Genomic DNA, 72,089 nt, shown 5'->3' on the forward strand with positions numbered 1-72,089 from the left:
TTTGGTAGGTGGGACCCATAAATATTTAATTTAGGGGATATTTGATTGTGAGATTTCGATAATTTGAGAAGTGAGATATTTAATTGATGATGTGGACGTGTGGACGAAAAATATTTAGGGCGCGTTTGATTCAAGTTATCATGTATAACCAAGGTTATGTGATTACCAAGTAATCATATAACCAAGGTTATAGGGAATAAAACATAACCAAATGTTGTTTAATTCAACTTAGGTAATGCAACAAAAACTTGTTTGTTTGAAGATTTTAATAAATAAACTAATTTAATATTTTATTATATTACCCTTAGTTACAAAACTAATCATATATATTATTATTATTTAAACTCTACGTTTTTTTTTATTTTTTTTCACATTTTTCTTTATTTTTATGTATTTTTTAATTTTTTTTAATGTTTTTTAATTTTTTTTATATATTTGTATATTTTTTAATGTTTTTAAATTTTTTTTAATGTTTTTTCTATTTTTTTATTTCCCCCTTTTTTTTATTATTTTTATGTTTTTTCTATTTTTAATGTTTTTTTACATTTTTTTAAAAAAATTTATTTTATTTTATATATTTTTTATTTTTTCTTTATATTTTTCTTTTTATCACATTTTTCTCTTATTCGAGGATATTTTGGATAAAAAAATTTCGTTAATCCCGAAATAAAGAAAATTTTCAGTTTTCCGATTCCAGGTTACATGCCCCTTTTCCTGACATGTTGGGCATGGAACATTACTTGGGAATCATCGATGTTTAGTTTTCATTGATAATCTTGGATGGATAACTAAGATTATCAAGGATAGTCATGAACCAAACACACCTGTAGAGTGCGTTTGATTCAAGTTATCACTAATGTTATTTGGTTCAATTTAGGTAATACAACAAAAACTTATTTGTTTGAATGTTTTAATAAATAACCTAATTTAATATTTTACTATATTATCCTTAGTTACAAAACTAACTACACGTCTACACATAATAATAATAATAATAATAATAATAATAATATTATTATTATTATTATTTAAACTCTATGTTTTTTTTACTTTTTCTTTTTTACGTTTTCTTTATTTTTATATATTTTTTTATTTTGTTTTTTTATGTTTTTTATTTTTTCATTTTTCTATTTTTTTAAAGGTTTTTAATTTTTAAATTTTAAATTTTTTATTTTTAAAGTATTTTTTTATTTTTTTATTTTTTTACATTTTGTTTTATGTTTTTAATGTTTTTTTTATTATTTTTATTTTTTTTTAAAAAAAAAATTAAAGTTTGTTTTTTTATTTTTTTTTTATGTTGTTCTCTTTTTTTGTTTTGATTTTTTTTTATGTTTTCCATTATTTTAGTTTTTATTTTTTTAAATTTTTAAATTTTATTATTTTTTATGGTTTTTTTTTTATTTTTTACGTTTTTTTAATTTTTTTAATTTTATTTTTTTATATTATTCATATTTTTTTTTCTTATCCGAGAATATTTTAGATAAAAAAATTCGTTAACCCCGGAATTAAGAAAAACCTCAATTTTCTGAGATTTTTCGATTCCTGATTATATGCCCTTTTGCTGACATGTCGAGTATGGAATATTACTTGAAATTATCATAATAAGTAGGGATATTTCTCCCAAGTATTTGTGACCCTTACTTATTATTCAAATATCTCAACTTTCACAATGAAATATCTACCACTTCTATACCATTTTGGTGGGTCACACCAGATTTAATTAAATTAAAAAAAATCAAAAAATAGTGACAACCCACTACTTTGGTGGGTCCCATAAGAGATGCGCCTCATCTTTGTGGATATTTGAAGAAATATCCTCTCCAAATATCTCCCAAGGCAGTTCAAATCTTCTGTCCTCGAATTTTCTTTATTCCCGTGTCCCCTGTCGATCGGACGGATCAGATTACATCTTAAGATATCATGTCATCCTTAAGATGTGTGCAATATCCTGTGATATATAAGACATCCTTGAGATGTAATTTTGTCCGTCCGATCGGCAAAGAGACACGGAGATAGAAAAATTTAAGGATAGAGAATCCGAACTGCATTAACTGCATTGGAGATGCTCTTAATCCCAACCAAACGCACTATTAGTGTGATTGTGGATGCTCTTATTATTTAAGGGTTTATTTCAATTCTTACATCTGTAGAATTTCGTCGAGATGGCCATCTCTTCTTCCGCCGGCGACGACAGCCTCCGACCACCTCCGCAACAGTGCCCCATCTGTCTCCAGTCTATCAAGCAAGAAGCCTATTTAGATCGCTGTTTCCGTAAGTCATCCTCTGTCTTTTTTTTTCTCTCCCCCAAATTCGATGATCTTGTCGCGTTAGGTTATTTCAAACCCTTTTCTTGAATTGATTTCCTCGTATGTCTTACGAGAATGCCTTTCAAGGTTCGGGAATTTCGTTATTTTTTTTTTTTACCTTGAATTAGGGTTCTGCTCTTTCTCGTTGTACGCAGCTTTAACTAGAAATCGTTCGAGTTACTTGAATCAATGTGCTCCTATTTAAAGTACTGCGATCGCGTCGAAACTGTTGCGAAGAGATGATTTGCCTGGTGATTTTTTTCGTCAAGCACTATTGAAGGTATTGGTAAATAAGTCCAAGTGCAACAAGTGGATAGTAGAAGGTAATTGGCAATGAGTACTGTGCATGTAACCATTGGAATATCAGATTGGAACAATTTGATGCCCATGGATGGTTTTCTATCACTTAGAAATATGTGATATGCTGGAAATGGAAGAATTGAGATTTATTTGGGACATGAAGTTTGTGAGATTTATTGAGGGATTTATGGGTATGGATCACTGCACTGACCAGTACTGATTGTAAAACTCAGGTCTCCGTAGTATATTGGAAACTAGATAGTGATATCTTGACCAACATTCTTTTTTAAACTTGTTTCTCTTTATTTATTTTACAGATTCATTTTGCCATCAATGTATTGCTCAATGGGTTCGATATGTTGGGAACAAAAATTCAGAATCCATGACTTCAATCAAATGTCCTCTTTGCAAGGTCATATATGAATTAAATGTTTATTTATTTTTCTGTATTCTTCCATTACAAACTTTCCAGGAGGGTGTACAGAGTCAAGTTTCATTGAGTTAAAATATATGTTCAAAGTACAACTATATACACACCTCTTCACATTTCTATATATAATTTCCCCTATCATTTTGAGGACTACTTTTGTGGGAAGAAAAAGAAGTGTCAAAGGTGCCATTTTACATTCTCAAACATGCGCGTGAGTAACTGAAATTTAAATATTATTTAATTATAGAAAACCTTACATGGTATAGTAAATTTAGGAGCATCTGTCCATCAGCCATGCCTCTTATTCATAAATAGTAAGACTTTCCAATAATACTGTACCTCAAATTAAACAATATATTGATGAAATTCTTCTTACATTTCATCTCATTTTTTTTAATGTCTGACATTTTTGTTTATAATCATGCAGACTGACAATCTTTCAATTATTTATGGGTTTAATGGTCAAAACTTCCAGCGACAATATGTGAATCCAAAACTTGAACAGAGGTTGTGGGCTGCATATCTCTTCATGTTAAAAACTTTCAAATATTTGTCATAATACCTTAGAATAAAAACAATAAGCAAAGATTCAAACATTATTAAGTATTTGGTCGATACTATTCCTTTGCTTTCATTGAGCCTAGCATATAAATGCTGCATTTATTGGTTTTGCAGATGCTTTTCAGATGCTCACGAATTTAGAATGAAGTTTTATATTGGTGATAAAGGTGCTTTGTGTGTTTTGCAACTTCTTATTTTCTTCAAGTATATCTTTTTTTTTTTGTTCTGTGCACTGACAATCTTCAGCAGGACCAACAGATGGTTTGTTCAATGTTGAACAATATTGGAAGCGGCGCAAGTATCTCCAGAAAAACCCCTGGCTTCAACAATGGTTAATAAGGGAAGTTCAGACTCTTTCTCAGGTATATTATCCCAAATTTCCACCTTTTTTCTTGTTATCTAACATTTAAACCTTGATCATGTTGACTTTTGTTTGTTTATTGACTTGTATGCTACTGTAATTGTATGTCATATTCTAATTCTAAAATCTTCTGGTTAATTTCTACCCATTTTGAATGGGTTATGTTGCTACTGAGTAAACTTTATCTAGGTTAAGAAATCAATGAATTTAAAGATTTATGTTAGTAAGTAAAACTCAGATTAGGGAAATTCTTCAAGATCACCGGTAAGAATTGGGAAACTATGCATTTAATTTTAACTTCACAGAATAGGGAAGTGAAACCTCCTTCCACCACGCCTAGTTATCAAATGAATGTCACAGATTTTAATATTTCACAAGGGATTGAGTATGTATTGCCTATGCACATAAGCTTACAATCTAGCTATTGCACAGATAACTGTACATCGTTCCCTATTCTGGTTGTTTAAGTTGCTGTTTAACAATTAAGAATTTGCATAGTCAATAATTAAAAAAAGTATACAGTGAGAGCCGTATTTACACAAATTTCAGATGTACTGTCAAACAAACACAAGTGGGTGTATATATATTATTTTAATTAATCATACATAATAGTAATGCATCAACTGTACTACCTATTTTGCTGGAAAAAAGAATGGCAAATGATTTATCTTTTGTATGTGATGGTTAATCCATCAAAGTATTAACCCTGAAGTTGACATGAGAAATTCTAGAATTCTAGATATGCTCGTTTCAATTTGCATTCCCTGTTTTTACAACATGAGTTACACCTCTTATACTACCTCTAATTGGCTGGAGGGAGGTTGGAGAGAAAGGAGAGGGGAAAGCAGAGAGAGTGGTTATCAATTTTCTTGATAAAATTTCACATGTTGTATTCCTGTTCCCTCTATGTCATTACTTGATGAGCTTTCTTGTTGCCTTTTTCTGTCTTCTTTTAAGGTTGACTTGTAGCTCAATTACTTATAGGATGAGGATGTTGAAGTTATTGTGCATCACATTATTGGCGTTGCTGAAATTTTCTTTAAAAGGTAAAGTGCTAACAATGTGTTTGGCATGATAGTGGAACTGGTCATCTGTTTTCGAGAAGTAAGCTAGATGTTCTGAATTGTACTGTTTTGTTTCCTTATTGTCTCAACTCTCAAGTTCTTTTTCATCTATTTTTTCTCTAACTATGTTGAACTTGCCTAATGATTTGTTTGTTCTTTTTTTTTTATAACAAAAGTCCACTTTTAGTAAAGCATGGAATGACCATGAAATGACTTCACATTCTTTTCTTATCGAATAGATTGTTCTGTTTCACATATTTCACATTCTTTTAGTAAAGCATGGAATTATAGCTTTGGCTGTAATTCACTTGCTTGAAGGAGAGTGATTCAAAATCCCATACCAGTCTTTGCACAAGTTTTTGCATCTTTTGCTTTGATTATGATTGACAATATTGTTGAAACAAGTTCTGTCTGCTGTTTCACTGATTATAATATTCCAAGAAATGAAGAAAAGGTCTCCGCTTCGAGGCAAAGTCTCTACTTTTGACAAAGTTGGTATACCATAGCTGTGAAGGAGGAACCTGTCTAATATTCAGACTGGTATCCGATCACACAAATATATGTTCTTATGAACTTATCGTGTCAAGATCCTCCGGTTATAAGCAGATAAATAACTTGTTCAAGGCTTTACAAACTGTGCAGATGGATTGCAATGCTTGCATAGGCTGCAGCTGTCACGATTGATGCGGCATGATTATAATACATACTATCAAGTAGTTTAATGTGCATCTGTTATATATACCCATAGATGCAATTTTTTTTTGTTTGCTCCCATGGGCCGGCACATATGGTTCATGCATGCGCTTGTCATATATAAGCCCGGGGTCGATGCCTCATCCCCTGCATGCCTACTGTTGTGGATGAAGTCCTCCATGTTTTTACCCCCTTCCAGGTAGTGTGGGGCTATCCTGGGGCCGCCAAAGTGACGTTTTATCTTTTTGCCATATAAAAATGCAATTTTTTGACACCTATACAATGATTTTACAATTGTTACAACCTTGTAATGAGATATTTTGATGAGATGAAAATTGTTGGTCAATAGGATAGAAGGCTTAGGACATCAAGATACAAAATGAAAACACATTATACAGTGAATAAAAAAATTTATTGTTTGTATATGCTTTGTCATTTTACTTCACAAGAATTTGGCACCAAGCCCTCGGGCATATTTTCATTGTGACAATTGTATTGTTTTTATCCAAAATCTTTAATATTTTACATTCCAATTAAGAGAGATCAAGTTAATGGCAATTTGCTGTCATAGATGAAGTCGGTTTGCAAGCATACTGATTCTGATAACAAACTACAATTGCAGACAACAAAATGGGGAGAATAAGGCTACGCCTGAGCAACAACGCATCCAGTTCAGGACTTTACTTTCCGATGCTGCCCGACCATTTCTAGCTGGGTACACTGAGCGTTTCATCAACGAACTAGAGTCGTTCCTGGTTTCAGGTTTAAACGTCGAAGCATATGACAAAGTGTGCATGCAACAAATCAGCGAGCCTTCGTCCAGCGGAAGTTTAGACAGTAGTAGTCCATGCGACGAGACTCTTCGACATGTTTACCTGCCCTATTTTGACGAGGACATTGAAATAGATAAATAAGATTGTTTTCATCAACAAATACTGATGTCTTTGTGTATGTTGGTCGGAAGATAACTGTAACGAGAGAAATTGTGGCATCGATTCGAAGACATAACCAACCAGGGAACCTTGTAAAAAAGTCGTTTAGTAAGAAACCGAAAGCACGTCACAAAGCGACGCGTGATCACGTCTAACTCTTCGATCGCATGGGACAACGGGCCCTATGACAAAGAGGCTACGCAGTGTTGACCTAGCCTTGCATGCAGCTGAAAGAGCTCAGGAAATAAAAAATATTAATTATTCTATTTTTATTTTATATTTTTAATTAATTAATAATAATAGTAATTGTTCTTATGGTTTTATTTTGGAAATTTGAATGTACTGACTGTTCCGTAATTGCAACTTCCTTCCCGATGCCACTACAGTTCATTACTCGCGCCGTGCCGGCTGCTCTTCTGCAGTCTGTCTCCACCGCCCTTGCATTCTCTTCCTCGAGTTCGGTCGCTCTCTCTCTCTCTCTCCCCAGGCCTTCTCTCCCGATCCTCCCCCCTCGATCATCGTCCGATGGCGAGGAGGCAAAAGCGGCGGCGGCGCGGCTCCGCGCCGGTGGCCCTCCGCATCGTGTACCGCAACCGGGTGAAAACCCTAGAGAAGGCGATCCTCTCACTTTTGCCCTGTCCCCCGTCTTCCTCTGCCGAGTGCTCCTGCCGCGGGCGGCGTTGCCTTGGCTGTGACTCCTCGTCCTTTCTCCTACGGAAGGAAGATCCCATCGAGTACCGCTTCCTCCTAACCCGTTCATTTTGTGTCGTTTCCTGCGAAGCACCGGCTCCGCCCAAGGTTTTCTACGATGATACCCCAGTGAGCTTCGTAAGTTGTTACACTAACTTAGTTCTCTCTGATATTTTGTATTATGTTATGCAATGATTGCTTAAAATGCCTTCCGTTGAGGTTTTTGTTTCTTCTGACCGTTCAAAGACCGGCCACTGGGGGCGAAACCAGGATTTTATTCCTGGGTGGGCTAAATTTAAAATAAATCATTTTTTTTATCTGAAAAAATTTTGTTCATAAAAAAATTTAATGTATCATATTATATAACAAGTCTTTTATATCATAATGATAATACTTCAACAAAATATAAACAAATAATTCAAAAAATAAAAATAGATTAAAAGAGTATAAAAGGAATAACCATACAAGGTACTAGAAATATAATAAATTAAGTTCATTGATACTATTTTTTACTCTACGAGACTTCTCACCAAACCCATCTATTATGGATTCAACATCTAGGCTAGTTAGAAAATATTTGGGTTTTTGAAATTTAGGTTAAATTTGAAGTCTTGGGTATAGAGAAGAGGATATATTGGGCTAGTTAGAAAATTTATAATGGGCTTTGGTATTTAGACTAAATAATATACCCTAATAAAGAGGGGATAATATACCCTTATAAGGAGGGAGCTAGCCTAGGCTCCCCCGCTTATGTTTCGCCACTATCGGCCACAAATTTAGACTGAAGGGATACCTTTGTGTCGGACCGTAGGAATAGATGGATGCACTTGTTGGACACCAAATTTTCTAATGGAGGGTGAAAAAAAAAAGAAGAAAAGAACCTCCACAATCTTTTAGTAGCACATCGTGTATTTTTTAAAAATTTCTTCATTTCTAAGTATCTGTCTTTCACCAAGCCTCTTCCGACTTTCAAAGGCATATATGCTTTCAAGTTTATGCGTGTGCATCCCGTGCCAAGCTGTGTTGGCCTGGCTATGAGTCGTGTTCCAAATTGAGCATTACCAGGAGCTGGTTCATGCGGGACAGTGGGCACGACATGATCTGCATTTTGATTATTTTATCCTAAATTACAAATTGGCCTTTAAAAAGTTTTTTAAAAAAATTCTAAAATTTTCCTATGAATATCTAAGATTTTTTTTTAAAAAAAATTTTACCTTTTCTATTTTTCTGTGTTTTTAATGTTTTATTTTTAAATAAATTTTTTTATATATTATTTAAAATTATTATTTTTATATTTTAAATTAACTTTTGGCTCAATGAACCTAAGCTTGAGTTGACATGCACACGATTAAGCTGCCCAAGTGTAATGTCACAAGTTCCTCTGCATGGCCTATGCACGACGTGTGATACGAGAGGTAATTAGAGGGTGTCAGTTGACTAAGAGGAAGTTAATAGTCCTGTTGAGGTGATGGTCAAAGTTAATAGGGGGTAGCTCCCTGACTCCTTGAAGTGCCTAGCTTTAGGTCGTCCTTGACTTGGCACTACAGTCAGCTTAGCGTTGTCCCTGACTCAACGTCGCTCCTGGTTCAGCGTCATCATTGGCTCCAAGTCAACAGAAAATTATTCCTCGACTCTATGCCATTCATGACCACCCTAGATCATCCCCGACTCCACAAGCGGCTTCGTGTCGTACTTGACTCGGCGTCGCTCCTAGTTTTGCATCATCATCGGCTCCAAGTCAACAAAAAGTTGTTCCTCGACTCCATGTCATTCCTAACCTCGGATCTCGATTCCACAGTTCGCTTCGTGTCATTCCCGATTCGGCGTTGCTCTTGGTTCCATGTTGTCATCGACTCCAAGTCAACAGAAAGTTGTTCCCAGACTACATGATGTTTCTGACTTGGATCGTCCCCGACTTTATGACGTTCCCGACTTCGGATCATCCCCGGCTTCATGCAATCTCCGTATCTGTATCGTTCCCAACTCTGCAGGCAAGGTGTGATATCATTGCCCTCGGAAGATACAGACAATGTAGTCGTTTCCTTCCTCGACTCCATGTGATTTCAGGTTTATTCATGAACTTGAATTAATCATGCGTGTGGATCCCGTGCCAACCTGTGTTGGATTAGCTATGGGTCGTGTTCTAGATCGGGCATTACCTAGGGCTTGATCATGCTGGACGGTGGGCACGACATGATTTGCATTTTGGCCAATTTTATCCTAAAATTACCAATTGACCTTTAAAAAGTTCAAAAAAAAATTCTAAAATTTTCCTATGAATATCTAAGATTTTTTTGTAACAAAAATCTACTTTTTCCTATTTTTCTGTGTTTTTAATATTTTCTTTTTTGATTTTCCATTTTTAATGATTTTATTTTTATATTATTTAAATTTATTATTTTTTAAATTAACTTTTAGCTCAATGAACCTAAGTTTGAGTTGACATGCACACGATTAATCTGCCCAAGTGTAATGTCACAAGTTATCCTCTGCGCCCGTGCACAACGTGTGATATAGGAGGTAATTAGAGGGTGCCACTTGGCTAAGAAGAAGTCGATAATCTTACTGAGGTGGTAGTCTAAGTCAGCTTCCCGACTCCATGAAACGCCCAGCTCTAGGCCGCCCCTAACTTGGCGCTATAGTCGGCTCTGCGTCATCCCTACCTCGGCATCACATTTGGCTCCGTGCAGTTCCCGACTCGGCGTTGCTCCTGGTTCAGCGTCGTCATTGACTCCAAGTCAATAGAAAGTTATTCCCCAACTCTATGCCATTCCTGACCCTGGATCGTCCCTGACTCCACAATTTGCTCAATGTCGTTCTCGATTCGGCGTTGCTCCTAGTTTCATGTAGTCATTGGATCCAAGTTAACCGAAAGTTGTTCCACACTCCATGTTGTTCCTCACCCCGAATCGTCCCGGACTCCAAAGTTAGCTCTGTGTCATTCCTGACTCAGCGTCGCTCTTGGTTCCGTGTCATCATCAGCTCTAAGTCAAAAGAAAGTTGTTCCCCGACTCCATGTCGTTTCTGATCCCGGATCATCCTTGACTCCATGACGTTCCTGACTCTGGATCATCCCTGGCTTCGTGTAATCTTCGTATCCGTACCGTTCCCGACTTCGTAGGCGAGGTGTGGAACTGTTGCCCGTAGAAGATATAGACAACGTAGCCCTTTCCTTCGGAAAACATAGTTATTTATTCCGAGAAACATAAGCAGGAATCTTGGAATACGTGGAGAACGTGTAGGCACAACAACGATCCTATAATAGGTCGCTTGCTCCTGCAAGCGCAGGTACACGCACACACACCTATACTTCCAAAAACCCTAAATTATGGTTCTCCTTTTTCTTTATTCTCCTCTGTCGGAGACTTACTTGAGCGTTGGAGTAGCTGCACAACCGTCATTCTCGTTTCCTTGTTTTCTTCCATTTATACTTCGACCAATCCCTTCACTAGTCCCCATTATTCCTTGGTGATCGACGACAAAGTCAACATCAATGCCAACTCATCGGTGGCTCGTTCGTCGGCCGTGTTAGGCAGGATCAAATTGGCGTCATCTATGGGAACACTGAGTTAAGACCTAAACTGACACGTTGATGGCACCGGAAGACCTAACGTCGTCGCCATGGCAACGAATGATTTCAATAAGCTAGTGGTTACCACGGTGCAGGCGGTGTTGCAGGGACTGTCCCAGTCGGCACCTCCAGTAACCCTCCATCATTTGAGATGTCGTCTCAATCGACTGAAGCGCGACAAGCGCCTCATCAAAAGCCGACTCGACCAACCAGAATGCCCTAGGCGGCGATCCCCACTCTATCGCGATATTAGCTGTGATGATATCATCCTTGGAATCCTTTGGAGAGACCCCCACATTGAGGTCCTTTGAGGGGAAAGGTTTGTCCCTAGCGGAACAAAGGTCCTTCAAGGCCTTCCATTTTCAAAGAACATCCTTCAAGACGAATTACCGCGATACTTCCGAGCAGTGCAAATCGGGGAATATAATAGTACAACCAACCTTAAAGACCACATATGTAAATTTGAAAATGCCACTATGTTATAGAAGACATCAAATGGCAAGTCTTCCTGACAACTCTATCGGGCTTGGCGCAAAGGTGGCTTAGTCTTTCCGCTTCCTCTATTTGGATATTCGAAGAATTCAAAACCGTGTTCATGCAACACTTTGCCACCTGTCGGAGGTATCAAAAAACTCCACATGACCTGTTTGCCCTCAAGCAAAAGCTCAAAGAACCCTTGAAGGAATATTTACAGCGATTCAATCAGGTGCCCATAGATGCTTCCTTAGCTACCCGGAGGTACAGGGCAGTGCCTTTCACAAGGTCTGATAGATGAGGATTTCTTTAGATCTCTGGTAAAGAAGCCCCTAGTCAATTTCGATGGTTTGCAGGCTCGAACAATAAAATATGTTTAGGTGAAGGAAGCAAGTCTATAAAGAGAAAGGAACCTCCTACTCTAGTTTCCGCCCCTACTTAGCCGGACCGCAAAGCTCCCCCTTTTCTTTTACAGAATCAGAAACTTACAAATTGAAGAGGGCAAAAAGTTGTGCAGACGGTGGAAATTGCCCAGGCCTTTGCATCCGAGTCAGGTCGAGAGCCTCTTGAGGCGGATCGTTATTGTGCCTATCATTAATCGGAGACCCATTCTACACGAGAGTGCCAATAGAATGTGAGACAATTACGGTGAGTGGCTGAAAAAGGGAAAGCCAATCAGAATTGGCCGAGTAAAAGGTCTCCAGAGCCTTACCGACGCCCTCGCCACCACGATCACGATGCCGCTACTGATTGTCATTCGAATCAACAATCTCACTCGCCCTCTAGTAGGGCTGTAAATGAACCAAGCGTTCATGAGCAAGCTTGGTGTTCGGCTTGGTAAGAGCTTGTTTATGTTCGTTCAATATACACAAGATTAATTAAACAAACAAGCTTGAACTGTTCATTAAGCTAAACAAACAAACTTGAACACGTATGTGTTCAGCTCGTTAACGTTCGTGAATAATGTTTGTGAACAATGCTCTCAAATCATATTCATTAATAAAATTCTTTTCAATATGCTAAATAAATAATAAAATAAAATAAATAAATTTGAATTATCAAGCTCAATAACCAATCAAATAACTAAAAGTTTCAAACAATCAAACAAACTTGAATTGAGATATCAATAACATCTAAACGAACCAAGTTCGAACTAAGCTCAAGCCAAACTTGAATTGAGAGCTCGATAACATCTAAATGAACCAAGCTCAAGCCAAGCTTCAAACAAGCTTAAGCTCATAAAAAATAAACCAAGCCAAGCTTGAACAATCATTTCAAAAGCTTGGTTCATTTTAAGCTCGGCTCGGTTACCTTATCAAACAAGCTTGAACACACCAATGCTTGGCTCGACTCAACTTGTTTACAACCCTACCCTCTAGGAAGCCCCGAGGCTTATACTGATCTTATATGGAGAGATGGGTTGAGAGAAGGATAAAGAGGAAAAAGGCAAAGGCAAGATTGATCCTTGAGGAATTGTCTATATGATTTCAGGAGATTTAATGAATGGAGACTCCACTCAGGCCAGAAAGGCCCATGGCCAAAGATTGGAGAGTTATAGAGTTAGTATCAGTCGGGGAAAAGGAAGGAGCCCCTCAATAAGCTTTGGCCAGAGATTTGGAGGGAATAAATGCTCCTTATGATAATGCTCTAGTGATTGAAGCTCTCATCGCCAATTATGTGAAAAGAATGTTCATAGATGCGGGTAGTACAGTCAACATCATCTTCAAAAGACCTTCAACCAAATGCAGTTTGATGGGGAAGGGCTTCACCCCATACACACCTCCTTACAGGGATTCATAGGACATGAAGTGTAGTCTGTCCCTTTCCTTGGGAGAAGAACTGCTAATGAGAACTTGGCGTACACCCTTCATTATTGTAAATATGATTTCAGCCTACAATTTCATATTAGGGAGACCGGGGCTTAGTGCTTTCTAAGGAGCAGTCTCCACTTTCCACTAAAAAAATCAAGTGTCGGTGGCTAGAAAATGCTGTATTGATATAATCAGGACCAACACACGCAAGACCCGCCGAGCTCAAGATACCTCTGCAAGTTGTTCAAGAAGTGCCAGAGTCTCAATCAATAGAGGGCCAACATGAAGACGTACAAATCCATCCTGACCTACTAGAAGGAACCACCCGAGTAGTTGCAGGCCTCCTATCGGAACTTAAACAAAACTTAATCGCATGTCTCTCGCGCAACCATGACGTTTTCGCCTAGTCGTCTAAAGAAGTCACTGGCGTATCCTCGACTATGATGGCCCACCGGTTAAACATGCTTCCGGATGTTTGAAGACGAGAAGACAAAGAAGACAAAGACGACGGACACAGAAGCAAGGATTGTGTGATAAAAGCAATGACATCTCTCTTCAACCTAGTATACCCTTGCTCATTCGATCTGGATAGTTGGATCACTGCAATCAAAATGGCGGGATGGATTCTTGGCCGTTGAATCAAGCGTAAGGATCAAACCAAATCCCAATCATTATTATGATTCGATGGACGCTTCATTTTCTGCAAATGATCACATCACATAATTGGATGCAACCTTGGAACTGTACTACCAACACACACCTAGCTCAAGGACCAGGGTAGATGATGCATGCGACGCATTTAATAGGTGTGGCTACATTTAATGCATAATATCGGAGGAGTGGCGACATTTAATGCATATTATTGCCTGAATCACGCATTAGATTTGCCACGTGGCTGAGGCAGTCAAGATAGTAGGAGCCACCTTGTTCAGCCATACAATAGTCTAGTAAGTCGCACTTCCGCCTCCTTCGACTAGACTTGAAGGGGAGACTGGTGGTGCGAGAGGTAATTAGCGGTGTCACTTAGCTAAGAGGAAGTCAATAGTCCCGCCGAGGTGGTGGTCAAAGTCAACAGAGAACACCTCCTCAACTCCGTGAAGCGCTTGGCTGTAGGCCGCCCTTGACTTGGCGCCATAGTCAACTCCGTGTTGTCCCTGACTTGGCATCACAGTCAGCTCTATGTCAAGTACTTGGCATCACACTCCTGGCTCCGCATCGTCATTAGCTCCAAGTCAAAAGAAAACTTCCCCAACTCCATGTCGTTCCTGACCCTAGATCGTCCCCGACTCCACAGTTGACTCCGTGTCGTTCCCAACTCATCGCTATTGGTTCCGCGTTGTCATCCACTCCAAGTCAATGGAAAGCGATCCTCGACTCCATGTCGTTCCTAACCCCAGGTTGTCCCCGACTCCACAGTCGGCTCCGTGTCATTCCTTCTGCATCGTCATCGGCTCCAATTCAACAAAAAGTTGTTTCTCGACTCCATGTTGTTCCTATCCCTAGATCGTCATTGACTCCATGACATTCCCATCTCCGTATTGTCCTCGGCTTCGTGTAATCTCCATATTCGTACCATTCCTGACTCCGCAAGTGAGGTGTGGAGCCGTTGTTTGTAGAAGATATGGACAATGTAGCTGTTTCCTTCGGAGAACGTGGGAAATGCAACCATTTATTCCAAGGAAATGTGTGTAACATAAACGGGAATCTCGGAACACGTGGAGAACATGAGGGCACAACTACAACCCTATAAAAGGTCGTCTGCTTCCACAGGCGCAAGTATGCGTGCACACATCTAGACTTCCAAAAACCCTAAAATACGGTTCTCCTTCTTCATTCTCTCGTGTCGGAGACTTACTTGAGCATCGGAGTGGCTATGCGGAGAAACCCGACCATCATTTTAACCTTCTCTTCCTTGTTTTCTTCAATTCAAACTTCAACCAATCCCTTCACTAGTCCCCGTTGTTCCTTGGTGATCGACGACAACGTCAACATCAACGCCAGCTTGTCAGCAATCTTAGGCAAGATCAACGTATTTTGCCTAGACCAACACGACATCTAAATGGGTCAACTAGGATAGTGCCGGGCTTGAGCACAACTTGTTGACACCACTATTGTTGTCATTCAAGGCAAACTATCTTAGTTATCTTCTCCATTCTATAGTTCTTAGTAATCTACTTATGGTCACATGCCTCTTCTTCCTTCTGTTCCCTCTTTTTAATTTTTCCTTTCATTTTCACGACTTAGAGTCACAATGGTCAATAGGCATGTCTCACAACATCGTTCTTTAGGCCAGTAGTAGTAAAGGTGATATTAGTTGTATCCTTGGGGTACAAGGGAAGAGAGCTGGCGTTGATGTTATGAGGATGAATGATCATGCTGCAACTACTTTACTGATTGCCCAGTTAACCTAAAGGATTATCATTTCTTTTCATCAAGCCATATTTACCACACAAGTATTTTGGTTGGCTACATACTCTATGCAAGATTGTATCATTAGTAAATACTGGTAATATACTTTGCTCATAGGATTTGACATTTTCATCCATCTAGTGTTACACCCTTGGGGTGTAATCCCACATACATAAAGATACCCCATCGTAGTCACAATCTACTAGTGTAAGTAAGAACATCTTGTACAAGAAAGGAAAATGCTTTAAGTAAATTATCTTTTATAAAAGAAAGGACATAATGCTGTGTATAAGTAAAAATGTTGAATGATTGATAATTATGCAAAATTGATTATTTGACAAAATCAATTTTTAGCACTTCTTGAGACTCTGTATGCTGAAATGAACTGGGATCTCAAGACATCATGCTGCTTGCAAAATGGAGTTCTAAGGAAAACACAGTGGAAACCTAAAATGTTTGGTAGAAAAACATGAGAGATGTATATGAAATTACAATATTAAATAAGAGCTTAAGGAATATTTATTGTAATTAATACTTTAACATCAGGACTTCAATTGAGTATATAATTAACATTTGATTTTTATATCATTTGCTAATGACCACACATATTTATATTCACTTTGATTGATTTACATATATGTTTAAAGAAAATAAATTTACTAAAAAGTGAACTATTGGAGCCTTGCCCACAGTGATATTTTGTATCATTTGACACGTGAATATGGGTTATAAAAGTTGACATGATTCATTTACACAACATAACACGACACAATTTTATGTGGTTGGGTTTGAACTAAACACGTCCAGGTTTACCCATTTATAAAATATAGATATTTAATTATTTATATTAGTTAATTATAAATATTAATCAAATATATAAGTTACAAATATATAATACAATAACATAAATTACTATGTAGTTTGTATTTAAAATTTGTCTATGCTTTTTAAATGGATCACATCACATGATCCGGTTATGATCCATCTACCATATTTGATTAAACGGGCTATAATTGAGTCAACTTGTTTATAAATGTGTTAACTTGTTTATAAATGGGTCTTATGTAGGTTGAAATTTTTTACCCATTTGTTAAATAGGTTGGTTTCAGATTTGGTGTAAAAAGGTTGTGGTTCAATGAGATACAATCCTTTTATGATTTGCCAACCCAAATTGCTACCCAACATGGGTTGAACCCCTTATCGATGACAGTGATTTAGTGTAGCACACTATTATGCCATGAGTAATGCATGTGATATATATAGGTACCTTGCGTGGGAGTGCAGATGCCCTGATCTTATGACTAGGCTTGTGGTGGAAGCAGTAAATATTCCAATTATTTTAAGCTTATAATCAGATTCGAGGTTGGAGAATGACACCGCTTAATGGGTAGGAGATGGAGGAGAACTTGACTAGTTTCAATCCTTATTTTGAGGGCTTCAAGTCTATAATGGAAATTCTGATCAAAATAGTAAATGGAGTTTCAACCCTTGATTTATGAAGTGCCCAAAAGAACTGGGCCCCTTTCCTTCTCTTGTGAGGTGAGATTATGAGGATGTATATTTTTTAGTTAATGCTTTAGATGGATTGTAGAAACGTAGTGTGTGTAAAGTCCTATGCTGCATGTCAATAGGTTCTATGATTTTGGAAGACATTTACTCTTTTCTAATCATCTATTACTAGATGTTTTTTTTATGTTCACTCTTCAAGCACTGCTCTGTTTACAACTTATAACTTTTAACCTTGGTTTACTGAATGGCTGCATCCTGATATCAGGAGAGCCTTTGCTGCACTGTCAGGAAATCTCTTTGCACTTCTACCAGTTCACTTTATAATCCAAGTTGGGATTGGCTCTTATCCAGAGTAAGTATCCAGTTACCAGCAACTATTTCTTATTTGGTATAATTGGTTACTTGTTTTGTTAAAAATACCCACTGCAATGTGCAGATAGGCAGCCAACTTTTGCTATTTCTCCTACGATTTTCATCAATTTTTATCTCTCTTCAAAGAGGAAGTTATTATCAGATCACTGGACGCCAAATGGACAAACTCATTAAAAAATCGAAATCAATGAAGAACACTTCATTATCCATTAGTCAGCAGCCTGAATTGCCTGAGGTCACGCAAGACATGGTATTACTGACCCTCTTCTAAAGAAGTGACATTTTACAATACAATCTTCACACAGTTTTCACAACTATTCAAACTTCTACTGTAATTGCACACTTTCCCAATATCTTCTCTGAAATATAGTGACTGATACCCATGACTGCAGGTGATTTAATGCATTGGAGGATTGGGGTGTTTAAGGGGAATGGAAGAGAGAATCAGTTAAAATGTGTTATTTTTCCTTACGTTTTCGATTCTAGTTCTCTGTCTCTCTGCCTCATTCCTCTCAATTTCAATTTTCTACCTCTCTTTTTTTTTTCTTTTTCACTCGTGTTGGCATTGTATTATGTGTTTCTGTTCATCTTGTCCTTTTTTTAACCATTATTTTTTTGTATCATTAATTGCATTGTTGTGGATCCTAGTAGACTAGTTAGACTACTTTCAGACAGTTGGAAGATTGATCAAGTGCTAACCCCAGATTTTTATCAGTCAATACTAGTTGGCTTTGATTTGGACAGAATTTAATCCTTTATCTCTGACCATCAATTTTCTCACGGTATGAACAAAAGACGAGAATCACCAATTGAAATATTTAGTCACGTTTCACACTATGTTATCTTGTGTCAATTGCATGGATAATTTAATTAATAATGATGTGAACTAGACCATAAGAAATCACCAGTGTCTGAAAATTCTTAGTTAAGCAATTAATGATTTTATTGACAAAAAAAATACAAGAACTGTGAATGTAGATATTTGGTTGCATTCAATATTCTCCTGCATTGATAAAATTTAGTCAGTATAGAATGGGGCTGATTGATGTGAATTAGAACCTATGATGTCACCTGTGTCTTATATTTCCTAATTTGTCGATCAAGATTGATCAGCAGTAACTGTGGTAATTTTTAGTCGCTTTTGGTCATTAAAGGCTTTATTTTTTTTTGGTAAATTCTTTACCACTTCTCCACACTCTGGCTTCTTAGATTAGTCATATATAATCTATTCTATTGGAGAGAATAAAATGGCTTCCATGATAATGTTTAGCTTTCTATATTTGCCTTAATGACCTATATCCTACCAATCAAAAATCAAGGGTGAATCTTATATATTGTTAACTTATATATAATTCAGGCTTTCGTACAAATTTTTTTTTTTTATTGATTTCTCTAATGATCTAGGCTTACACTAAGAACAGACTGAAGAGAAAGCGATGTGAAATTAATCAAAGTTCATATGCCAGGGATGATATGCTAGATCTTGATACTTCATCTATTAGTACTTATGGCAAAGGTATACCCAACTCTGTTAACCAAACCACCATGTATAAAAGTCTGAAGCATTTCAATTTAACAGAAAATCTGCTGCAACTTGGTAGTGACATTGGACCCAATTGTTCTGATAATCCCAATAATTCTTCTGGACTATGTTCCATTATGAAATCCAGAAAACACAGAAGATTATTCAGCTGGCAACGTGGAAAAAAGGCTAAGGTTCTTGAACAAAATATAACATCACCAACTGAGAAACTTTATCCTAGTCCTAGATCAACTACCAGTAATCAGTTTAAGGGGCAGTCTGATATTGTTCTGCCGAAGTTATCTATACAACTTCAACATTTGAATAAATTTTCACAAGTTGAGGCATATGATAATCAAATTACACAAAGTGACTTTCCAAGAGATTTTGGTTACCCGAAGCAGGATCTAAATCTTCAAAACCTGGTTAGTTTCTGATCTTTCAATCTTGTCCTTTTTGAATTTTATTGTTGGCTAGAATCTCAAGTAACAATTTCATTTCAGTATACGTTGTAATGATTTGGTTATTCACACTTGTACTTGCACTAAATTGTTTATAACCTCTAATAGTTAAACTCTTCACCTACTCCTATATTTGTGTTGGATATTGACACTTTCAATGGACACCAATATTCTTATTGATTACATGTAATTTTTTATTAATGTCCATGTTTGACACTTGTATCACATCCATGTTGTTCAAGTGTCTGCTGATTCAGCGGTGCTCATATTTCCTTGAATTCCATGCATGCTTACACTTGGAGTGTTCCTAAATAGCTAACCAAGTCAGCATCAGTACCTCATTTGAATCACTAAGTTTCGTACAGTGTTAAAGGAAAGGAACTTTTGAACCTGTTTGGAATTACCTACTCTCAAATGAGAATTACGTTTGTCAAGTCAGTCTAGCAAAAGGTTGCTCACTTCATAAATAGGCTGCAAAACAAAGCAACATTTTGGTAGATTGACTTGGACAATATCAGAATTGAAATGCAAGCCAACACACTATGTCAAGGCCTTCTTGGTTAATTTAAAAATGATCTCGGAAATGGTTTTAAAGGGTTATTATATTCTCCTAATTCGTATGCTAGCTTCTTTTCATGCAAAGAGCTTAGATGTTCACAGAATTTGTTACATTGAGACACATTTTATATTGAGAATGTAGCCTAATATATTTGGTTGCCAAATATTGTCTATTGAATCTGGTTATTCCTGTTATATAATATCTCATTGAAAGCAACACAACTATGCTTCATAGTTTGTACAAGAAATGTTGTTCATGCTTTTTAAATCTTTTGTTAATTCCTAAGGTGAGCAAAATTAAGCTTGAGCTGTAATTGTATAATAATAATGACTTGTATTTTCATCTATTGCTGGGATTCAGTAATTGTCGTTGCTAATGAAAAAACTTCTTCTATTCATATGTATTCAGTGATTGACTCACATCAGGTGTTAATGTTCATCCATATCTAGTTGCACTTTGTGCTTAATTGACTAGTAAATCTATCAACAGATTCCTTCCATGTGTTTTTATTGCTTGATGATAAAATCTTCACAAAAGGTGGAAGCTAGAGATCAAATAAAAAGAAGCTACATCTTCTACAATAGTTCCTCAACATATTCAGTTTTCCCTAAAGCCCGTATCCTTTATTGTGTAGATCCACTACAATCTTTTAGAATATGTTATTTCTTTTTGCTGGAATTTTGATTGTCTGTATATTGCAAGGTTCTAATATGTTATAAATTTTTTATTTTTTGTTGTCTTTATGTTTCAACTCACACAAGTGAAAGAATTGATGCATTAGTTCTATTAGGCACTTAGAATCAACCATTAGTTCTAAATGCTTAAACTCAGGTTAATATTATAAATTTTCTCTAACTCATAATTCTCTTGTAAGTCCAAATTTGGGGTTCACAATTTCTCCCACTCAAGGCTAGGCTTGATGTTTGTGTCAAGTCTTAAAGTTCATCCCATGCTTTAGAATAATCTCTAATGAGACCCAATGATACACCACCACAAACAATCCTGTCACTACATTTCTCTAGGATTAGGTTTGCTATGATGCCAAAATGTTACAAGTCTCCTAGACGAGAACTAGCTTGTTGATCATATTAACCTCACAAGCCTCCGCATGGGATTATACTGGTGTATTATGATTTATAACTGGTGCCTAGGTTTATTATTTTTCAGTCTTTTATCTTTTTACTATTTCTGTATGGTATTATTGGAGTAGGTATTGAGATTAAAAGGTTTTAGTAAAAGAAATTTAGCTCCGTATTTGAATTCTAATAGTGAACAAATAACATTGATAATCATGAAATTTGTGCAGCTAATAATTTGGAGATCTTGGATGTATTATTAAGATGGTATTGATGAAGATTCCACTGTAGCTGTATTAAGTGGGTGGTTGAAATGAAAAGAAGCTTTGGAGTCTTGTATGGTCGCCACATGCTCCTTAAATTTGGGGGAAAAATTGATTGTGCTAGAATTGCGAGGGACAGTAGGTGAAAAAAATTATTGGAGGGATGGGTATTTGGATGCATATGCTTGCTATATAATTATCATTAAATTTATTGCCATGTAAGAGCAATTAGGTGTAGCTCCTAGTTAGGATGAAAATAGAGAGATAAGTTGATATAATATACATAGATTTAAAGTCTACCAATCAATTCTGAAGTTTGAGATGTTGAATCAATTAGGTTGTGTTTGGTTAGGCGTAATGTGATCAAGCTTGTAATGTAATTAAATTTGTAATGTAATTAATACTACATTAGTATGTTTGGTGAAAGAGTTGTATAATATGATTACAAGGGTGATTACATTTTTTTATTTAGTGTCAATTATTTTTTATAAGGAATGTAATTCATATTGTTATAAAATGAAAAAAATATCTTACGACTTTGCCCGCGACCGACGGCGTGCGGCGGCGACCGACGGCGTGCGGCGGCGACCGACGGCGTGCGGCGGCGACCGACGGCGTGCGGCGGCGACCGACGGCGTGCGGCGGCGACCGACGGCGTGCGGCGGCGCTTGAGATAGGGATTGGCGAAGCAGGATTTGAGGCGGCGATCGAGCTCGGAAAGAACAGTCGCCATGCTAATTAATGGCGAAGACACAGACCGACGGCGTGCAGCGGCGACCAACGGCGTGCAGCGGCGACCAACGGCGTGCAGCGGCAACCGACGGCATGCGGCGGCGACCGACGACGTGAGGCGGCGACCGACGACGTGAGGCGGCGACCGACGACGTGAGGCGGCGATCGACAACGTGAGGCAGCGACGGACGACGGCAGAGGCGACCGATGGCGGCGGTGGTAGCAACTGACAACAACCAACAACGACGGTGGCAACCCATGGCGGCAGCGACCGATTGGTGTAAGGGTATATTTGCCATATTAAATCTTAGGGTTGGAATGTAATCCATATTACATACTATTAGCTTTGTAATCCAGATTACAAAAGTTTATTATCTTTTGTAATCCAGATTACATTACATTACATTACAGGTTTAAAATTATACCAGACAAAGTAATCAATCTTATAATGTAATCCTAATTACTTTACAAGGCTGATTATCCCTCACCAAAGGCAGCCTTAGTGTAAGGGGTGAGGAGTATATGGAGGTTATAAAAAGCTTTAGTTAATGGACCAAAATTGATTTAATTGATCTCAAAGGCAGTAATGATATAACCTTAGATAAAGCTCATTGGTAGCATAAGGTTGATATTGCTGATCCCAACTACTTGGAACAAATATCACTTTAAGATGGTGATTTGAATTCTTAAGATGTAAATTCTTTCCAACTTTGATCTTGCTACCTCACTCTCACGTTTTTATCCATAGGGCTTTACTCTTCTCCTCTTAACTATATTTCTCATAGTTGCTATTCTGTTTTTTTTATGAGATTCATGTGAACCTAGGCTCGTACTTATGCTTGAAGAGAATAAGAGATAAGTGATTTTGGTGAGGTTATGTTTTTTTTCTTTCTGTTTACTTCAGCATTCAATCTGTGGTTTAAACAATGTACTATACCAACAGTGGGATTGGTCTACCAAATGTGTTCTGTATTGTTTTATTTAGTTATAATTTCAAACAGTCAAAGCTCAACCTACACCAGGATCTAAATTCTAACAAATTTCTTAATAGTTCTGAGTTTCTGGCTTCATTTATAAAAAAGTAATAAAACTAGTTATCCTTGGTATTTAATTTGAAAGTCTCCTTTACACTATATCTTAATGTTCTTTTATGAAATCAATGAAGGGGATAGTCACACAAGACTAGTTCTTTTCTGTTCAATGAACTATTTTAGAACTTTGTATAATCAGGCGGGAAGTCCATAGTCAAAAAAAGTCTAGTCATGTTCTCATGTATTTGCCTATCTCAATATGTTAGGCAGGAAACACTTATAAATATGTTGATTAGTGTATCATGTTAAAGTGGGTCCATTGCAAATTGTGTTATTCTACTCAAAGTATATGTCAATGCAAATAAAAATTCCATTTTCTCAAAAGATGGGATTTCTAAACTCAGTTCTATAACCTTGGACAAATTTAGTATGATGATCTAGAAACGAGCATAGATTGGATAACTGATAAACCAGTGTCTGATTATGAGTTCTTTAGAATTGTCAACTGCCAATTTGTTTACATAAAGAACAAAGTTGCAAGTTGGCTGATGATATCATTTATTGACAGGATTTAAGCTCCATGACTAATAGTTTGTTGTAAAATTTGTTTCTTATGTATTGGGCATGCACTTTTGCTGAGCTGCATTATTATGATGTTGAGTATGATTTTGAGGATTGCAATTCTTTCTACATTAATAGGTGAAGGATCTGTGCTCGTGATCAATGATGGTTAGTTGACTCACTAGAAAGGATATATTAATCACCAGTGATGAGAGCTTCAAATTTATTTAATTAATTGGTTTTGATATATGATGATTGCAATGCTGTTATTTTGGCTACTGGATATTGTGCAATAATTCTATGTTGGAAGAAACTTGACTTCTTGATGACATTTAGACATCCTTAATCAACTAAAGCCAAATAATTCTGGTGCAATTACTCTAATGAAGCATATTTTTGGGTTCCCCAATGGATGCAAAAACTTTGTAACCTGTCTAGATTCTGGTTATGACTGTGCATTGAAGTCCCAATGCTTGTAAGTTCAGCATGCTACATAAGCTACATTTTCTTATTATCTTTAGTATATTGTGGCTTTCTGCTTATCTACTAAAAGATATCAGTAAATTTTCAGATTAGCATCTACAAGTGTTTTTTCTGAGTGCTTTGGTATATTTGGTTTGCTGATTTTATTGCACATTGGAAACAGTTTCTTACCAATTTGGAATTAGGTATAAGCTAAATTTAGCATGAACTTTGAGATTATAAGGAATCTAGAACTTTTCTATTCCAGAAGTTTATTCTCATATTTTCTGTTTTGTAAAGGATCTAGCACGAAAAAAAATGTATGATCAAATTTTTAGCCAATACTTCAAACTAACACTAATATGAGGCATCATCTATTAATATATGACTACATTGTATTCTCTAATGGTCAGACCTGTCATATGCTAGAGTTTGAACAAACTTTGGATAAATTAAATAAATTATGAATATTTTATTCATTGTAAAATTGTTTTAACAAATTATGTCTAAAATTGTTGATTAAGATGCGAGGTGTAATTTATCAAAAAGTGTATGCAATATGTTAACTTCAGAATGTGCTAGATTTGAAAATATAATTTCATGCTAAATTCATATTCAGATTAGATTTTTCAAAAATAAAAAAGAATATCATGCTAGTAGTTAAAACCTCTAAAATTTCTGCCTGATTTAGCGTTTGTGATTATACCAGACTTTCAATATGTAGTCCAAGACTGGTAGTTAAGAAGCCTCTCTATATTCTTTTGATCTTTATTGAGTAACTTCTTTCTTATATTTGCATTAAAATTATCTGACTCCATAATGGTTGCCTTTTTTTATTCTGCCCTGGATGTGCCAAATCTTTTTTAATTTCTTTGTAGCTGTTTTGGATGTCTTATCTATTGTTCCTCTTTTATGTTTTAATTTCATCATTTACTTTGATGCATGTACAATTAGTTGTCACTCTGGTATTAGCTTATTGAATGGATAATTGCAAACTCATGTCCTCCTAATAGAGCCTTTGGGTTGAATCTAGTAATTATTAATTTATAATTTAATTAATATAGGGCTAGTAGGGACTAGTAATAAAAAGACAAGACATCTGAAGCCTATCTTACAATCTTTGCTTCCAATTTCATTGAACATCTATGGAGATGTATCATCTATTCATCTTTGAATTATTTAGATACATCTTTTGTTACAATATATGGTTCTAATATACTTTTGCTTTGGTTTTACTTAACAGTTAAATTAATTCCACAAATAATTTATTGTCCTATTAAAGCAACTTCTTGCAATTTGTAAGGCTCAACCTTTATCCATGTTTTTAATGTCATAATATTTCCCTTGATTCTTAGGTATCATTCACTTTTACACTCTCTAAAGTCTCTTATACGGAATGCCCAGCGTTGTCAGCGTAATAGGCTGTTGTTCAAACATTGCCTTCAGATTTTCAAAGAGCACACTAGGGATGATAACAATTCAAATTCTCAGGTTTGTATTTTCGAGAATGCTGCTGTTAGTTTTGAATTGTAATTCACATAATTAACTTGATCCAATGCTTATGCCAATGCTAATTGAATTAAGGGTTAAGCATCATTTTTAGTTGTCTTATTAGTGTAAGTTGGGTATCTCTGAATGGTGGCATTTTATCTTCTACTACTAATTCTTAAATGGGCATTTATGTCTAATTTTTTCTGTTTAATATTCTTGATCAGTGATGTCATTCTTTTCTTGTTGATGTGTATTTAACTCATATTGGAACTCTCTCTCATGCATTGAACTTCAATACCACATCTTGTTGTGCCACCACACTCCTATTGACTACATGTAAAAAATTTTTCATTGGTTTATTTAATACCAATAGCACATGAGCAGAAGATGAGAGTTGTAGAGATGAGGATGCTAAAGTGGATATGTGGACATACGAAGATGGACAAAATAAGAAATGAGAGCATTAGAGAAAAAGTTAGAGTTGCATCTATTGAGGGGAAAACTCCAAGAGATACGGTTAAGATGGTACAAATATGTACTTAGATGACCGATAAATGCTCCAATTAGGCGATGTGAAACTATAACAAATACGCACATCAAACGAAGAGGAGGAAGATAAAAAAAAGATTTGATTAGCAACAATAAAATTAGATAAAATTTATTTAAGTATAGATGATTTTATAATAGAGCATAGAGTCCAATAGCGTAGAAAGATTCATATAGCCGACCCCATCTAGTGAGATAAGACTTGGTTGTTGTTGTATTTAATTCCTATGTTAGATTTCCCTCAACCTTAATCAACATGTCTCTCCTCATTTGTGCACTTGTCTCCTTAAATACTTGTTGCAAGTGCTATGAAATGACTTCCCCTACTTGAGCTCACTGTGGGATTTGTCATGTCCCACATAAGTTAGGTTTATCGAGAGGTAAACTTCGCTTGCTATGTGTGGTGTATAGAAAAGTTGGAGTAGAACCCAATAAACCTACACATTCCTCGAGGAAAATTCAACTCAAAATGCAACTGCTGATGATACCCTACACTTAGAAATAGACTAAGGAGAGAAATGATAAGAGAAACAATTGATTTGCCACATCTTAAATTGTTTCCATTTGTTTTAGGTGTAAAGAGATTAAATTGGTTTGCTATTGGCTATTTTACAACAAAAAATTGAAACTTATTTTTTTTTTTTTGGAAAAATAAATTTAGCAAAAAATATCACTACAAAAAAATAGTAGAAAATAATTTTGTCTTGATGTAGTCTCACTAATGAGACACAAATGAAGGAATAAAATCTTCTACTTCTACCTATCACAATGACGGAGGATTCCATTTATACAAGAAACAACTCCTCATTAGTAACAATATTTATTGTTGCATCATAACCACAAAATAACAAGACTAAAAAAATACACAACCGAAGTAAACTTTATTATGTTTTTTTTAAATAAAGTAACAAAAATAAGTGGATTCGTGCTAACAAAAATAAATTTGCTAAAAATAAAAGTATGTAAAGCTAATGAAACAATTATTCATCGTACAACTTGAAAATAAAATGACAGCAAGACACATTTCAAAGGCAATTGCATAGTTCTTTAAGCAAGATGTAACTTGAAATGATAAGCACACTTCAATCATATGAGCCGTTATAAGATTTTGAGATGTATATTTGATTTATTGCAATGCAAGAAGCCAACATCCACCTTATCCACTAATTTCTACAAAAAGGTCATACATTGACCCTAGGTGCCCCACATAGCCACCTTATAGCCATCTATAGAGAGGTAAATCAAGAAACTGAGCAGGCCATTACATGGGAGGGTATTTCTGCCGGCTTCGTCGGGAATTGACCCTTGCCCATTTTTGCAAATCTACCATACGGTGACCAACTCGACTATGCCTTGGGGGCATGAGTGATCCACTAATTGATTGCACACCAATTGGTGAATTTCGGCCTAAATAGTGTGCCCAATTGACCCAACATGTTTAGGTGAACTTGTGCTTCAGATTGGTATGAATAACATCATCTAAATGTCCAATATTTCGTGATTAACTTGGGTTGTTATAACGTAAGAGTCACAACTGAATGAAAGGGTGTGAGTGGTAATTAAGTGTCTAGATTGAGGTTTAGATTCACTTTCAATTTAATTAGGAATTCACAACATGCAACATGCTATTTATCAACCTCCAAACATCATTATTCTTCTTCCTTGCTAATGAAACATCAAATACTGAATTTTTGCACTACACTCTATTGAGCAGATTTCAACAACCTTGCCTCCAAGTCAGGTGGATCTTTGGATTCATCCTTGGCAATGCAAGTTGAATAACAATGGATGATTTTGTTGTATCCTAAAGGAATTCACTATACCCCCAATCACATACTATTGGTGGTGGGGCCGAATTAAGCCTTAAGGAAAGCTACTACGCTAATTGAAATTGTTGATTACTACGAATCAACAAATAATTATTTTAATCTTGCAACAATTTAAAAGACCTATATGTTTAAAGGGGGAAAAAAAGTTTTGTAAATACAATAACAATAGCTAAGCAATTATCTAATTAAGTGACGTTGGCTATATAGATTCTCCAATGCCATCGGGCTAGATCCCCTATTATATTATCATCTATATTTAAGTGAATTTTATCTTGTTTTATTGGTGCTTACCAAGTCTTCCGTAATCTTACTCTTCCTTGATTGTCTAACTAGGACATTTATTAAATGCCTAAATACATATTCATACCATTTTAAATACGTCTCTTGGAGTTTTTCCTCAATAGATGTAACCCGACTTTCTATTCTCATTTTTTTTCTTGTACATCCTTATATGTCCGCATATCTATCTTAAGATTTTATCTCTACGACTCATCTTCTACTCGTATGCTCGCTTCATAGCTCAATATTTAACTCTGTATAATATAGCAAGTCAAACTGATATTTTGTAGAACTTTTCTTTTGTGGAAAATCAATCTTGGCAGATTTATTACAGATTTATTATTTATTATAGATTTGATTTTATTTGATTTGTCCTATTGATTCCTTAAATAGGAGTATGCGACTTGTATTTAGAGGATACACGAATATTGAAATAGAGAAATATTTTTCTTGAAAACTTTCATGGTATTAGAGCCACCCTAACCCTAAATCTAGTTCTGCCCAGCCATCACCTCCTACTTCCATCTCTTTCGACCATAACATCTCTTCCTACAGTTAATCATGTCGGACTTCGAGCAGATTGCAGCAAGCTCTACTCCAAATCTCCCCACAATGTTGCAATTCCCAATTCAACCAAAAACTGGCTCAATACAAACTGAATGACCACAATTATCTTCCGTGGTCATAATCTATAATGATGTTCATCAGCGGGCTAGGAAAAGATGATTATCTCTAAGGTGTTCCAAAACTAGGAATAAGCAATCCGGAGTATCGAGTCTAGAGAGCCAAAAACAATCTAGTTATGTCATGGCTAATCAGTTCTATGAATGTAGAAATTGGTGAGATTTTTTTGTTGCTAACAACAACCCAAGATATATGGGAGGCGGTTTGGGATACTTTGCCAGTCAACATTGTTGAATTATTTCACATTGAAAACACTCTCCAAGATTTCAAGCAAGGATAGTGACAACTTATTTCACAACTCTCACTGACTATTAGTAATAGGTGGATCTCTTTGAAACCTATAACTGGAAATGTTTCCAAGATCAAATATATTTTAAGAAATTTGTGGAGAACAAGAGAATTTTTAAGTTTCTGATGTGACTTGAGGAGTCCCTAGATGTAGTAAGGGGCAAAACCCCGGCACAAAACAACTGTCAAGTCTTAGGGAGGCATTTTCAGAAGTTTGAAGGGAAGAAAGTCGTATGCGGGTAATGTTGGGACATCCAAATCCTGAAATTCAACCTCTCAAGTCAACTTAAGCAAGTGCTTCAACTGCCTGGAATCCCACTTACAACATAAAAAAGGGGCATCCTTGGTTTGACTACTGTCAAAAGTAAGGACACACTAAAGACAATTGTTGGAAGCTTCATGGGAAACCAAGATATCGAAGGTCCTCCTATGTCCACGAAGCAAGGAAAAATTATATATGACTAACTTAGTTCCTTTCTCTAAGGAACAACTTGATATTCTTCAACAACTTAGTTCCATTCAGAAGGCAAACATACCGCATCCATCAACAATGCATACATCTCCCCACTCCTCTTGGATTGTGGATTCTGGCGCTTCAGAGCACATGATAAGTGATAGATTATTTTTCTCCACTTTTTTATTAATTGACAAACCTCAATCAGTGCGTATAGCAAATGGGACATATGTAAAAGCGGTTAGGACAGGAACCATTCATCTCTCAAGCACATTAAATCTCTATGTTGTGCTATTTGTTCCCGACCTTGATTGTAATCTTGTGTCTGTTAGTAGATTAAATAAGGATCTCAGATGTGAGACTAAATTTTTGTCTAACTCTTATGCATTTCAGGACTTGAGCACTAGGTAGACGATTGACAATGCTAAGTGTCATACAAGCCTTTACTTTTTGAATGCATATCTACCCTCATGTCATTTGGTTAGTCAAAAATATTAGTTGAGTCCTAGTGATCATTGTCAGTCCAATAAAGAAAGTGATATTATGATGTGACACTTTCGACTTGGTCATCCTAATTTTTCATATCTATGGTATTTGTTTCCCTCACTCTTTATTATTAAAAACCCAAGTTTGTTTCAAGTTTGTCAACTTGCAAAACATACTTGAAACACTTACTCTCCCGAACTATATAAGCCCATGCATCCTTTTTCTCTCATCCATGGTGACATCTGAGGATCATTTTGTACTTTGAGTCTCACATGCTCAAAGTGGTTCCTCCTCTTGGTTAGCGATCACACTAGACTATGTTGGGCATTCCTAATGAAAGACAAATTAGAAGCTAACTTCATGTCATGGCCAAAAATCAATTCAAAGTTAATATTTAAATACTCAAGACCGACAATGCCAAAGATTTTTTTCAATTATGATCTTTGCTCATATCTCAAATATCATGGAATTGTCCAACAAAACTCCTGTGTTGATATACCACAACAAAATGGTGTGGCTAAAAGGAAAAATCATCACATTCTTGAGGTGGTCTGATCCTTACTATTTCAAACTAATGTCCCAACAACTTTTTTTTTTTGGGAGAAGTAATCCTCACTTCTACATACCTTATCAATCGTCTGCCTTCTCGAGTCCTCAAATACCACATTCCATTGCAGGCACTACAAAACATATTTCCCCAATGTCACCGTATCTCCAACTTTCCTCTCAAACTCTTTGGTTGTACAACTTTTATACACATTCATCCTCAATATCGAGGCAGGCTTGATGCTCGGGCTATAAATGCATCTTTCTTGGTTATTCCTCTAATAAAAAAGGATACAAATGTTATTCATCGGTCACTAAAAAGTTCTACAATACTGTGAATATTATGTTCTTTGAAACTATCCCTTACTACTATAATACTACAATTTAGGGGGAGAACAATACCAATGAATTGCAATATTAGGAGTGGGCATCCCTTATTGAGCCATCATCATTGGAGTCATCTATTCAGCCTTTCTCAAAAACTAGTGATTCACCATCGCCAAACATTAATAGTCACCCTCCTCCTGAAAGAAGGGCATGTACGCCACGAGAATTCCCCAAGCCAAGTTGAACCTGAATGCAATAGGAGACAATAGATTGTCCATAGTTGGATCTACATTAAATCTACCAATTACACACAAGAAAGGTATAAGATCCTGCACTCAACACCCTCTTCATAGTTGCATCTCCCACGTGAATCTATCGCCATCATTTCATGCATTTGTGACTTCTTTAGACAAAATCAATATTCCTAACTCTGTGTTTGAAACTCTTAAAGTTCCTAAATGGAATAAGGCAACTCTCGAGGAGTATAATGCACTAGAAAAGAATACCACATGGGTGATAACAAAGCTACCACAAGGAAAGAAAATTGTGCGGTGTAGATGACTATTCTCAGTTAAACAAAATGCAGATGGAACCATAGATAGGTACAAAGCACGCCTAGAGGCAAAAGGATATACTCAATCATATGGTTTTGATTATCAGGAGATCTTTGCACCAGTAGATAAATTCAACATAGTTCATGTTCTACTGTCCATTGCTTCCAACTTGGAGTGACAACTCCGTCAACTCAATGTTAAAAATGTTTTCCTTAATGGAGACTTGACTAAAGAAGTATGCGTGGACATCCCAACTGGTTTTGAGACGAGTGATACACATGGAAAAGTATGTAAACTCAAAAAGGCTGGGCTGAAAGGATCACAAGAGCATGGTTTGACAGATTCACAAAAGTCTTAAAGAATGATGGATACTCTCAGTCACAAGCCGATCACACTTGTTCATGAAGTATTTCTCAGATGGAAAAAACACAATTCTAATTGTGTATGTTTGATGCATTGTCCTTATATGAAATCATGGTGATGAAATTAGAAGACTCAAGTCTCTCATGTCCAAAGAATTCAAGATCAAAGACTTGGGACACTTAAAGTATTTCTTTGGAATGGAGGTAGCACGAAGCAACAAAGGCATATCTATTTCCCAACACAAATATGTTCTTGGTCTGTTGTGTGAAACCGGAATGAGTGGGTGCAAGCCAGTTGAAACCCCTGTGGATCCTAATATGAAGTTTATGCCTAGAACTGATGAATTAACAATGGATAAGGGGCAATACTAGCAGTTAGTAGGTAAGCTGATTTACCTAACCCATACACGTCCGGACATAAGTTTCTCAGTGAGTCGAGTGAGTCAGTTTATGAGTAATCCATCTATAAATCAAATGGAGGCAGTGAATCATATATTGAAATACCTAAAGAAAGATCCAGGGAAGGGTCATATGTTCAAGAAATTAGGTAGCATATCTTTAGAAGTATATACTGAAGTTGATTCAGTATGATCCCCAAATGATAAATAGTCTACATCAGGATATTGCTCTTTCGCATGGGGAAACCTAATGACATGGAGAAGCAAGAAACAAATTGTGGTTGCTATAAGCAGTGCAAAAGTTGAGTTTAGAGCACTAGCCTTAGGTATTTGCAAGGGGATATGGCTAGAGTGGCTGCTAAATGATATCAAAATTGAAACATCAGACCCTATTCAAATTGTATGTGACAACCAATCAGCTATCGCAATTGCCAGGAATTCTGTCCACCATGATCGTACCCTATGTTACATGGATACAGATACGGGTATCGTATCGGATACAACACGGATATGACGATACGAAAAATTTTAACAATATAAGAGACGATACGGCTAGGATATGACGATTATTAAAAAATAAAAAAATATTATATATATTTAGAGCTAATATTTCTAATTTGCTAAAACTTATAAAGTTAAAAATTTTTAGCGCTTTACCTTGGATTCAAAGAATGCGTCAAACAAGGAAGAGGTGTATTGCTTTTATTCCATCACTCCACTAGAATATTATGAACAACCTCGTAAAACTTTGAATCTCCACTATGAGGCCTCTTTGAGATAGCAACTCTTATTTTTTCTATCATTTCATCCCGCCACTCATAGACTAAATGAAGACAAGGTTGATCAGTGTCTACTCTCCTTAGCATTTCATAAATTGGACTTGTGAAAGCAAGTATATAATCAATTTTTTCCCAAAATTGATCATCCAATATCTTGTACTTCACTACTCTAGCCTTCACTACATAATCCTCCTTGTACAGATCCCATCTTTCACTAATCACCATGTTTTGAAGACATTTCTTGATTTGTCTGAACCTTTTAAGCATAATGATCGTGGAAGCAAATCGAGTATCTGCAAGTGATAGTATCTTCAAGTTTGAGTTATCGTTGAACATTGATAATCTCATATTGTGATTCATGATAAAATTCTTGATCATTGAAGCATCATTTGCTACTTCTGCTGTCCACTTGCACTCGTCAAAGTCTTCTTTGTCTTGTAGAGAGTCTGTTGGTGCAAAAATATTCTTCAAAGCGAGATTCAATGTGTGCACAACGCAAGGAGTCCAAAATATGTGTGGGTACTTTGCCTCAATGAGTAACCCGAGCAGCTTTGCAAACAGGAGCATTATCGGTGACCACTTGGACAACATTTTGATGCCCCACTTCATTTATGGCATTAATGAGCAACTTAGAGATGAAGCTTTATCCTTGTACTCACCTTCACAATTTATCGCTTTCAAAAACATAGGACCACTTTCACACACAACCATGATATTAATTAGCGGTCTTCTTTGCACATTCGACCACCCATCACTACAAATACTAACTCCCTTTTGTTTCCAAGCAGTTTTTGTTGGCTCCAAAAGCTTTCCAATATGAGCTTTTTCTTTTTGAAGAAGTGAAGTTCTCAATAAATTATATCCAGGTGGAAGATAACCTGGAATTATTCATTGAATAGCCAAACTGAAAGCACGAACATAATGAGGATTCCTAGCAATATTGAAAGATAATCCCCCGGTGTAAAATAACCTTGCAATTTCAGCGTGGAGCTCATCTCTGGCATTCAAGTTAAAAGTTTTTTCAAGCAGACCAAGTGGTCCTTTCATCTTCTTTGTTGGATCATAATTTTGCAAAATAGTGAAATACCACTAGAACAAAATAAGGATTTTGAAGCCATATTTGATGATGCAGATGATGAGGCAACGCAATTTTTTTCTGTTTAGAATTCTTCTTTCTCAATTTAGCATCATCAATAAGTTGTTGCATACGCTTTATTTGATCCATTGTAACAGCCGTACAACTTGCAATTCCAGCACCTTTTTGTTTTAACAGGTGTGCTTTCACCCTTGAATATGATCCTTTGCACACTTTATTACATATATTACATGACCAAGTGACATTTCCTCCTCCAACTACCTTTTCCACCTTGGTTACAAATTTCCACTAAGGAGAATAATCATCAACATCCTCTTGTGTTCTCTCATTTTGAAAACTTTCCATAGGAAATAGGTTGAAAATAACAATTAAGAAGCTGCGGAGAGGGGCCTATTGTTAAACTTACCAAAAGCAAAAACAAATTCGTGATCTTAGAAGAAAAAACAAAAAGTAAACTTACCAGAAAGAGGGTAGCGACGGGAAGTAGCGGTGGGCTTCTACAAGCAACGGCGGGCTTTTGCGAGAAGCGGTGGGTTGCTGTTGAGCAGGGGCGGGTTTCTGCGAGTAGCGGCAGGTGATGGAGAGAGGCGGAGAGTGTAGGCAAGCGGCGGAGAGCGCTAGCGAACCGCGGAGAGCGCAGGTGAGCAGCAGAGAGTGCAGGCGATGGCGGCGCAAGCGACGATTGCGATGAAGGAAGGTCGTGTCTCGATGAAAAAGAGAATCAGGAGCAGGGAGAGTAATTTAGGATTTTTTTTTTCATTTGAATAAATGTCCTCATAATTTTATTATTTTTCAATTTTACCCTCGAAATTTTTAATTTTTTTGCAATAGAGCCTAAACGTGTTCGGAAACGTGCCCCATCTGTGTCTTAGTTGTATCTGACTGGTCAAAATTGTAAAAAGTCAATGACACGGTTTTAGCCGTGTTCGACACGCGTATTTGCGTTTCATGTCCGTGTCCATATCGTGTCCGTGTTCGACACTTCTAAAAAAGTATTTTTGGAAGTGTTCATGCTACACTGATTGTACCAAACATGTGGAGATTGATCGGTATTTCATCAATGAGAAAATTGAAGATAAGTCAATCACCTTTAACTACATTTCATCAAAGCATCAAGCAGCTGACATCCTAACCAAGGCCTTGTTCAGACATAATCTAAGCAAGATGAACACGATCAGGGTTACGAAACATCTACGACCTAGTTTGAGAGGAGTGTGGAAAATCTATCTTGGCAGTAAAATCAATCTTGGTAGATTTATTAGAGATTTATTATTTATTGTAGATTTGATTTGCTGTAATTAATTAGGAGATTTTGATTCTTTAAGTAGGAGTATGTGACTTGTATATAGAGGATACATGGATATTGAAATAAAGTAATATATTTTCTTGAAAAGTTTCACCTTTAAGTTTTAAAGATACCTTATGATCACAAAGAACATTTGACGCCTTCCTTCATTCAAACCATCTTGCTAATATTTTATGTAAAGCATCTTTATTAAATCCCTTCATCCTTTTGCAAAAACGATTTTAGATACATCAAACTTTTAAGTACAAGTCTCTCGTCATCTCCTATCTTAATAATTGTCTTATTACGTCTACTTATTACTAAACTTAAAATTTATATATTTTGTCTCTACTGAACTAAGCCTAAAACCTTTTAACTTCCGGCTCACACATTATAACTAAAATAATGTCATTTGCAAACATGCACCATGGTAACTTATCTTGGACATGTCTAGTGGGTTCTTCCATAACTAGTGTTAAAAGATATAGACTTAGAGTTGATACTTGATGTTGCCCTATTTTTATAGGAAATGCTTCGGTTAATACGTATGAAATATTCACTCTTGTCATTACATCATCATGTATTGCTTTAATTGTCTTAATATATGCTACACTAATACCTCTTCTAGAATTCTTCATATAATTTTCTTTGGGACTTTGTCATGAACTTTTTTCTAGGTTAATGAATATCAGTTGTAAGTTTTATTTTGCTTGATACTTTTTAATTAGTTGTCTAAAAAGATGTATAACTTTTACCGTCAACTTTTAAGGCATGAATTCAAATTAATTTTAGTCACGATCTCCTTCCTTAATCTTTTATTATTTTTCCTCCAAGTTTCAAGGTATGCTTCATTAGCTTAATGCTTCTGTAATTGTTTTTATATAGGAGAACTAAAGTACTTACCCTCCATTAATGAGACCTTTTTTTTTAATATAAGGTTGAATAATTTCGTAAGTCATTCAATATCGTGTTTCCCTAGTCACTTCCATACCTCTATTAGAATATCGTCTGGTCCGGTCCAATCCAACTGCTTTTTCATTTTTTATCCCATTTAGTGCTTGTTTTACTTCTGAAATTTGAATTCTTCGATAAAAATTTAAATTTTTATACTCCTTAACTTACTTTAATTTCCTAAGCTAAGTTGGTCACCTAACTCTTTATTTAAATGTTGATAAAAATATTTCATTCATCGCTCCTTTATTTCCTCATCCTTCACTATTACCCTATGGGATTCATCTTTAATATATTTTATTTGGATAATATCCTTTATTTTCTTTTCTCTCGCTTTAACTATTCTATAGATGTCTATTTGACCTTCTTTTATATCAAGCTGTCGATATAAGCATTGGAAATCTTTATTCTTGTTGCACTTATTGCTTTTTTAGCTTCGTTTTTGGCTACTGCATGAGTTTTCTTCATTCTTGCAAGTATACGGTAACTTATAAGTTGTTTTTTCCCTTCAATTTCACTTTTTGGTGGTGCATATCCTCTTGGCTCACTGAGTATGTCTTGGCCACTATTTTTAAAATTTTATGTCATCTTATCCCATGTTGTATTTTCATTTTTCACAATACTTGTGTTGTTATCCTCTCCTTAAAGATAATTTGTTTCCCATAATATAACTTCCACTACTTGGTCCTAGGAGCTATGCAGATTTTTCTTCTACTGATGTTATGCTCGAGGCACGTATCCACTAATCTATGTTGGGTGGTTAAGAATTCTCTATGAATGACCTTGCAATCTTTATATATTTTTCTACCCCTCTTTTTACTATAAGAAAGTCAATTTACAACTTATTGTTCCCACTTTTGGAAGTAACTAAGTGTTTTTTCTCTTTTTGAAAAATGTATTAGCATTTATAAGTTCATATGTTATCACGAAATTCAATATAACTTTTTCTTCTTTATTTCTTTTTTTGAAACATCAGAAACAATCTCTTGCAAAGTAGGGTAAGGTTGCAAACACTAGACCCTTTCTTGGGACCTTGCATTGGCAGGAGCTTCATGCACTGGGCAACCGTTTGTGCTTGAATTTCTGATTTCTTTTTTCGAAACTATAGCCCTCATGCACCTTATTATATTCTTCATTTCTTACTCTTACATGCTTATTTAGATCTCCTTTTGTAAAAATCATCGGAATTTTTTGTATTATCTCATCTAAGTTTCTCAAAACCTATGTTTAACGTTTTCATCTAATCCTACTTAAAGTGCATATATGTTAATTTCATTAATAGTTTATTTTGCTACCACTAATTTGAAAGTTATAATCTTATCTTCCTTCCTAACTACTTCTACTACTTCTCTTTTAGCAAACTATTTACAATAATACATACTTTATTGCTCGTTTTACTTTTTCCGAGGTACCATAATTTAAAACTTGAGTTCTCTATCATCTTAGTATTTCCTCTACTCATATCTACTATCTTTATTGCTTTGCCGATGAGTGTTTCTATGTCCCATGTTTCTAATTTAAGACAATTCAATGTAAGGTGTGAGAACTTTTGCATATTTAATACTGTGTCTAAGTTTTCGTAAAGATGTAGCAGTCCTTGCCAAAACTTGCAGTCAAACCTTGCAGCGCATTCCTTCCAAAGTAACAACTTAGCATTAGTGTAATAATTTGATGGATCCACACATAATATTTGTCTATGTTTTAACATTGGTTGGCAACCTAATGCAATCCTTGTTTATTCGTGCTTGAGACCGGCTATGACAACTGTGGGAGGATTTAAAAAATAATAATAATAAACAAGGATTGAAGAATGAAGGGAGAAAACTGGTGCTAGAAAAATAAACACCACGTTTTCTGTAAACATACAATCATCAGAAGGTATGTACTTTAATGAATTGCACTCTCCAGGAAATAAAGGCCGCACAATCTTCCTTCAGTAGGCTGCCATGCATTCCCCTATTTGTTTAATTCCCCTTGTGTGTTGTATTACGTTGCAAGTGACCTTATTTTAATTTCAGTGTTATAAGTTACAGTTCTGTTGTATAAAAGTAAATATTCTTCAGAAGATTATTGTTGTAACAAGTACTGATCAGATTTCTTCTATCAAAAAGAAAAAAGGGTGGTCAGGTCCCCAGCAAGTTTCCTTTATTCAGATGTTTGGTGAGGCCCAATACTCAGATGTTGAACTGATTGGATATTATTCAAAGCACCATCAAGTTGTCTCTTTTATATGGGCTGTATGCAGATCCATAGTTCCTGTATCACTGCTTGGGAACTCTTCTTGTTGGAGAGCTTTACAGAAAAACATTTCAAAGTTTGTTGAATCTCACAGATACGAGACCTTTCATCTGAAACAATGTGTTGATAGAGTTAAAATATCTTCTTACCCTTTTTTATCAAAAGTTCTTTCTTCTCAGTGCTTTTGTAGTGGTAACAGTACATCTGATTCTAGTGAATGTGAAAGAATAACAGACAGGGAAAGTAACAATTCAAAAGGGATGGCGGTTGGAAATCTTTTCCTAAGTTGGATTCGTTGGTTTTTTTCAGAAATAATTGTGCCTGTCATCGCTGCCAACTTTTATGTTACTGAAAGGGAGTCCAGAAAATATGAGTTATTCTATTATCCTATGCCAGTTTGGAAAAAATTAATTGGACAAACCATTACTTCTTTGGTTGGTGAGAAGTTTGAGCTAGCAGATGAGGCGTTTATTAAGCGTATCATTGGTAAAAGATCATTTGGTTTCTCGAAAGCTAGGTTTGTTCCAAAAAGTAAATGTTTGAGAACTTTGGCAAATCTAAAATCATCATCCAAAGTAAAACATTCTAGACATCCTAAGTTCCTCCTTAATGCTATCAAACAAACAGCAGCAACACAGCAGAAAAATAGGTTTTGTCATGAAACAGAAATTCAGTATAATTCTGTGAATTCTGTGCTTAAAGATGCACTCTCAATTTTGAGAGAAGTGATGGCTGAGAACCCAGAAAAATTAGGATGCTCTGTATTCAATTATAATGATGTCTATCGAAAAATTTGCCATTTCTTAACTGAAGTAAAACTTAGATCACAAAAAACACTTCAAATTTATGTTGTTGTTGTTGATGTATTAAAGGCATTTGATTCCATTGACCAGGAGAAGCTATTGAGCATATTAGAGAATATTATTGGCAGCAATGAGTATGTTATGAGAAAACATGCAAAGATATGCTATCAGAAGAAATCTTTAAGGGTCCTTTATAAGAACATTCCTTATGGCAGCAGTTGCACTTCTGTGGTTGATCCTTCTGCTCAAATATCCTCATACAGCAATATTTTGGTAGATCAGGTACTTTATTTTGCATTTTTCTGTTCTGGATTGATTATATAAATAGTATGACCTCATGTATTTCTCATAAGTCATGTAATCTTTTACTTTCCTGTTTTGTTTTATCACTTATAGATTTTTTTCCATAGCTTCTTCTTCTAGTCTACAATATTTGTGTGTTTGATATAATTCTGTTGCTAGAACTCGAAGTGTTATAATTACGAGTCATCTTCTAGCAAAAGCATGCACTTTTATCAGAAGACTATACTAATTTCTTTTGTTAGACTCTGTTATTTGTTTTTTGTATACTTTTTTAATAAAGAAGACCATATATCTGAGGCAAGTCAGGTTACTAATGGTGATAGGGAAAAAGTGAACATATTCAGAGAAAGGAGATTCTCCATCTTCTACAAGAGCATTTGAAGCACAACATTTTGCAAATTGAACGCAAATTTTACTTGCAGAAGGTTGGAATATCCCAAGGCAGTGTGTTGTCACCCCTTCTTTGCTCATGTTATTATGGGGACATGGAAAATAAAGTACTTTTGCCATATCTTGAAATGAATAACCAATGTTTGGTTGCAACCAGTAGCAAGCAAACAAGCAATGACACTGATGGGGAGCTGGCTACCAATAGTTTATCATATCATGTGCACAAAGATATATTGGATCTCGGAGACTCAAACTTGTTTGATTCTAATGAACATCGAGCTACAAAAGCTAATGGTCTTGCATTTGATTCCAAGGATTTGAAATCTGGAGAAAATTTGTTAATAAGATTTATTGATGATTTTCTATTTTTGTCTACTTCAAAAGATCAAGCACAAAAATTCTTCAATCGAATGAGAAGAGGATTTCATGCTTACAATTGTTCATTAAACAAAAAGAAGCTTGGGACCAATTTGGATATGATGCAGAGTGACCATTTGATTAAGAAAATATACGTGGGTGAAGATGGTATACCATTTGTTACATGGAGTGGCTTGCTTCTCAACTGCCACACACTGGAAATCCAAGCAGACTATACAAGGTAACCTGTTGGTTATATTTTCTTATAGAACCAATTCATTTCTTTAATTCCTGATGAGTAAATTGTATAAATGTTTCATGCATCTCTTTAATTTATGAAATTGGAAAACAGGTATTTAGATACTAATATGAGATCCACTATGAACGTGAAAGCACATACTAAGCTTAGCTATCATTTGAAGGCAAAGTTGTTTCACTTTGCGCAAACAAGATGCCACCCCATTTTTTATGACTCCAACATCAACTCTCCTTCTATTGTCGGTTTGAATGTATATCAGGCATTTCTCCTATGTGCAATGAAGTTCCATTGCTATATGAATTGCATAAAAATTGTGATCAAGTTGAATCCAAGTTACTTGCTGAAGATAATTTTAAATTCGCTCTGGTAATCTTCTATCTTCAAATTTTAATATTTCGGCAGTTTTTGGCTTATAATAATAGTCTTGGATGTCTATAGATTTTTTATGACAATATTCGTGTGTTATCTGAGTAATACATATCAACATTGGAAAATTTTTCTTTAGCAGAAAATACTCGTTCCTAATCTCGGAAGTTTGGCCAACGAAAATGTACATTGTTGTGTTCATGATGTATTAAAAAATGGCTTTCTATTCTTGTACTATATAGATGCTTAGTTATTCTCATTCTCCAAAATATCTTATAAGGACAATTATCTTTTCAAGTGAATGAAACGTTCCAATGAGAGGACAAGTGAGAGAAATGAACAGTGTATTTGTAAGATTGAATAAAGTCGTTCATAGTTTTTTCTTTGAGTTTACAGGACAAGTTAATATGCCCATCCTTGGCATACTAGGCCATCCTATAAAATAATGTCTCCCTACATGTCAAGTGTCCTCCTAATGTTGGAATACTAGGCGTCCTTATAGAATAATATCGCCTTTTTCTTTTGAACTTTTAAAGGAAAAGAGAAGATAACCTACTGATACATTTTACTTAGCTGTAATATACTTAGTAAGAACATTGGAGATGGAAGACAAAGTTTGTTTCACAACTACGAAATAATCCTTGCTCAATCGAGCTACTGAAAAAAAGGGGTAACAAGAAACATATGTTCTGGGCTACACAAGAAAATCAAAAATTGGCATTGCTACAATAGGAAGATGCAACCTAACTTGAGTTATAGGACTAGTTTGTGGAGGCAAAAGGATAAAGGGTTGCTACTGCTTGACGAAGAAGGGAATCACTGTTGTTGGCAATAGAGGAAGAAGAGGGTTGTGGTATTTTTGTTGTTAATCGAGGTTGCTGTTGCTGGACTGTAGATGGAGAGAAGAAAAGGATGTGGACAGTGTTCAAGGGCTGCATGAGAGAGAAAGATAAGAGAGAAAGGGCTTGAGTTTTAATGTAGATCGAGGGAAAGAAACGTGGGGTGGGTGTTGTTACTTTTATGGAGGCATCACTCTTTTCTTTAGTGTTGTTTACATTAAACAAACCAAATACACCATTGCTTCCACAATATGTACTATATATCTATGGAAATGGACCTTTCCTAACAGTTTTAGCTTGTAGGAATACATACATTCTATATCTATATGCCATCCATAAGTAATGAATCAGTATCTTGGCTTGATCTCAGATTGTTCTCGTGTTATGAATTGTTAGAAAAGCATTCCAAGTTGCATAAGTGTACTAAAATACCACGTTGCATATTATCAGGCAGTAAAATGCTCTGTATATGGCTACATATTGATCACAAACACACACACTGACACTATATATGCATTATGTGAGCCAATGTGCAATACAGATGGTCAGATGTGTGACTGAGGCCAGTTTTGACAGTATTTGAAATTGTTATGGTCTTATGGACATAAAACTATATAGGTTATGCAGGTCATAATATTGTTAGACTTGGTTCAGCAATCTGATGAGGTTTACAAATATTGTGCATTTTACATGCTCCTGTTAGCACTTGTCTTGTAATAAATCTAACTTGTCCATGTTCCACTAGTCGCATGTACAAACAGATCAGGAAGTTGATGTGTCGCATGTTGCACAGCTTCAATATTCGTGCATCGTTTGTGCTTGAGAAAAAAGATGTGATTTGGCTTGGGCTCACTGCATTTACTTGGATTCTCCAAAAGAAACATTCGCAACACAAAAAGCTGCTTTCACTCTTGAGGTCAAGGATGGAGACCTACGGAAGGGTTGAAGATATGTCATCACATTTGAGATATGCAGTTGATGAGTCCCATTCTTCCTGTTTCGCAAAAATTAAGTTCTGATTTACTCCTGGTATCATTTGAAGTTGATTTCAAACAATTGCTCATTTAGATTTATATTCTCTTCGTTTATGAATCCATTTTCCTTCGTGTCAAATCGACAGTAAAATGTGGACATGCTCCTGACATTCCTGAATTGCTCTTTTTCTATAGTGATGTTTTCGATATGCCACAGCTATGCATTCATTCCTGTAGCATGATATTAAATTTTGAGTCCTTTGTTTGAGTTGATCCTTGTTTCTTTATGCTATATTTCCTGCATCTTACATTGATGAAGTTTTACATTACGTGTTCTTTCACTGTGTATTGCTTTGAAGTGGTTGTTATAATTTTTGGCTCTCAAATGTCTCCAAAATTTTATATTTGTTGTTAAAATGTCTTAATTATCACCTGAATTATTCATTTTAGGGTATTTTAAAAAGTGAATAATACTAGAGGGGCATTGTTAAAATTATACTAATACATAGGGCAGTTGAGTTTCCTTATATTTTTGATAATTCAGATATTCAGATTTCGCCAATCCGGGAGGTCCTGGTTCGTCTATCGGATAAATTCGGAGTACACATTATGTACATTTAGTAGCCCATCTATCTCCATGTTTTCTTTGGTTATAGCTGAAAAGGTAAGTTTTTTGTTTGTTTATTTGTTTGTAAAGAAAATAGTGTTATTTAACAAAAGTTAGTGAATGTTCCATAATGATAGAAATAAATAAATATTAATCCTTACCTTAAATGACTGTTAAACATGAGACAATTTCAAGTCTCTTAGAACTTTAACATGAGGCTTTATCTTTAAGAAACTTGTTTGCTTTTCTGCATTTTACTTTTGTGATTAAATCTTTTGTCAGAATCTCTCATGTCGTCCAAATATTTGAATGCCAGTTATACTTTAGGAAGGTACACATTTCTGTGAACAGATGAATCTGTCCTAGGGTTCTATCTTAAATAGATTTTGTTTCAAACTGAAATATGAGGAAACAGATGTTTGTAGAGTAAAATTAAAGTGTCAAAAGTATTATTCAAAAAGGAAGGTTAATAAATGCAAGTATTGTTAAATGCAAGTTCTTTCAGTTTTGGTGAATCTGTGATATTTTCTATGATTAAATTATTAATTTTTTTTGCACCAAAAGAAAATTATTTTACTTTTAGACCAGGTGCCAGTTCTTTACCATAGTCCAAGGATAATGTTATGGTTTCCTTTAGTTAGGTCATCACTATAATGACAAAAGACGAATACGTTCATCTCTAGTGTTCATGTCAATTTGTCCTAAGATTAACACGGAGAAGGTAAATTACAGACAATTATTAGTCTTTGGAAAAATGACTAACACATAAGGGAGATATTTATTTCGATTTTGCCGAGATTTGAATCCTAAATCTTATGATAATAATACTTTATGTGCTAACTACTAGATTTTCATGAGGACACTAACTAGGCCACCACTATGACTCACGGTTAGGCAGTTCACCGTATGAATCGTGGTCATTCTATGAGTTTGCAAACTCCCCGTGAGTTAAGCTTGTGAGTTTGTCAATGGAGGTTATTGGGTGTTGTCAGTTTGCCACAGAATTTGATTATAGCGGAAAGAAAATCTGTTATATTCGATTTTAGATGGACGTGAAATTGAGCACAAATGGTCTGCAGATAAATTTGAGATTTATCTTTTTTTTTCTACTTTTACATAAAGCAATAAAAGAAAGAAAATCTGTGTCAACTTTTTTATAATCTCTCTTTTTTTATTCCATCTTCCAGAGTAAATAACGCACTCAGGACCTATCGTTTTCTAAACAAACAAAGATCCAGCGATGATCCGAGTTGACAATATTTTCTCCATAACTTTACAAATTTGGTTTTTCTTCCCTAGTTTAGAGTTTTTTTGCTACTTGCAAATTTTTTTTTTTTTTGATTCTTTCTATTAGAACGAATAGGAATGATTAGTTAGTCTATTTATCTTGTTTAATTTTCCCTATTTGACCAAAATTGGTCATAACTCAACCGTGGATTAAAATCTGAGTCGTTTTATTTGATATAGGTAAAACTTTTCGTTTTGTCAAATAAAACAAAACTTTTCGCTTAATTTGATGTACTTCTAGACGCGTTGCATGAGCTTGGCAATGTCTCCGAGCATGTTCAGAAACATCTTAAAACACTGTGAAATAGGAGCGTGATGCATTCGGATATGTCGCATGAGCTTGACGACGTGTTTAGACGTTTCGCACGAGCATAGCGATGTCTCCAAACACATCGTGTAATATGGCGAAACAAGAAGGATTTAGAGTTTAATTAAAAACTTAAGTTAATAAGTTTAATTAGAATTTAAATAGGTTTAATTAAAGTTTAATATAGTGAGTTATAATTTAAATAGATTTAATTAAAGTTTAATATATCTTACCGAATCTGAACCCTTAACTAACTCTTAATTAATTTGGTGAAGTACAAAATTAAATTACATTAATGTCCTTTTTACTTTTCATATCGAAAATAATTTCAAGGATTATTAATAATTTTTTATAAGGGAAAGCTCATTATGAATTTTAGAGTATCACCCTTACATTGCACTATTATATAAGTCTAGCAAATTCTTACCCAATTTATGAGCGACCTTTTGGATAAAATTAAATATAGTATTTATTTTTATCGATTCGGATTCTCAAAGAGGCATGTACTTTATACTAATAACTTTGCTTTAGTATTCATGTATCATATTACATGTGCAATGTGGGTGCACGTTTAAAATATTTAAATTAAAAATTTATTTTTAATTAGCATCTTTTAATATTTTTGAAAGTGAAACACCCTAATAAAAATAAAAATTGCTAATTTTTTTTTCTTATGAAGCTTAAATTTCTTCAAATTGTGAATGATCCAAAAGGAGCTCTCTCTTATTACATTCCTAATATGAACTAGTGTTCAGTTCTTTTGCACTCCGAGGTTCTGATGTCAAAACTTTCTACTCAATTTTATTTCTAAAAAATATCTAAATTTATTATAAATGCAGTAGTGTCATTATATAGAGTTGTCAATTCAAATGAATAAGATTTAGATTGAATTGTCAAATGAATCATATTTAGATTGGATTAAAAAAATAATAAAATTTTTTAATTTGATCCGAATATGAATACAATCTAAAACTCTTAAATCTGATCCATCTGAATTCGACATAAATAACCCGATTAAAAATAATTTATTTGATTATTTTTCTTATAATTTTTTATTTTTATCTTAATACTCTATCGTTATCATACTAACATTGATATTAATATACATAAATTCATTTTAATTTTTAAACTAAAATTTAATTTACTCTAAAATTTTTATTAAAATTTAAATTCGGATCAATCCTAGTAACCTAAAAGTCCTCCAACTTGAATCCGAAACTCCGAACCTAATTTTTTTTTAAGGTCAATTCAGCTATGTTACACAAGGTTGCTTGTTCTATTCGTCTGTTTACTTGGGTGGAAGAAACGGAGGAGCGGAAGGAAATTGATACGAAAATGTAGTAGTTGATGGAGCGCCGTCAAAAAGCAAGAAGCAAAGCCATTCTTTTATGACATAAAATACACCTTGAAAAGACTATCTTTATTTGGATTTATCTTTACGATGCAATGTTAAGACGCCTTTATCTTAGACATATTCCGTTACCGAAAAGTCCCAACTTTCGTTAGAATGTCGACGCACTCCGAGAAGCTTCATTCTTAGTTCGTGCTTTTATTTTGATTTCCTTGTCATTGCATCTGATGGATGGAAGAGGGGATGAAGATGGATGAGGGAACATCAAATTTGGAATGACTGATTCTCCTATTAAAATTTTTCATCGGTTAAAAAGATAAATTATTAACATCTCATAGTTGCGTATTTATTTGGAAGAAAAATTCCTATAAATATATCGTAGCTACAGATCAAACTGTAGATAGACGGATGATAACTTGACACTCTTCTGCTGCACTAATCCCTTGGGTTGCATCCTAAAAGCAAGGTACATTACTATTTTGAGCTTGATTTATGAATTGTGGAAAACTTGTAATAAAAATTATTTTGAGGATCTTGTCTCCGACGGATAGGATGTTTCACAAGCTATATATGTATCTACTTATGAACTTCTAGTAGGCTTAGAATGAAGAATAATTTACATTGAACACTAATTAATTCAAGGTAAAGTCCATTTAGAGTTTAAATTATTATTGTTTAAGGGTTGATATAATTAATTTCCACTAAAATTTTGAAAAAACACACTACTTTTTTTATTCTTACAAATTAAAACATTTTTAAACTAAGAAAAAACTAAGTAATATAGAAAAAGAGAGGAAGAAATTTTTTTTTTAAATAATTTTTATTATGAAAAAAAGTCACTAATATTTAAAAAAAAAACTCAAAAAGATACTCGTATTTTCTTTTCAAATTATCCTTTTATCTCGTAAGTTTAAATATTATAATTTTAATCAAAACTACTAGTATACTTTTAATAAAACTACCTAAACATTCACAATTTTAATAAAATTATTTCAGCAATAATAAATTGCTCAAGTAAAAATATAATTTAAGAAGTAAATTTAGAATGAAATATCATTTTAATATATATTTTTTAAAGGATACCTCTTTTAAATATAATAAAAACAAGAGACATTTATTAAATTTTTATCTAATTTCCTAATTAATTATCATATAAAAATGTCACTCCTCCGCGTGGTATTGTGTTCGACAATTTTCAAAAGCAGCATTCAAAATTTGAAATTATCTAAAAGATATATCGAGATTTGAAAATACTTAAAAAGTTTACCTTTTTTCATATATTTAAATTAATCAAATCATTTATGAGCTATTTGAAGGTTGATTCGATAAAAACTTATTTAAACTCGTTTAATGAGACTCGTCAAGATAAACAAATCAAGTTCAAACTTCATAATACTAAGCTCGTTAGCTCATGAACATGTTCGTTAGTAAGCTCATAAATCAACTTTTAAATGAAAAAATAATAGTATTGATATTGAATTTATAAATTTTACATTCTATTTATAAAAAATATAGATCAATATATTAAATTTATTTATTAAGATAAAATTATAAATTTTAATAAGAATATTATAATTTTTTTTAATTATATAATTTAGTTTTTAATGAATATTTAAATTTATAATTGATATTTATTAAGATCGTTTAGACTCGATAAAAGCTTGAATAAGCTCGTGAGTCATAAATATATTCGTTAAATAAAGTTCAAACTCAACTCAATTATAAATAAGTCAAACTCAAACATTCAAGAGTTCGGCTCGGCTCAGCTTGATTACACTCCTACCTCTTTTCATTTTACCTCTGTGAAAGATGATTTTTTTTCCTTTCTCTCTTCTCTTTTCTCTCTCTTTTATATGCAACATCTTTTCTCTCTTCTTTTCCCACTTAAATTAATTTAAAATTTAATTTAAATTTTAATATATAATCTTCTAAATTTATTTATTTTTAAATAAAAAACTTCAGTAAAAATTTATAAAATATAAAAAAGAAGATTTATTTAAAAAAATCATATTTTTTATATATAATTATAAAATAATAATAAAATTAAATTAAATTAATAATAAGAATTAATTTTATTAATAAAAAATCAATGTTGATTTTTAAAAATCAACACTACAGCTTAATACACTAATATCGTTATTGATTTTTAAAAAAAAAAATAGAAAAGAAGAACATATTTGAACTATGGAGTACTACAGAAATCCATGGGAGTTGGAATGAGTCCAATTGAAACTCTCTAATTTTATTAGTAAGTTTTACCAAAACTAATTGTTGGACATAAGAGATTTGAATTTTTGAAAAGTTGATATATAATGAAATTTATGGTATCCATGTCTGGTTTTGACATCTTTATAATAAATTATGTGTATGTGTCAATTGCCTTAAAATTATAAATTTTGAAAATCTTTTTATCACTCCTGTTAATAACTTCAAGCTGATATCTTTAAGCACATATAAACTTTGAGACACTTAAGATATTTGTAACACTTAGAATGGGTCTAATCAAAACTGTCTAAATCCATCAATAAATTTTAACTTAAATACACTACAGATAAACAATAGTTAACAGATAGATATTAGATAATAAAAGATGACAGTGGCACGTCTATTAGGAGATAAAAGAGTCATCTAACTTAGACCCATTTTCTTAAAGGTCCATAATTTTGAAAAAAACTACTATTATATAATAGTGTAAATTGACCTAATATAATCTCTCACACTCTATTCCTTCTCGCAAACTGATCGAACAATCCTTTTTATCTTCTTTACCCTTTTCAGTTCTTAAAAAGTGATAAACGATCTACTAGTAGAATTGATTTGTGATAAAAGATCTACCAGCAGAATTGATTTTCAATAATAGTTGGAATGTTTGATTTCTTCTTCCTCTTGTTTTTTCCGATTATAATGTAAAGTATTTTTCTTTCAAAAGTAGGAGTAGATTCCTTGACTTGCTTAATAGATAAAACAAAATTTGTGTATGTTTTTTGAAAATTTTGAATTGAAGGGAAAAAAATATTTATGACTATTAATTTTGTAGACCATAACCCAACCCAAGAAGACAGAGTTATCTTTTAGTTTGAGTCTTTGTTATTTTCACTACTTTATGATAATACTAGGAATTACATTAATATATTGTAAGAAATTTTCATTAAGGTGAGGTGTGAATTCATATGCTTACTGAATATTTGAATAAATGTCTCATAAAATTACAACATAAGCAAAAAAATGTATATGATATTTCTTTAAATTGTTTGTGGAAGTATCCAGTTAACCATGCCTCCTAAGTATATGTCTAGTTAACTTTAAGGCATTTATGATGTCTATGTCCATCGTAAACTGGGAACTAGGCAGTATAACTGTTAAAGGTAAATATTAGTTATTAAATTTATTTTTTTAAATAATAATAGGCCCCAATAAAATTGGGGCCCTAGGCATAGGTCTTAATGGCCTATGCTTTGAGTCGGGCCGGGGTCCGATCAAATCTCTCTAAATTCATCAATAAATTTTAACTAAAACACACTGCGAATAAAAAATAGTTACAAAATAGATATTAGATAATAAAAGATGGTAGTGGTGTGCCTATTAGGAGGCAAAAGAGTTATCTTGCTTAGACCCATTTTCTTAGGGGCCCATAATTTTGGAAAAAAAACTATTATATAATAGCCTAATTGACCCAATATAACCCCTCACACTCTATCCCTTCTCACAAACTTTGAACAACCCTTTTTCTCTTCTTTCCCCTTTTCAGTTCTTAAAAAGCTACAAAAGATCTGCTGGTAGAATTGATTTTCAATAGCTGGAATGTTTGATTTCTTCTTCCTCTTGTTTTTTTTTTTCGATTATAATGTAAAGTATTTTTCTTTCAAAAGTAGGAGCAGATTCCTCAATTTGCTTAATAGATAAAACAAAATTTGTGTATGTCCTTTGAAAATTTTGAATTGAAGGGAAAAAATATTTATGACTCCATTAATTTGGTAGACCATAACCCAACCGAAGAAGATAAAGTAATTTTTTAGTTTGAGTCTTCGTTATTTTCACTACTTTATGATAATAATAGGAATTACATTAATATATTGTAAGACATTTTCATTAAGGTGAGGCGTGAATTCATATGCTTACTAAATATTTGAATAAATGTCTCGTAAAATTACAACATAAGCTTACATAAGCAAAAGTGTATATGATATTCCTTTGAATTGTTTGTTAAAGTATTAGGTTAACCATGCCTCCTAATACGGTGATGAAAAAGAGCCCCACAGAAGATTGGTCAAAGCAGGAAAGAATGACTGATTTGGAGGTCAAAGTAAAGATAATTGAAGCACAGGTCCTCAGTTAGGCGTAGTGGGCCAAACAGGCTACACTGTCGCTCAAAAATGGTTGGTCGATGGCCGTCCTCGGAGAGCCTATGACTGTGGTAAGAAACAAGACTTAAATCTCTTGGACTATTGTCCCGACCGGATGTCATGGCCGGTCAGATGCAAGGCAACCCTTTGACAACGAAAAGGCTAAATAAAGGAAGATGACCCAGCTAGGATGTCCTTGTCGGGCGACCCCTAGTCGGCGTCCAGTCGACCTTTGGTCGGAACCACCTACGTATCTCATCACACCCTTTTGAAGGATTATATCACTGACAACGGAGCATGTCCACTAGCTAGACTGTACTTTAGAAGCTTCCATCCTGTCACATCAGGGATTTGTGTGTTCACTTAAGGAAATGTGTTAGAGACACTTTTTTACTTATCTTTTTCTAGGATGCTTTGGAAAACATGCATGTGCTTAGAAATATGTGCACAAACACTATAGTGATACTATTCAATATGCTCACTGCTACAACTTCTTACTATTCCCTACTGAGTATTGACTTGAGCATCGAAGGGCTAATGTTGGGAACCCCATCCATCCTAGCACTAATGCCTTTTGTAAGTTGTAGGACCCTATCAATCTTCGAGCCACATCCCTAGTCTGTCATCTTCTCCGCTTTTGGACAAGATCATATTTGATGTCGTCTATGAGAACTTCACTTGTAGCCGAAATGTGAGGATGGAAGATACTGGACGACTCACCACTGTGACGCTAACTCAAGAAGATTTGGAGATGCTGATAAGCGCCCGAGCTGCAAAGATTATGCAATAACAGCAAGAAGCAGCAGCTGACTGATAAGTGCCGAAAGACCTGGTAGTGTCAGCGATGGGTCAACAGGCTGACCCGAGGGCCCGAGCAGAAAACATCGTCGGTCGTAAGTCAAACAACAGGCCAACTGGTGCCTTCCGCGAAGCACCAAATGTGCCAATCCCGTATCATCGAGCCATATTTCGTGTAAAATATAGGAATAAATAATAATTAAATAATAAGGCTTAGTTGACGAAAAGCCTTAACAAAATTTTTAGAAATTTTTAGAAGTTTTCTGGGATTTAATTGGAGCTCGTATGACGCATTTAGAAGGAATGTACTAATGGACCCGATAAAAGCCTGTTAGGAATATCCGGAGGTGGGAGTTGATTGAGAAACAGATCTAGGGTTTAATTAAAAATTTCCCTAAGTTATAAAAAAGCACCCCCATGCCCTAGCTTCCCACATCACCGCTCCTCTCTTCTCGCGAGCTCCCGCACCCCGGACGTCGTCGACCTTCTTCTCCTCTCAAGCCCCAACCACCGGTTGCCTTCCTTCCTCGCGTGCGACCACCACAACAGCCGGGTTCTCCTCCTCACGCGGGCACCACGACTATCGAAGCCACCACCGTTGATCCTCTTCCCTCAACCGAAATCACAGCCGCCGACCCTCTCCTCTCCGAGCTGTGTCCTAACTGATCCGGTAGGTAGAATTTCCCTTGTAAGTATGAGATAGAGTTTTCTTTAGGTGGGCAAGTACTCTTCGGATTTGAGGGTATGAGTTCATTGAGGTAAGGATCGATAGCTAGGAGAAGAGGATAGGTTGTCTTGAGGTGATTGTCTTCCTGATTGAGTCGTCATTTGAGGTTTGTGATGTTCTCGCTATCTTGCCTGTTCTTGCCTTCTCGTGATTTCAGTGGATTAAGCTTTCTCGTTTGAATCGGGTTTTCCTTGCTTGGAGTTTTTCGTGATAGTTCATATGTGGTAGAGTCTGTGGTTGAGGTTTTAAGTCTCGATTGCAGATGCTGCTTCTCAAATTGCTTACGAAATCTGACTTGATTTTGAAGGTAGGTGGTTAATCGATGAGGTTCTGATATACCAAATCATAATGGATTTGTGTGGATTCAACTCGATCTTGTTCTATTCTTGAATTTTGGCAGAATTTCTATGTGGTGTTGTTTCCTCAAACAGTTGTGGTTCTGTGCATCTCAATTTGGTGTTGCTGTACTCCTTTGAATTGATATGAATTGTTGATGTTTACGCCATGAGTCCTGATGTTCTTGCTTCTTTTTTTGCTAACACTGAAATGTTGCATAAACTTGGGAATGTTCTGGACTTCCCCACGAGGTTGTTTTGGATCGGTGTAGTGCTATTCAATTTTTGTTTTGAAGATAGTTGTGGAGTTGCAGTTCTGCTTTCCTTTGTTTCACAGCGATTGATGGGCTTTAAGCTTTAATCGGTGAATCTTTGGGTTCTTATGGGATCTTAAATTTCTGGTCGAAAGTTTTGTTTTTTTTTTTTGAATCGCTATGAAATCTGCGGATGTTCTATTCAGGAATTAAGTTGTGAATTGAAGTTTTGATTGGATGTTGTGTCAGGTTTTCGTTGCGGCTTTGTTTTGGTATAGCGGATTTGATTTCTATGTTGAGTTTAGTTCTTCAAGATAACTTTAAACTTTTGGATAGATTTGGGTGAATCGAGGTTCACAATTGGATTATGATTTTTCCCTAATTAAGTTGGGTTTTCGGTTTAGCTAGTGTCGTTATGAAATTAACTAAATTATACATCACATGATTTGCAGGACGTTGATTGAAGACGGTTGACACGATCTGCATAAAAGTGGGTACTTCTTGCTTTGTTTTCTTTTAGTACTTTGACCTTGGTGCATGAACTATTTTGGATAAGGACTGTTTTACCTTGACTCCACTTGTATTTGTCCTGCGCTTGATACTTCCATGTGATCTTTGAGAAATTCATTTCCATATCTATACAGTCTCTTTTGTTGTCCATGATCGGTAGCAGATACTAGATATCATGTTTGTATGCTTTGACTGTTGCTTATTTACGTACGATATTAAGCATGCTGGCTTCATGTAGCATACCCGTTTCTGCTTATATATATATATATGATGACTGTTGCATTGTTAGCATCATGTCATGGCATGCATGTCGCATCCTCGGCCACTCGAGAGAGTGGTAGCTGGAGTTGATGCCGCTTGTCCTGTCGTGCTGCACTCGGCCACTCGTGTGAGTGGTAGCTGGAGTACGAGTAGCAGGGACCCCCTTCGCTGTGTAGCTAGTTAGCTACTCAGCACCTGCCCATCCGGTCACTCACGGGAGTGGCGGCCTTTGGGTGGTACAGTCATCATTGATCCGGCCTCTCGACCATATAGGGGTCATGGTGCAGAAAGGTGGGCGGGGTGACCATCCGTGCATACGCTGTTATTATGCCTGCTTTGGCTGTTGCTGTTTACTTATGTTATTATTGCTTACTTATGTTGATGTGGTATATTTATGCTGTCGTTGTTTCTTGCTGTTGTTCACTTATGCTGATATCTTAATACTATTTCTGACCTCCAGTATCTAGCCTATGATATGGTCTCAGGTATGAGCATTTATTTTGATTTTATTATAGTATCTGCTATTCTTCTTATGAGGTTGTATACTGTTGACACTCTCTACTTACATGTTATGTTCATGCGTTATATCTTTCTTTACCCGCTGAGTTCCAATACTCACCACCCCACAAAATGGTTTTCTTTCACCAGATAACAGATAGATGAGTCATGGATGCTTGGAGAGATGTCGGCTGTCAGTCCTGGGTCCTATGTCACACTCGAGGATATGTTTCGTTTTGGTTTTGTTATCGTTTGGGGTGGTATATTGATTTTGTGTATTTTGTTTTTCAACAAGTCGATGTGAATTTTGGGTCAAGTCTGTGATGACAGGTATTTTTGTTAGTGTCGTTGGTTTTACGTTCGTATCGTTTTATGTCTTCCGCTGCCGTGTGTTCACGTTCAGCCGTGTAGGCTTATTAAACTGCGTGGTTGTGTTTATTTCATTTTTGTCCAGCCGGGTAGGCTGAGTATATTAAACTGCGTGTTATGTTGTTTATATTTTGTATATATGTTCCAGCCGAGTGTGGCTGAGGTATATTTTGTATATAGTAATGTTTCAGATTGTCACCCGTATCGGGGAGATCCTGCCGAAATTTATTCTGGCAGGGACTACCTGGGGCGTGACATTTCGTACACCCTCGAAAGAGTAGGGTAGAGCAGAACTTCAAAAGGCACGCTCATCTGGGACGGGCGGAAAGGAAAAGCACCCTAACTCAACAACTCTCCTGAATGGATCAATATGCAGTTCTCTCTAGAAATTCTAGACGGTCAACTGCCACTTCACTACAGACCACTGACGATCGGGGAATACACAGGGGCAACCGACACCTGAGGACCATCTGATCAAGTTCAACAATATGGCCATGCTCTACTAGTATACCAATGGAGTTAAATGCCGAGTATTCCTCACTACACTCTCCGGATTAATGTAAAAGTGGTTCAAACTATTGTTGATCGGATCCATATGCAACTTTAAAGACTTCCGAATGGCATTTCTCCAGCATTTTACAAGTAGTCACTACTATCAGAAGATGAATGTTAACCTGTTTGTGGTCAAACAAGGGCCCAAGGAAGTATTGCGGACCTATATTAAGATGTTTAACCAAGTGACCATGGAAATCCCATCAGCCACTCCGAAAATCTTGGTAAGTTCTTTCTCCCAAGGACTTATGATGGTGATTTCTTTCGCTCACTCATCCAGAAGCGCCCAAGAGACTTCAATCACTTGCTCGGGCGGGCTACTAAATACATCAACGTCAAGGAAGCCCAGGCTGCTCAAAAGAAGGAAGTAATCCCCTAGTCGGCGGGTGTCCCAGAACTCCGAGTGACCTATATGTTAGAATGTATACTAAAAGCCTAGCTTTTTGTATAAACATTTATTTTGAAATGAGAATCATATTGGTCAAATGTCTGCATTTAGTTAAATACAGTTGTCCATTTAATTTATATTGTAGATAACATAGTGTGTGGTGTCACACAGAAGATCATGTTATCAGTTCCTTATAAATTATAAATAGAAGCTCATAACCAAGATGGATTGGGACAAGCCATTGGAATAGTTGTAGTATAATTTGGTATTAATTTATCTTGACTATAAACTTACACTAGTACACTATGTGTGTATAGAGCAGGACCATTTGAGGTTGTTCCTTTTATACTGACTGCATAAAAGAACAGAACCTCTGTTATTATAGATGTGTGTACTCTTAATCCTGATATAATAACAAGCACATGTACTTAGTATTTATTTCTTTAATTTATCAAAGGGTGAGATTTATTCGTTAAATCAATAGGCCCGATAAGTTGGAAATAATATTATTTATGTGGTGTGTTGTTGATTATAGAAGGAAACTGTGTCATATTTATTAGGATGATGATGCCCCCTTGAGAAGCTCATAAGGATTGATATGTAAACCCTGCATGTGGACTTAGTTTCGACATGACAATGAAGTTGAGTAGTACTACTCTTGGAGCTAGATGTTAATTAAGTGAGTTGTTAGTAACTCATTTAATTAATGGGCATTCAATATCTTAAACACGGAGAGATTAACACACTCATGATAAGAAGGAGCCTATAATGTAATATGGGATTGATGCGGTAGTTTAGTAATAACTCTTTAGTGGTATGAGTTATTATTGATGAACTTGAGTTGGGTGTTCGAGTCGAACACAGGAAGCTCAAGCTCATCAGGAGGCCAAAACCAATTCCTCCTCTAGGTCCCTGTTGTAGCCTCTATGTATAAAGTATCGCATTCACCCAAGTCATCCTTATGGCTGGCCACATCCTTGCTTGGTGCCCATGCAAGGGGTCGGCCAAGATGAGCTTAAAAGTGGATTTTTAATTTTTTTAAATCTTTCTTTTTGTAACCATCTACAATGTTTTAAAAGAGATATTTTAAATTTTAAAAACTTTCCTTTTTTGAAGTCATCCACATAGTTTTAAAAGAGAGTTTTAAATTTAAAAAAAAATATTTCCTTTTGTAGCCATCTACAATGGTTTAAAAGAGAGATTTTATTTTTGTTAAAACTTTCCCTTTTTGTAACCATGATTTAAAAGAGAGGTTTTAATTTTAAAAATCTTTCTTTTTTTGTAGCCATCTACAATGTTTAAAAGAGGGATTTTAAATTTTAAAACTTTCCTTTTGTAGTCATCCACAATAGGAAATTTAAAAGATAGATTTTAATTGTTGTTAAAATCTTTCCTTTTTAACCATTGCCAAGTATTATAAAAGAGGATAGATTATGCATTAGAGGAAATAATCATCTACACAATTTCTATTCCTCTTATATTCTCCTTGTGGCCGGCCATCTCATATTCTTATTCTCCCCTTGCTTTCTCACCTAAGGCCGGCGGTATCAAGAGGCTTCAACCATCTTATGGTCGGCGGGTTGCAAGGAAGAAAGAAGAACAAGAGGTGATGTTCTTAGCTTTGATCCCTTGGTGGCCGAAAGTCTTGGAAGAAAGAAGGACTTGGGTGGTTTTTGCATCTTGGTAGATCGTCACCCACACGACATCCAAGAGGAGGAGAGGAATACAACAAAAGATCAAGAGGTCTTTAAGCTACAAAGAAAGGTATAACTAGTTAATTGTTTCCGCTGTGTACTAGTTTATCTTTCCTTTGTATGGATCCTGAAGTACCAACACAAGAGGCTAGCGATCTTGTGCTTTGATTGAAATCTCTGTAGTTTAACCTAGGGTTTACTGTAAGGAGTTTAAATATTCAATTTTTTTGAAAGGCTTTGACTAGGAAGTGGTGGATGATCCCACGCCCAAGAAGGCCGAGTGCCTCTCCAATGACCTAGAAGTCAATCCTTGAAATAGATATTTAATTAACTTCTATAATATGATTTAACTTCTGATGAACACATGAGTTGAACTTAGATTAATAATGTTAAGTTTCGTTTGCAATCCAAGTTTAACTTCTGAAAAGCACATGGGTTGCTAGGAAAAGTTCTGTGCTTGTACAAATTTTTACACAGGACAAACAGAATGGAATTCCAAGTAGTGCGAACACCATACACATCAACCACCAAAGGGGCCTCGAGCAAGCATAGTACAACAACACCAAGAGCCCCGAACCCATTCAATCCAACATGTGGAGGTCGTGCTAGCGAAGTCCACTGAGTCCCGACCATGGTCCATGCTATTTTGTAGGTATCACCACTCAATAACCCATAACACCAGAGATTGCTACCATCTCTAACCGAAGCCATGACGACCGGCTCCTCCAAGATTCCGTCGTCGATCCCCATCTCTTGATCGTCATCATCACTGCCGATCGGGAGGACAACATGAGAAAGGCATGCTGACAAATGAGGGGCACCGACAGCAGCCCTTACGAAGAGTGTATGAAAGGCCCACCTGGGCATCTACCGAGTAGTCACATTGGTCAGCTCGGGAGAAAGAGAACCGAAGCAATGCCACTCGGGGTGACATTGGCATGATCGCGGGAGGTCCAACCTAAGGCAATTCTAACTAGGCTCAAAAGTTGCATGCTCGGCAATTGAAAATCCATGTTGTCGGGTGCAATAAAGAAAGAGCAGAGGGATCGAAGATCAGTTTTGGTTGATAAGATCTAGAGGGAGTAGAGGTCTCTCATAATGATGCTTTTATCATCTGAGTGGTAATTGCTAACTATAATATTCACCTCAGTTTTGTAGATACATTGATAAACATTATATTTAAAAAGACGTTCTATCAACTACAAATCGATCGGAGTGAGTTGCAGGTCATGACAATGCCCTTATATGGATTCACTGGTAATGAAGTACTGTTGATCAGCCAAGCTTAGCTGACCATATCACTTGGAGAGGAGCTGCTCAAGAGGACAAGAACAATGAACTTTATTGTGGTGGAGGCTCTATCCGCATATAATGTCATATTGGGCTAACCGATGTTGAATAATTCTGAGCGGTCGTCTCCACATTCTGCCAAAAGATTAAATTTCTTGTGGATAACTTGGTCGGTAAAGTTAAGGGTGACCAACTCACAGCTCACCAGTGCTATGTAGAGATGGTAAAATCTGAGTCGCGAGCCGCTTGGAAGGCCCAACGACTGGAGGTAAATTAAATTATGGAAAAACCCTCCCATGCTGGTCTATGAAGAAAAAGAAGAAGTTCAAGTGCATCCCACTTGACCGGAGGCCACAACCTTTATCGCGGTCGATCTGAGCAGGGAGAAGAAGGTGAAGCTGGTTGTCCATCTAAGGCAAAATCATGATATGTTTGCATGGGCAACTCATGAGCTCTTGGGTATCTCGCCAACCATATCGCAGCATGAACTGCACGTCCGACCGGACGCTAGACTAGTGAAGCAAAAGAAAAGTGATTTCAGATTGGAGCAAAATCAGATCATCCGAGCAGAGGTGGAGAAGCTATTGGAGGCTTGGTACATCCTGTAGGATCGAAAAGAATTTAGATATCTCCACAATGACATGATATTGTCCACTTTGGGCCTAAGCCCTCATGGTTTTGCTCTTGGGCTCTCCCCAAAAGGCCTTATGCCAATGGAGATATCTTTTCTCTTATAAACCCATGATCTTTCCCATGTGTTTCCAATATGGGACTATGTTTGTAACCTTGCAACCCCAACAATCCCCCCTCAAACAAAGGACCATAGGATTCCCATGTCTGATCCTCGACCCACTAGGTCTTCCTGCCTCTCGGTCCACCTGACCTACTAGGACTTCCTTGCCTAGTCGCAACTAGGACTTCCTGCCTGGTGTCTGATCCTCTTGATCCGAACATAGGAGCCCCCACTTTCTTTGTTCGAGGTCAATATTGTACCCACATGGCTTAATCAGACCATAGCTCTTGTGCACAGTCGGCGGTTAAACCTTCTGGCAGTCTGGGCTCTGATACCAATTGTAGGATCGAAAAGAATTTAGATATCTCCACAATGACATGATATTGTCCACTTTGGGCCTAAGCCCTCATGGTTTTGCTCTTGGGCTCTCCCCAAAAGGCCTCATGCCAATGGAGATATCTTTTCTCTTATAAACCCATGATCTTTCCCATGTGTTTCCAATATGGGACTATGTTTGCAACCTTGTAACCCCAACACATCCGTGAAGTACAATTCTCGAACCGACTAGCCTACGTGGTGCTGGCTTCCAAGCCAGGAAATAAATGGTGGGTCTGTATTGAATTTCGAGATATGAACAAAGTCTGCCCGAAGGACTACTGCCCATTGCGGCACATTGATCAGATGATGAACTCCACGGCGGGTTGCGAGCTGATTTACATGCTGGACGCATATCAGTGCTACCATCTGGTCTCGCTCACCGACAGAACCTTTTGCTACAAGAGAAGATCAAGAGAAGGTCAGCTTCATCACGACTAATGAAACATTCTACTATAATGACATGTTGTTTGGGCTAAAGAACGCTGGAGTCATTTACCAAAGGTTGATGAATAAGGTGTTCCGGTGTCAGGTCGGTTGAAATATAAAGGTATATATCAACGACATACTAATAAAATCCCTCCGAGATGCTGACCTCTATGCAGATATAGAAGAAACCTGCCGGATCTTGAGGAAATATGGAGTCATGCTCAACCCCATCAGGTACCTGTCCAGGGAAAAAAGTGGACGATTCCTCGGTTACATCGTAATTGAGTAAGGGATCGAAGCAAGTCCAAGCAAAGTGAAGGCGCTCCAAGACATGCCCCCTCCGTGCAACTTGAAGGAAGCTCAGCGAGTGACCAGATGGATTATAGCCTTGTCAAGATTCATCTCCAAATTGTCCAATTAGAGCCACCCATTTTTCAAAGTTTTATGCCGAGCTACAGAATTTCAATGGGATACGAAGTGTGACAAGGCGCTGGAAGAGCTCAAGAATTATTTAACTTCTTTAATTGTACTGGTAAAACCCATTGTCGGCGAGCCACTCTGGATATACTTATCATCAACAGAGTGAGTAGTCGGATTAGCATTGGTGTGACAAAACAACATTGAACAACAGCTAGTGTACTTTTTGAGCTAATTATTGAAAGATGTTGAATGTCATTACACCTGTCTTGAGAAACTGGCGTACGAGTTGGTCCTCGCGCTTGGAGGTTACACCCATACTTCCTATCGCAACTCATAATTGTGTTAACTCATAACACACTCAAGAGAGTCCTCCTCAATCTAGAGGCATCAGGATGGCTAATCAAGTGAACCATGGAGTTAAGCAAGTTGACACATAGTACCAGCTCAGATCGGTGATCAAAGCACAAGCCTTAGCCGATTTTGTCACTAAAGTGTAGAACGTCGAGCTAGAGGCAAATTGGAAGATATATGTGGACAGGTCGTCCACCCAGTAGGGCAACGGAGTAGGCATACTTTTGATATCACCACGCGAAGATCGAATGCAGCTTTTCGTTTAGCTGGACTATCGTGCTACAAACAATGAAATGGAGTACGAAGCACTGATCGCCAGCTTGCAAGCAGTCAAGCATGTGGGGGCCACCCGAGTCCTTATCTATTCGGATTCCTAACCGGCAGCCCAGCAACTCTCAGGTACTTTTGAAATAAATAATGTCAAGCTGAAATTATATACCGAGGCTTTTGAGAAGTTAAAGGTGGGATTCTAAGAGGTGATTATGCAAAAAATCTCTTGGGCGGACAACTAGTACGCGGATGAATTGGCCAAGTTAGCAAGTTCCTTAAGTCCTGTGGTGTTGGATAAGCCAATCGAGCAGGTGATGTTGGTGGCTCACATTGAAAGAACGGTTGAAATATAAGCCTTCAACGATTGGAGGACACCTTTGATTGAGTTCCTCCAATCAGGCAGCGCGCCGGCCGACCGGGAGTAGGCTTAGTTAATAAAAAAGAAAGTCAAATGGTTCACATTAGTTGGAGATCACCTGTACAAAAGAGCCTTCTCGAGACCCTTCTTGAAGTGCATTGGATCAGAAAACATCCAATACATCCTGTAAGAAGTTCATCAAAGCTCTTATGACAGTCATCTAGGAGGTCATATATTAGTAGGAAAATCCTATTGGTGGGCTATTTTTACCCTACCTTGCAAGTCGATGCCGCTCAGACGGTAGCAATCTACTTGTCTTGTCAGAAATATCAAAACATACCGCATAGACCTACAAAAGAGCTGAAGACATCTATTGTCTCTTGCTTATTTAACCAATGGGGTATGAATATTATTGTACATTTCCCCTTGGTGATCGGACAAAGGAAATTTCTATAAGTACCTCATGGGGTAGTTTTGATATGGTTAACCAAGTTTAGTTAGCTCCTGTGTGTATTTGATCCTTGTGTCTAAGTTGTAAAAACTTATAGGAACACAAGAAGTTGAGTGGAAGAAGCAGCTAGTGAGAAGGATGGCACCGGAAGGGAATTGACGGACTCGGTGCATCTAAAGGACGAGGTGTTGTGGAAGAGTACACCGGCGGACAAGAAGGATGCGTGCGGCTGTTCGAGGGATGAGAAGTCAGGAAGGAAGGCTGCTCGAGGAGAAAGCCGGAGTTGAGTTAAGGTGAGCTCAATTCCGGACGATCGTAGCATCACCCAAGTGAGTGGAACGAAAAATGGTTAATAAGGGAAGTTAACCATTTTTGAATGAATATTACCGAAGGCGCCTTCAAAGGCTTGAAAGGCACCTTCGATGAATAGTATGAAGGCGCCTTCCAGCCCATAAAAGGCGCTTTCCAGTGACCGTTAGCGGAGATAAGGTTTTATCTTCGCTGGATAAGACTTATCTAATGGAAGACACCTTAGACCATCTTGGAGGAGCCTTCCAGCCTTAGATAGAATTTTTCAGATGCTATAAAATGACCCTTAGAGTTAGGAAATAGATCACAACTTGAACTAAAACTCTTGTAACACTTTCCTAGCATTTCTTTGAGATTTTCAACGATTGTAAGAGGCTTCTCCGCTTGCAACAAAGGAGATCTTCCAGTGTCTTTCATTGCCTTAAATTAACAACCACCTAGGTTGTAGCCAAGTAATGTTGGTGCAATATCCCTCAGGTCAAGGTTGACCTGGGTAACCAAGCTGAGTCTTGGTTTGGGTTTAGATGTTTGACAATAAGATATTGATTGAAGAAGAGTCAAGTAGGTCAAGGTTGACTGGATACTTGACTGGGAAGTCCTAACTGGGATGTTAGGCAAAATGAAAGTCCTGGTGAGTGAAGCCAGGCAGAAGAAAAGTCCTGGTGAGTGAAGCCGGGCAGAAGAAAGTCCTAGTGAGTGAAGCTAGGCAGATGGAAAACCCTAGTGAGTGAAGCTAGGTGAAAGCCCTGGTGAGTGAAGCCAGGTGAAAGTCCTAGTGAGTGAAGCTAGGCAGATGGAAACCCTGGTGAGTGAAGCCAGGTGAAAGTCCTAGTAAGTGAAGCTAGGCAGATGGAAAACCCTAGTGAGTGAAGCTAGGTGAAAGCCCTGGTGAGTGAAGCCAGGCAAGGGAAAATCCAGATGGATCAAGGATGATCGGACATCTGGTGCTGGGAAGTCCAAGTAGGTCAAAGGATTGACTGGATACTTGGCAAGGAAGGAAGTCCAGATGGGTCAAGATTGACCAGACATCTGGTGGAAGTCCAAGTAGGTCAATGGAGTGACCGGATACTTGGCACGACGAGTAAAAGTCCAAGTGGGTCAAAGGGATTGACCGGACACTTGGTGGGGAGTCCTGGCAGGTCAAGGGAGTGACTAGATGCGAGGCATGATGTACCAACAGGTCAAGGTTGACCGGATGTTGGTTAGGGAGGTTTGGGACTTGGTTTTGGGCAAAAACCAAGTGCTGGATCGATCCGTGGATCGATCCAGGCTGTGGATCGATCGGTGGATCGATCCAGATTCTTCCCAGCGAACAGAAAGCTCGGATCGATCCAGAGGTCCCGATCGATCAGTCGATCGATCGGGACGCGGCTGCTTCGCGCGATAAGCGCCGGATCGATCCGTGGATCGATCCAGCGCTTAGCATAGGCGCTGGATCGATCCGTGGATCGATCCAGCCTCCCGATCGATTCGAACATTCGAATCGATCGGGATCCGACCGCTGGCGCGGGTTTAAAGCGCGAGCATGGTCTTCGGTATCTCTTTACGAGCTCTTCTCAGATTCATTCCAGCTCCTCCACAGCTCTCTACAAGCACGTGATCGCCAGTTCTTGAAGGTTCTTGGAGGCTTTCCAAGTCAAGAGGCGGATCTATTGCAAGAGGAAGAAGTTAGGGTTAGGGTTTTTACGGCACATCTTGTAAGCTTTTGCTTAACTTGTATTTCCCTTTCTTCTTCTTGTATTGAGAGTGTTGTAGGGCTTCTCCGCCTTTGGTAGTTACCATAAAGGAGTGTTATTCATAGTGGATGGTGCGTGCGTGGTGTGGATCCTTGGACTAGTCACCTCTTGTGAGGTGGATACCAAGTAAACCAACCGTGTTAGCGTTGTTGCATTTGTTTCTGTATTTTCCGCTGCATATTCTTGAAGAAACAAGCAACGCCAAGCAACGCCGAGCATCGAGAGAACGCGACGAGCTATTCACCCCCCCCCCCTCTAGCTACTTTTGGTCCTAACAAGTAAAACTCTAGCCTCTTGATTTTTTTTAAAGTTGTTTAGTTCAATTTTATTATTGTTATTTTAATTATGCTACTAATCGAGTCCAAAGTATGAGAAGAGGTTAATTTTATTTAGCAGGCAATTCACCCCTCTTGTCGGGTCACGCTGTTCCAACAAGTTGTATCAGAGCCAAAATACCTTAGAAAGACTAACTGTCGGCTGAAGTATCGAAACGATGACCGGATCGAGCATCTACTTGTCGAAGTTCAAGGGAGAATTTGCGACATGGAAGAAATGCATGGAGGTATTTTTTTAAAACAAACTTTGAATTGCTTTTAATAATTAAATATGACTTTGTAACTTCCAAGGACCCACAAGGAGGTGAAAATGAGGAATACCAATGGACCAAGAAGGAGCAAGTAGACTTCATAGCAAATGGACGAGTCGAATTGCATCTGCTAAGCGTGCTAGCTATCTCTACACGAAGTTAGCAAAATCGATGCCTACAAATCAGCAAAGAACTTTGGGAGAAGTTCCTAGAGTTACAAGAAGGTACGCCCGAAGTTAAGCTCATAAAACGGGATCTGCTCTGAAACTGACTGACCAACCTCCGGATAACAAAAGGAGAGTTAATAGTATAATTGCACGCTAAGCTGAAGGAGTTAATAATCGGAATTACGAATCTTGGAGAACAGGTAACAAACTGAGATTCGCTAAGGTATGCCTTAAATGCTTTCCCTAGGACACAAGACTGGACGTCTATAATAGACTCTTATTATATTTCAATGTTGGGTTTTTCGGGCCGCGAAAATCGCTTTTTCGCGTCGCGGAAACCCCGAAAGCCCTTAGCCAACGGATCCATGCAAAGAAAAATTTAAAAAACATACGAATACGAGTTTCTACCTAGATCTACACTTAGATCTACAAAAGAAAAGTTATACCTTTGAAGTGAAGCCCTTTGCATTCCTGCTCGTCCAAACGGTGTCGGATCTCGAGAGTATCAAAATAGATACCCCTCTAGAAGTATCCACACGGACACGTAGGTGGAGAAAAACTACACAAAAAGGGTGTGCTAGCACCTTGTGTGGTTCAGCCAAGTTGAGGAGGAGAGGGAGAGGGAGAGCTAGAGGAAGAAGATGGAGTGAATGAGAGTTGAATGAAAATTCATTCCCATTCATTCTCTTGTTTGGCCGGCCACTTGAGTAACTCCCACTCATTTAATGTGGTCGGCCACATTAATGGGAAAAGAGGCTTGTAACCTCCATGAGGTGACACACCATGATGATGTGGAGCATCATCATTGGTCCACATCTTGCCATCTCACTTATGATGTGGCAATTAGTCAAGTCAAACTTGACTCTTCCTCTTCCTCTCAAGTCAAGTCAAACTTGACCAAATCTCTTCCATGGTTGATCTAATCTAACCATTTGATTCAAGCCAACTTAATATAATGAATCTAATTCATTAAATTAAGTTGATTTAATGAGTCATAATCTAAATTAGACTCATTGAATACATGAATCAACTTGAGTCCAACTCAATTAGCCCAATTTGGATTACTCTTAATCCAATTTGATTCATCAAATGAATCTAATCCTCTTGGTTCATCATATGAACCTAATCTCCATCTAATTGTCCTTAGTGTGTGACCCTATAGGTTCTTGTAACGTTGGCAATGCCCCTAAACCCATTTAGGAGCATAAGTAATGAGCAGTATCTAGCAACACATCATTACTACCCAATGTTAAAAGAATGTTGAGATCCAACATCACCTTGTGACTACTAATTGTGACTCCTCACAATATATGACAAGTGTCCTTCTATCCAAGACATCTAGATTGATCAATGTGAGGCATAGACCGTATCATTCTCTGATCAATCTAAATCTTGAACTCCAAGTAGACTCAATAAAACAAATGAGCTCAATATCTCATATTGACTCATTTGGGCATGGCCATGCACTTCGTGGTCTCACTCTATCAAGAATACCGATGTCTCTCCCGTCATATAGGAGTGATAGATCCCATCTACATCACTCACATCCCTCTGCATAATTCGTTACATACCCAGTAATCGCCTTTATAGTCCACCCAGTTACGGGTAACGTTTGATGAAACCAAAGTACATAACTCCTTATGTAGGGAACTATGGTGATTTCAGGTATAAGGACTAGTAGTCATACTAATAGCCACATAAGTATATGACACTCATATAACGATCCATGATACTTTCTCATGGCGGGTCATTCAATATACATTCTCTAATGCATACCCATGTGTCAACTTGATATCTCTATATCCATGACTTGTGAGATCAAGTCATCGAGTTGACCTACATGCTAGTCTTATTGCATTAACATTGTCCCTGAATGTTAATACTCGACTAGGAATGATTAAGAGTAGTGTTCCCTATATCATCTCACTATCGATTCAACCAATCGATTGATATAGGTAAGAACCTTCTACTCAAGGACGTTATTATATTTAGTTTATTTGACACCAATACAAGTAAGTATAATAACCAAAAACTAAATGCCTTTATTTATATAGAATATGATATAACAAGTCCAAAATACAATCATCAAATGATTGGCTCTAGGGCTCTAGCTAACAATCTCCCACTAGCACTAGTGCCAATCAGTGTAGGCTCTAAGCCCCAATGACCTAGTGTGACCATCATGCTTCCTCTGTGCCAAAGCCTTGGTCAAGGGATCTGCGATGTTAGCCTCTGTAGGTACTCTGCAAATCTTCACATCTCCTCTCTCGATGATCTCTCGAATGAGATGGAAGCACCGTAGTATGTGTTTGGTCCGCTGGTGTGAGCGAGGTTCCTTCACCTGTGCTATAGCTCCATTGTTGTCACAATAGAGCTCAATAGGGTCAGCAATGCTAGGAACCACCCCAAGTTCAGTGATGAACTTGTGAATCCAAACTGCCTCCTTTGCTGCCTCTGATGCTACAATATACGCGGCCTCTGTCGTAGAATCAGCTACTGTGTCCTGCTTCGAACTCTTCCAGCTCACAACACCACCAGTAATGCAAAATATGAATCCCGACTGCGATCTATAGTCATCCTAGTCGGTCTGGAAGCTAGCATCACTGTAACCCTTTACATCTAGCTCATCATTGCCTCCATATATCAAGAAATATTCTTTAGTCCTTCTTAAGTACTTAAGAATATTCTTGACCGCTATCCAGTGACTTTCACCTGGATCTGACTGGTATCTGCTCGTCATGCTCAAAGCATACGAGACATCAGGTTAAGTACATAGCATGGCGTACATGATAGATCTTAGGGGTGTAAACGAATTGAATCGAGCCGAATATGCTGAAAAATTTAAGGCTCGAATTCGGCTCGAAATAGGTATATTCGAGTTCGAGCTCGATTCGAAGCTCGAAAATTTTAAAATGTTTGGTTCGAGTTCGGTTCGAATTAGGGTTCGGGTTCGAATTCGGCTCGAAATATTCGAACATGTTCGCGAACTATTCGAATTATTACTCGAAAATAAGTTCGAAAGGCTCGAAATTTATTTATTTAATATATATTTAACTTATATTAATAAATATTAAGGCTCGTGAGCGGCTCGCGAGCGGCTCGAACAATATAATTTGGGTTCGAGTTCGGCTCGAAAAAAAGTTCGAACATGTTCGAGTTCGGCTCGAATTCGATAAATTCGAATACGAATCGAATATTTTTCGAGCCGGCTCGAAAAGCTCGCGAGCCGGCTCGATTCGTTTGCAGCCCTAATCGATCCTATGGCTGAGGCATAAGGGATCTGATCCATGCGGTCTCTCTCCTCTCTAGAAGAGGGACCTTGAGTCTTCGAAAGACTCACGCCATGTGACATCGACAGAAATCCCTTCTTGGAGTTCTGCATGGCAAACCGAAGGAGTACCTTGTCAATGTATGTACTCTGACTTAAGCCAAGCAATCTCTTAGATCTATCTCTATAGATCTGTATCCCTAGAATGCAGGATGCCTCACCTAAGTCCTTCATTGAGAAGCAACTCCCTAGCAAGGTCTTGATAGACTGAAGCATAGGGATGTCCTTCCCAATGAGTAGTATGTCATCCACATACAATATGAGGAAGACAACTATGTCTCCTACAACCTTCTTGTAGACACAAGGCTCATCTTCATTCTTGATGAAACCAAACTATTTGATTGCATCATCGAATCGAAGATTCCAGCTCCGAGAAGCTTGCTTTAGTCCATAAATGGACCTATGCAACTTGCATACTCTGCTAGTATGCTGTGGATCTACAAAACCCTCAGGTTGTGTCATGTACACATCCTTGAGTAGGTTTCCATTCAGAAACGTGGTTTTGACATCCATCTGTCATATCTCATAGTCATGGTAGGTTGCAATAGCAAGCATGATCCGAATGGACTTAAACATCGCTACTGGAGAAAAGGTTTCATCATAGTCAATACCATGAATCTGCTTGAAACCTTTAGCTACCAAGCGACCCTTATAGATAAGTCCATCCATGTTAGTCTTTCTCTTAAAGACCCACTTACACCCTATGGGTTTTACCCCTTCAGGTGGATCAACCAAAGTCCATACTTGGTTGGTGTACATGGATTCCATTTCGGATCTCATGGCCTCTAGCCATTTCTCGGAATCTGGTCTCATCACAGCTTCTTGATTGGTGGTAGGCTCATCCTCTATGAGCACAATGTCATCATGGTCAAACAAGAGAAATGAGTATCTCTCAGGCTGACGACGTACCCTATCAGACCTGCGAAGAGGTATGTCTACTTGAACTGGTTGTTGTTCCTCAACTCCTTGTGGAACAACATCATCCACAACACTTTGTGGTTCCAGTTCAACTTCCATCGAGGCTTCAGTGCTAGGATCCGCATCTTGAACTTCTTCAAGATCGAATGTACTCCCACTAGTCTTTCTAGAAATAAAGTCCTTTTCTAGAAAGACTCCAGTCTTTGCCACAACTATCTTGTGCTGACTGGGAATGTAGAAGTAATATCCCTTAGTTTCCTTGGGATATCCTATAAAGTAGCACTTGTCGGATTTGGGTCCTAATTTATTTGAGACTTGACGTCAAACGTAAGCCTCACAACCCCAAATCCTCAAGAAAGACACCTGGGCATCTCTTCCAGTCCATATCCTATATGGTGTCTTTATCACGGCCTTGGAAGGAACTCGGTTGAGTATAAAAGCTGCCGTGTCTAGAGCATAGCCCCAAAGGTATGTCGGAAGATCTGTGTGACTCATCATAGATCGTACCATATCTAATAGGGTACGATTCCTCCTTTCGGATACATCATTCCACTGTGGTGTTCCAGGAGGAGTGAGTTGGGATAGAATCCCACACTCAGCTAGGTAGTCACGAAACTCATGGCTAAGGTATTCTCCACCTCGATCTGATCAAAATATCTTAATACTCTTGCCAAGCTGGTTCTGTACTTCATTCTTGAATTCTTTGAACTTTTCAAAGGATTCTGACTTATGTGTCATCAAGTACACATAACCATATCTACTGAAGTCATCAGTAAATGTGATGAAGTACCTATAACCTCCTCTAGCAGCGACATTGAAAGGGCCACATACATCACTATGTATAAGTCCTAACAAATCAGTCGCTCTCTCGCTGTGCCCACTAAAGGGAGTCTTGGTCATCTTGCCTCATAGGCATGACTCGCATATCTCATATGATTCAAAATCAAATGAGTCGAGCAAACCATCCTTATGGAGCTAGGATAAGCGCTTGTCATTTATATGACCTAAGCGACAGTGCCAGAGGTAGGTTTGGTTCATGTCATTTGACTTGAACCTCTTGGTATTTATGTTATAGATAGGGCTCTCAAGGTCTAGAATATAGAGTCCGTTTATCAGAGGTGCACTACAATAGAACATATCGTTTAAATAGACGGAACAACATTTGTTCTTTATTGTAAACGAGAAACCTTTCTTGTCCAAACAAGAAACTGATATAATGTTCTTAGTTAATGCAGGCACATAACAACAATCGACTAACTCTAGTACAAGCCCAGAGGGCAGAGATAGAAAGTAAGTCCCTACAGCAACAGCAGCAACCCGTGCTCCATTGCCTACTCGTAGGTCCACCTCGCCCTTTGTCAATGCCCTGCTATTTCTCAACGCCTGCACATCAGTACAAATGTGAGAAGCACATCCAGTATCTAATAACCATGATGTAGAAATAGATAGATTGACTTCTATAACATATATACCTGAAGTGGAAGTCTCACTTCGCTTATTCTTAAGATCCTCCAAGTATACCTTGCAGTTCCTCTTCCAGTGCCCTGTCTGACCGCAGTGGAAGCAGGTAGCATCCTTGGCGACCCCTCCTTTAGGCTTCAGTGCCTTGCCTTTGCCCTTGGCTTGGGACTTTTCCTTGCCTTTGGGCTTGCCCTTGCCCTTATGTTTCTGAACCATCAGAACAGTGTTGGGCTTAGCCTTCTTAAGGTTCAGCTCAGCAGTTCTTAACATGCTAAGCAGCTCGGGCAGTGGCTTGTCAATTTCGTTCATGTTGTAGTTTAGAACGAATTGACTGTAGCTATCCAGCAAGGATTGCAAGATCAAGTCAGTAGCCAGCTCTTGGCCAAGTGGGAACCCCAACCTTTGTAGGTTCTCTATGTACCCAATCATTTTGAGTATATATGGGCCTACGGGAGTCCCGTCTGACATCTTGCACTGAAACAGTGCCCTTGAGATCTCAAATCTCTCATGCCTCGCTTGTCCTTGATACAGTTGATGAAGATGTTCAACCATATCATAAGCGCCCATTAACTCGTGTTGCTTCTGAAGCTCAAAGTTCATGGTCGCGAGCATTAGACAAGACACATCTAATGCGTCATCTTGATGCTTCTTGAAAGCATCTCGGTCAGCTCGCGGGGCAGTGGCAGGAGGAGCCTCCGGAATGGGCTACTCCAGAACGTATAGTTTACGGTCCTGAGTGAGAACTATTCTCAGGTTCCTGTACCAGTCCAGGAAGTTTGCTCCGTTGAGCTTGTCCTTCTCGAGAACAGATCGCAGGGAGAAGGTGTTCGTATTCGATGTCATGGTAATCTACAACAGAAATAAATGCAGAAATAAGTATCATATTCTTAATCATTTAATTAGGTCTTTAACTAAATGATGCTCCCACTGAATTCTATAATTCATGTGAGACAAGATCCACATCATACTAACCCTTGAGTTAGCTTTGGCTAATACGCCCAAGACTTAGTATGATCGGTAGGTAACGATTACCAATTACATCTCTATGCAACTCTTGTTTATAGGATCAAAATCCGCAATTATATTAAAACTCGAGTTAGCTTTGGCTAATACGCCCAAGAGTTAATATAAACGTGATTTTGACCTATCTACCAACCATTGGATAATGCCTATAGTTAAACTCGATCCAATTGAGTTAACTAGTTACTCAATCTAATTGAGTTGTACTCACCCATGCGTTGATAGGCGGGACCAAAATTGTCCCTCCGTACCCTACCAAGATAGTATGTGTTGCTCTACTTTGGCAAATTCAACAACAACATGCGATCGAGGTAGTGGTAGGTATCACGGCATGGTAGGCATTACGAGTTGACACGATTTAGATCTAATCTAAACGATGATGTGTATCATATACTCGATAGATCTAATCTAACCGAAGGGTGCATCATGTGCACGACTTAGATCTAATCTAATCGTTAGGCACTAATTAATTACTTAATTAACTAGCATGCATCACATACACACAAAAGTAATTAATTAAATAATTTTGTGATTATGTCATGGCCCTACTACGATCTTCTCAAGCCAATGAG

At 37.0% G+C, this 72,089-nt stretch overlaps 2 protein-coding genes across 5 annotated transcripts; both read left to right on the forward strand.

Moving 5' to 3' along the window:
• Positions 1 to 2,093: 2,093 nt before the first annotated feature.
• LOC122010031 (uncharacterized RING finger protein C16G5.03-like) lies at positions 2,094 to 6,740 on the forward strand. 4 transcript variants are annotated; one of them, XM_042566392.1, is made up of 7 exons: positions 2,094 to 2,271; positions 2,924 to 3,018; positions 3,464 to 3,543; positions 3,712 to 3,764; positions 3,856 to 3,959; positions 4,943 to 5,004; positions 6,338 to 6,740. In XM_042566392.1, exons 1-7 carry the CDS (start codon positions 2,163 to 2,165, stop codon positions 6,627 to 6,629), a joined length of 795 nt encoding a protein of 264 aa, XP_042422326.1. In that variant the 5' UTR covers positions 2,094 to 2,162; the 3' UTR covers positions 6,630 to 6,740. The 4 variants fall into 4 exon arrangements, with proteins under 4 accessions (XP_042422326.1, XP_042422325.1, XP_042422327.1 ...); XM_042566391.1 differs by having other exon boundaries at positions 3,847 to 3,959; positions 6,338 to 6,738; XM_042566393.1 differs by lacking the exon at positions 6,338 to 6,740 and adding an exon at positions 5,665 to 5,993 and having other exon boundaries at positions 3,847 to 3,959.
• Positions 6,741 to 7,001: 261 nt separating this feature from the next.
• LOC122010032 (telomerase reverse transcriptase-like) lies at positions 7,002 to 43,318 on the forward strand. The gene is made up of 12 exons (XM_042566396.1): positions 7,002 to 7,475; positions 17,377 to 17,463; positions 17,548 to 17,733; positions 18,888 to 18,999; positions 19,063 to 19,430; positions 20,515 to 20,641; positions 24,025 to 24,163; positions 25,506 to 25,641; positions 38,617 to 39,828; positions 40,173 to 40,837; positions 40,949 to 41,221; positions 42,806 to 43,318. Exons 1-12 carry the CDS (start codon positions 7,173 to 7,175, stop codon positions 43,077 to 43,079), a joined length of 3,882 nt encoding a protein of 1,293 aa, XP_042422330.1. The 5' UTR covers positions 7,002 to 7,172; the 3' UTR covers positions 43,080 to 43,318.
• The last annotated feature ends 28,771 nt before the right edge of the window (positions 43,319 to 72,089 follow it).

Source organism: Zingiber officinale, chromosome 8A (genome assembly GCF_018446385.1).
Source record: "Zingiber officinale cultivar Zhangliang chromosome 8A, Zo_v1.1, whole genome shotgun sequence".
NCBI classification, from domain to species: Eukaryota; Viridiplantae; Streptophyta; class Magnoliopsida; order Zingiberales; family Zingiberaceae; genus Zingiber; species Zingiber officinale.

Excerpts from the sequence above, each read along its gene's own strand:
- LOC122010031 (XM_042566391.1), top strand. The coding sequence starts at position 2,163 with ATGGCCATCTCTTCTTCCGCCGGCGACGACAGCCTCCGACCACCTCCG. Across the intron at positions 3,960-4,942 it reads AAGTTCAGACTCTTTCTCAG|GATGAGGATGTTGAAGTTAT; the intron begins GTATATTATCCC and ends AATTACTTATAG. Across the intron at positions 5,005-6,337 it reads GCTGAAATTTTCTTTAAAAG|ACAACAAAATGGGGAGAATA; the intron begins GTAAAGTGCTAA and ends CTACAATTGCAG.
- LOC122010032 (XM_042566396.1), top strand. The coding sequence starts at position 7,173 with ATGGCGAGGAGGCAAAAGCGGCGGCGGCGCGGCTCCGCGCCGGTGGCC. Across the intron at positions 17,734-18,887 it reads CTGAGGTCACGCAAGACATG|GCTTACACTAAGAACAGACT; the intron begins GTATTACTGACC and ends CTAATGATCTAG. Across the intron at positions 39,829-40,172 it reads GCAATATTTTGGTAGATCAG|GGAAAAAGTGAACATATTCA; the intron begins GTACTTTATTTT and ends TAATGGTGATAG.